General features: G+C 40.9%; 1 protein-coding gene across 1 annotated transcript; it reads left to right on the top strand.

The window, feature by feature from the left end:
• The first annotated feature begins 209 nt into the window (after positions 1 to 209).
• On the top strand, positions 210 to 35,008 carry LOC116442629 (tyrosine 3-monooxygenase-like). Its single transcript, XM_032105803.1, has 12 exons — positions 210 to 398; positions 1,285 to 1,459; positions 3,373 to 3,461; positions 5,584 to 5,651; positions 6,859 to 6,909; positions 10,488 to 10,633; positions 15,656 to 15,791; positions 16,424 to 16,493; positions 18,183 to 18,239; positions 21,234 to 21,329; positions 26,612 to 26,745; positions 28,336 to 35,008. Exons 1-12 carry the CDS (start codon positions 210 to 212, stop codon positions 28,493 to 28,495), a joined length of 1,371 nt encoding a protein of 456 aa, XP_031961694.1. The 3' UTR covers positions 28,496 to 35,008.
• The last annotated feature ends 25,940 nt before the right edge of the window (positions 35,009 to 60,948 follow it).

Here is a 60,948-nt window from a genome sequence, read left to right as displayed (position 1 = left end):
GCGTCTGGCACGACCAACATAAACATCCCTCCGCCTGACACACAGCAACAGACTTGTCTCCCTGCTTCTGGCAGCTCTGAGCTCACCGCCCACACAGACACCCTGCATCTCCAGTCCCACCAATTCCCTGGGCCATTTCTCCCTCACCCTCAGGCAGTTTCCACTCAACACCTGGCTATTGCAATCCCCTCCCCTATCTCCCAATGAAGATGGATTTGGTGGGGATCTCAGGCCCAAAAGAAGAGGCCAACAAGGAGAAGATGTGTGGCTTACAGTCATTGAACAGCCAAGGCAGCCTGGACTCCAACAGGGAAGATGACAGAGGTTCTCTCATTCTGACCCTCACCCTCTACAACGTGAGGAAGATTGAGCTCTCTAAGGCAGCTGAAGTCTTTGAGGTACAGACCTCAATATTCCCTTCCTTTGCTGAGCCCTCTCTTCTGCCCCTACTGCCTTCATGTCTCCCAGTCTACATCTCTCCCTCTCTCACCCTTCTCCTGCTCCCTGCCTGACTTGCACCTTGTGCTGCCTTCCCCCTTTCTCACTGTCCTGGTTTTGCTCCAGCTGCTCAGAGAGGCGGCCTGGTCTCAGGGCAAAGAGGGAGAGTGCTCTGGGGGAAGGGAGCATCTAGGCACAGTCTCTTAGAAGAATCAACATTTTATGCAAGGGTTGTTTAGAGCAGATACCAATCTGTTGTTTCTTTCTAGCAGTTGTGGTGGCCAGCATTTCAAGCACTCAGACTGTGGAGATGTTAGAAGCCAGTGAATTTTCTCTGCATATTTGGCAGGAGATACAAAGACTATAAGAGCTGTGAACCACACAGGCATTATGTAGTCTGGGCACTTGAAGTACCCCCACCAGGTGCTCACTCTCATCTGGGAAAATGAATAACTCTAAAGAAAAGCATTGTACTTGTTATTTATTTTCCCAATTTTTTAACGATTATGGTGCTATTAGACATCAATAGATCTGCTTTCATTCTGGCAGGGTTTTAAGTTACCCGGCCATTCGTTTACTATTTCTGCACAGATGAAATTCTACAGTCAACAGTATTCATCATTCATCTCATTCTCTCTCTACCCATTTCTACAGTGTTTAATCTTTAGCTCTCTCTGTATTTTAGCTCTTTCTAAACCAGACATTATTGGTCTTCATTGCTTAACATGCACTTCTAATTAATACTTCTTTTAGTCACCTTTTAAGACACTGTGGAAGTGTATCTAGACTTACCTGGATTTTCAGTCTTTGGAGAAGCTTCATCATATGAACACTTGGCTCTTGCAGATGTTTGAAACTCAAATCTATCACTTTGAAACCCGTCGAACCAAAAAGCCCAAGAACTCTGCTGATGATCTTGACATTTTTGTTGAATGTGAAGTTCACAGTGCTGATGTTGGTATCCTCATCACCACCTTAAAGAGAGTAGCAAAGGATGTGAAAGCCAGCAGAGAAGACAAAGGTAAGCAATGTATGCATCTATTAGTGCTGTTCTTTCGGAGTAACTTTTTTAGTTTTAGCTTCAGCTTCATGATAGTAATTTAATTTGTCTGGAAAGCCAGTGACTGTGCATTCATTATTTGTCTCTGCATGGCTGCTTTCCATTGCCATTAGTTCAGAAAGAGAAGCACTTCATCATAGCCAGCAGAACTGAGGTGAGAAAAGTGTTCCAGCAAAGAGGGAGATGAGAAAGAGCAGCAGAACAAAAAGCTGAGGAGAAACTAGAAACTCCTCAATGACAGGAAGATTGTGTGCTGAGAGCTGTGCAGAGAACTGGTTGCTTCAAGAAAAACACAGGGGCAGACAGGTATTTTTCCTGTTTGCAGGCAGGAATGGGTGAATACAGCCGTTAGAGACTAATACAATCCTGAGGATGACAGAAGAGAAGGCTGAGGGTCCAGCTCACAGGATGAGTTCTCTGAATACAGAATTGCCATGGGGTTTCCCTCCTTTGACAAGGCCAGACAGACATTCCCAGAGCACTTTTAACTAATACAGACCCATTTGGGCACCTTTGGGTATTGTTTGAAATTCACTGTCAGGCTAACTACGAGATGCAGTCCACGCCAAGCTGTTCTCAGGAACCGTGGGGATATCAAGAGGGCATCACTATTATCAGGGAAACTGGAGAGCCAAAGAGGGTTTAGGAGCTGGAGAAGCATTTCTTTAGGATTTCCTTGGGACTTGGGAGGTTTCAGATGTGCCAGGATGTGGAACTACAATAAAAACAAGGCACTGTCGAAAGAGGGTGTGTTTACATTCAATTCTGCAAGGAACAGGCAAGATGTGTGTGGGGACATACCCGGGGGCAGCTGTGATCAGGTACAGGTTTTGAGCGGATATGGTAATAGATGGCTGGAAAGGTACCTTGCATGCAGAACCACTGGTACAGCCAGAGACAAAGGCTCAGAAAAAAGTTCTGGGTGCACATAAGACATCTGTCAAACAGGTATTTCTTCTGTTGTATCACAGAATTGGTTGTAAGACATGAAAAAAATGGAGTTTCCCCAATATCTGAGTATTTTTAGGTTTGTACTTTTCTAAACTTGATGTGCCTGGATATAATATAATACAGCAAAAGTTATATTTAACATTCAGTACAGAGATGTCTGATGTCTTGTCCAGTATGAGATTAAGGGTGACCCCAAATGGACCTGAGTTGTACCACAGAAAGTTTGATTACAGCATCAGTCTGACCTCCGAAAGCAAAATCAACTTTGTGTTTTTCCAACACTTCTTTTTAAATTAATTTCTCATAAATACTGACATTTAAATTAAAATGTTCACACTTTATTTTAATTTTAGTCACTGGAAAAGCTTCCCACTTCATGAGAAGGAAGCTGTTTGGAAGTTTAGCTAAAGAATAATGTTGCTGGAAAAAAAAAATGAGCCAGAAGGAAAAAACTTGAAGATGCTTCTTCACCTGTTCAGTTTCTAGAAATTTTAGAAATTTCACGTTTTCCTTTTAAAATATTGTTTCACTTTTAAAGGTATGAAAATGTAAGACTGCTTTTTAGACAAGATCAAAATATACTCTTAAATCCAGAATGTTGAAATAAATTTGCTGTCCTGTGTCAAACAGAACAGCACATTTGATCTAAAAGATATTTTTGCCTTTAAAAATTGTTTCTACTAATTAAAACTGAGAGATTATCACAGCAAGTTAATTTCAGATAATTTTTCATCCAATCTGCCAGTTTGGCCAGGAAACAAGTCAACTTGGCATGTACGATGACAATTATGGTAACATGTAGATATGAATATTCTTAGATATTGATAAAAAGAAAGCTTTTAATCTTTATCACAGCTTTTATTTACTCTGTCTTCTAAAATTTATTTGATACTCTTTTGTTTAACTCTCTGCTTTCTCTCCAGTGCCCTGGTTCCCTAGAAAAATCCAAGATCTGGACAAGTGCCACCATCTGATCACGAAGTATGATCCCAGTTTGGACCATGGCCAGCCTGTAAGTTTAACATTACTGTTATTTCATCTCTAAAAGAGAAACTCTCTGTAGGGAGATTGTTGTAAGGGAAACTTCAAGAGTAAAGAAATACTCTAGAACGAAGAGCAAAAACAAAGGGGCAGATAAAAACTCATCTTCAGTGGAATTAAGGACTGCATGAGTCCCTGCAGGAGTGGACCACAAAAAGGGTTTTACTGTAAGAGCTTTATATGTGTATTCTTAGCCATGCCCTAAGCACAAACTCTAAGAGAGGGAAGGGGAAAATGCACTGTGGAGTCCTGCTCTAGTGATAATATTAAGGCAAAGTACTGGGAACAAACAAACAAACACTCATTTCTCATCAAAGTTTCCCAGCTTTAGTACAGATGAGGTGTGAGTTAGACACAGACACAAAAGGGACTCCAAAGGGCCGTTTGCCAATCGACAAGGCAGGTCACAGCAGCATTGTGTCCTGTCAAGCATCACACAGAAGGGATGCATGGAAAGGAAAGAAAAAGGACATACTTTGCACTGAGAAATGCAGTGCAGGTGTAGATATGTGTCAACAGAATCTACAAGAAAGTTTTTGTCATTCCCTTCTCTACATGTCTGAATTCTATTTAGTCCCTTTCATTAACCTTAAACCATATTTTGTTGTGAGCTATGTACAGTCCTGTGTAATATGAAATAGGCCTTTCCAAGTCTATAAGTCTGTCTTCTGTTTTGAGGATCACTTATTCAACTATAATGCTCTAGGAGAGTTTCATATCTTCAATAATCAGGGCATATTTAATTCTTCCTCATTTCTTTCTGATGCAAACAGTCCAAGTATTTGTAATTTTCCTGAGCTCTTAGGCTGTTTCTCATTAGACAAATTAACATGTATTGGGAATTCTTTGAACTGGACCAAGTTCCCCTCATCTTTGCCAAATAGAAGGTGTGAGCACTGAAGAAGTTGAGAGAAAGCAGCAGTGGTGCAGAGTAACCAAAGTATTGAGCGGGGATAAATTTAAATTGCAGAATGTAGTGCAATTTAGAAATCCCTAACAAGTTGAAAACAAGTTACCTCAGGCACTGAACATCGCTTGTCTGTGGCAGGAGAGAGCACAGCATGGGCTTATCATGCTTCTGAGCAGGGCTCAAAAAATGGAGAGGCTGGGGGAAGGCACAGAAGAAGCTGATGTACAGGTAGCTCAAGGTAGCTCAGGAAAGATTTTGCATAAACATTTCCTACCAAGTAGACAGTTTGGGTTGTTTATCTCCACACCTTCAGTTTGTTCTTTACTTTCTCTTTACCGGCTGAAACCAATCAAACTGATGTCATTGTGACACCAGTTTCTGGGCCACCCTGTCACTGGCTGCAGGTCCCCCAGGGAGGCTCCTGCTGCTCAGAGGGTGGGTGCAGAGCCCTCAGAACAGCAGGGGCAAAGCTGAGAGGTCACAGCATCTATGTAAACCTGGCCCAACAGTTCTTCGTGTTTTTTCACGTAAATGGACTTGTTACAGCCACTGACAAGCAAGGGTGGCGTCTGAATGAACATATTATCCACAGCACATGACAAAATAAACATGTTCCCAGGATCCAGCCCTTTCCTCAGATTCACGCACACAACACTCATTAACTGCAGGCTTACTGGTATTATTGCTACACTAAAAATTGTGCGAATAAACCTAAGGGACAAATTTGGCTTGTAGTATACCAAGTGGTTCCAGTAAGTTCTGAATATTTTAGAATAATAAATATTTGAACAGTGATGCTGATCAACTCTGTTTTATGAGTTATATTAGCACACAGTTTCAGATTTCAGTTTTAATTCCTATTATGAATGATGTAAAATTAAAAGGAATGTGATTCCATGTCAGTATGCATATTCAATAGCTGGCAAAGCCTGCTTGAAGTTTAAATTCTAGTAAACACAGAAGGAGCAGAAGGAAAATTCTGGTATTCAGTAGGTAAACTTCCCCTTTAAACAGATACCGCTGAGTCTGTTTTTCACAACATAGTAATAAATACACAGGGGAGGTTGGGTGGGGAGCCCGTACTTCCTACAGATCCGGTGCTGGTTCTGTTGATTTCTACTTATGCCCACAGATCTCTCATAATGTAAGGCTTTTTTTTCCCCCAAATTATTTTCTAACCCAGGGATACGCTGACCTGGAGTATAACAAACGGAGGGCGTTCTTTGCTGACCTGGCCTTTAATTACAGAGTGTAAGTACAAGGCTGCTGAAGGGAGAGTTCAGTGCTCCTCATGTACTTTCAGACTTCATGTGCAAGAAATGTCAGAGATGTAATATTTTGTTAATGTATTAGTGGGGCCACTTTTGAGAGAACAAAATTCAGGCACAAAAGCTTTCACTCCATACAAAATTGGCGTTTGTGACAACACAGCAAATACATTTTAAGGCAAAAATCTTAAGATTGCGTTCACATATCCCAGCTCAGTGCCAGATTTTGTTTTAGCAGAATTGATTTCAATATGCCTCTTTATTTCAATTTTCTAGTTCCTTTTAGGACTCGGTCCTGAGCTGAGGCTAATCTTTTTCAGGGAAATTTAAGGAACACTATTTACTAACATATATATATTTAACAGTGGAAAGCAATTTATTATTTTTGTTATTTCCTTTTTTAAATGTCTCCATCTACGCACATTAACTACCTAAAAATATACAAAGCTCTCAGTTCTTGTGTAAGAGAATAAAAATGTTTCCACCTTTATGTGCAAGCCTTCACCAGAATTACCCTGCTTTCTGATAAGGTAAATCAAAGGTATAGGTAAAACTGATCGTGGATTATCAGCCTCATGGCATCCAGGAACTGGTGGGGTCTCCAAAGTCTTGTGAGACTTCTGAATACAGTTTTCTCTCTGCCATCAAATACCAGAGTCAGACCAGCTCAGAACAGCCCAAGAGCAGAACTGAACTGACTCAGAGCTACAAAAGAAGCAACAGTGAGGAAGAGGAGAAAAAAACACCCATCAGAGAAGTCAGTGCTAACCATGCAGTGAATGCCTGGGCAGCTCTCTGCTCACGGCTTTATGAAAGTTCTCTGTGACAGTACTGTGCTGATCACATCCTCCGGGGGGGGACTCTCCAGGCACACACTGTGTTTTGCTTGCTAGATTGCCTTCAGCAGAGGTGATGGCAAGCCTGAAGGTCTCTTATTCCATCTGTAAACCTTCTGAACACAGATCTCTTTCTTACATATCCCTCTGTTTCCTCCTCACATTGTAACAGAGCAGAGAATGCCAACATCAGAGCTGACCAAGACAAAAAAATAGTTCCTTATTTACTATTTTACTGTTTCTATTTTCATTCCAGCAAATATTCATGGTGCAGGCAAAACAAAAATATAGTACTTGGAAACTGAACTTGAAACTTTCTTGAGACACATGTCATATTTTTTCTCTTCGTTACAGAGGAGACCCTTTACCTCACATCGAGTACACAGCACAGGAAACAGCAACTTGGTGAGTTTGGTACTTTTGCTCCAATTCCTGTGCCATTCCACAACGGTCCCAGGAAAGACTGGCAGTGTGAGACAGCTATAACCTTTTTAAAACTGTATTCATCCACCCCACATTTTACTCTTTGGTTAAATGTCATCTTCTGGACATTTGTTTTGCAGAATGCCATTCTCTGGGCTGGTCTTAACTATTCACATCCTAGAGCAAAAGGCATTTTCCTGACCATCTCCCTTCCTGCTGATCCCCAGAAAACACCTGGAGCCTATAGAATAACTTCTAACTGACCTCTAATTTACCATAGCCATGGTGCTGGCAAAAATACCACCTTTTCAAACCTGTTCCCAGGAGAAAAATGCTCACTCATGGGATGGAAATTCACTCAGAGGATATGGCTAACTCAATATTCACAGAATAGCTTGCTCTCCTACAAGTATTCATTGCTTTTAATGTGAATACATATCATTTTCTCAAACTGAAAGTAGAGGAAATTTTGAAATACCCTTCCAGGGTACATTATTTAAACTGTAAAAGGGCCTTAGATATCATATGAAATGATGGTAAGTTACTTTTACAAGGGTACAGCATTTCTTCACTGGGGCTTTGTTTTTCCTGAAGGTTTGCCACTCAAAAAAAACCAAACCAAACCAAAACAACAACAACAACAAAAAAAAACCAACACCAAAAAAACCCCAACACAACAAAAAAATCAACCAATGAATTAAACAAAATTAAAATTCAAAGTATATTTTTAAACATTATGTGAAGTATGTGGCAGATTTGAAATAGAGCAGATTTGAAATACCTCTGTTTCCACTTTCTCCCACTGACTTTAAAATATATCAGTAAGCAGCAGGAATTACACATTTGCATGTTACTACAAAGCATTAATATGTCCAAATGCCTCAAGTAAGAGCAGAGTCCTGGGATTGTGCAAGGTGCCACATGTGCACATAGGAGAGTCTTTGTTCTCAAAAGTTTACAATATAAATGGAAAGAAGGCCTTAGGTGGGAGAAAGGAAGAATGAAGACCACATTTTCTAACTGCGCAACTGAAAACTTGAGAACTTCAGTAATTTGCCCTAAATCACATGCAAAATTTATTCCAGTGCCAGAATTTAAATCCATAGACTAGCTGTGTCATGCCAGAACCTCAACCACACTGCCATCCCATCTCTTTCAATACTTTATTTAAAATAAAATCTACTGTGCCACAGAAAGCCATGACCACATAAAAACCTTGCATCTAACTCATCCAGGAGGACACATTTTTATTAAGCTCAAATAGGTTTTTATAGCATCTTTCAATAGTCAAAGATTGATGGTCAGTGTCATGCTCATGATTACTACCACCAGCCAACAATCTTGGCATGGGATGGCGTGTGGGAATGTCACATTTAAGAAAATTTAATTTTGTGTTCTTTCCTGTTTTTCTCTTTTGTTGCCAACCTTCGTCATTCCAGCTCTTCTCCACCTAGAATTAGACCCATTGTGGCAACAGAATAGACTTTTAAAGGAGTATCTGCCCATTTCCCTAAACAGCCAACCCCAGCAACCCAGGTTGCCTTGTTAAGTAAAGCTGTTTCCAAAATTAGCCTTCCCAATTGTTATCTCAGCCCCCTGAGGCCGTACCCTGAGGTCAGCTGCATTACAGCACAACTTAATTGAGCACTGTGCAATTGCAGGCAAAATTTGTAGCACAGACTAAATTCCCTTGGTGTCACTCTGAAGAGTTGCTGGATGCCATCAGTTTGAAGCAACATGGTTATAAAAATGAAAACCAAGCCAGTGAAGAAATATGACTTTCAGAAAACAGAGGGTACAGATGATCTGAGCTTTTGTTTTCAAAACAACTTCTTGGAAGGCCCTGAATCTAAGCAGTCAGAGATGCCATATGGGTAAAAGCTGTGTAAGAAAAACAGAGAATTCAGGACAAAATTATGGGGATGCACCTGTCACATCTTCATAATGAAGTTGAATAGTGCCACTTTTTTTTTTCCTGAACAGTAAGAAAATTATGTAAAATAAGGTTATTGCCTTCAAAGTCTTTCAAGCATCTGGCTCCATCTTTTGTTAGGAGTCTTCTTTCTAGAGTGTTCCATAGACTCTGCTTCTAGCAGTTCTTTCATACCTGCTATTCCCTTGACTTTGGAGAATACTCAGATGATTGTCTTAGAGGTACATTTAGCTTTGGATAGTTCATCACTGGTCTCTGGGACCGCCTGCATTTCTGTGGTAGCCAATGTTTGGACACACAGCAGAATGACACTTTGATAAAAGAGACCATATGTGCAGAAGTGTAAACAAGCCTGCTCTCTCTAGACTCCAGTCTGGGCATGAACCATGCGCTGGTTCAAATCCCATGCAACCCCACTGAAGTCAGTGGTATTCTATGAGGAAATAAGCCAGGGCAACACTTGAACTCTAGTCCTCCTCATTTTTTCCTAATTCTTCCATGGAAATGGCCCAGTCTCCTGTGGCTTTTGCAATAGTGACAGCAGCCACTGTTTCCCTCTGTTCTTTTAACTTTTTTTCCTCCTAAGGTTTTCCTCCCCGCTTCATTCTGGTTCATTACTCCCATGCTGCGCAAGACATTCGTAAAAATAAAGAGCCTTTACCAAGGACTGGCTATCACCTCCATAGCAACAATAGCATCACAAAAAAAGAGAGTAATAATAATAATAGTAAAAAAAAAAGAAAAATTACAAAACCAACCAAAGGTCATTTCCCGTACCCAGCATTTCCAAGAACGATCTCAATTTTCATAAAACAATGTTTATAAAGTTGTTAACACCCTAGGGCCACGTCTGAACAAAAATAACCATTTCTATAAGGTTCTTTGCCATCCTATTATTACTTGCTTATTTTGCAACAGCTAAATATATTCCAAACCACAACTCTAAATCCAAGCACCATCAAGTTTGTGAGAAGCTTAAAACCTGTGCCCAAATCAGGTTACATATATTATTTTCAGCTGGTCTCTTTCTGTTTAATGGGATAAATATTTCAAGAAGCTGGCATATCTTTCAAACACATAGCCCGTGCCAGGCATTTCGAACTGCAAAAATACAAACCTCTTCACCTGTCCAGATATTACTCTTCAGTATCAGAAAAGGTGCTTTTTCTGAGGTTTTTAAGAGGCAAATCTAGGCTAGGCTTCAGCATGGAAAAGGAAGGACCAGCATTCCAAGTTCTACCCCAGTATTGAAAGGGAAGAATACCCGATTCATTCCGTTCCTAAACTGAACAACAGAGTATCCCAGATTCAGCTCTCTCCCTGGGATTTCCCTGATGCCTCCAACACCGTAAGGAAGAAGGTGCCTAATCAAGAAACACTTCTGTATGGGTATTAGAGTCCTTAAAGGTGTCCTTAAAGGACATCTTCTGAAGGAAAAGTGAAGCAAAAAGCCCTTCTGGTTTGCTACACCCAACCAGCACCAGCTTTCAAGCACCAGGTGTCCTGAGCTCATATTTTCAGACCATGATGTCTGCTGGGGGTTTACATCTCTCTGTGGATCTGTAGATAGGACAGATAAGGACTCATTTATTAAGGGGTCTCATGCTGTACAGTTTTTGATTTTCAGGGGAGAAGTCTACAGGAAGCTGAGGAGCCTTTACCCTACTCACGCCTGTACACAGTACCTGGATGCTTTCCAGCAGCTTGAGAAACACTGTGGCTACCGAGAGGATAACATACCTCAACTTCAGGATGTCTCCAGATTTTTAAAAGGTCAGGTCACTAAAAACCGTGGCTTAGTCTAGGGTTTCCTGCACAAATTTGTGCACCACAAACCATTTCCTAGGAAACAGGCTGGTGAGCAGAGCTGATGAGCTGTAGCGTTCCCTCAGGTGCAGGGAGCTGTAGCACAGGACATTCACACCAGGCACACTGAGGGACCAGGCTGTAAGTTTGTGCCTGTTCTGTGAGTGGCAGCAGTTGTGTGGCACTAACCAGCTAATCCCAGGGCTAGCAGCACTACAGTCACAGCAGACACTGCTCAGCATGACTTCCTCACAGCCTTTTTGCTGTTTTATGCTTCTATAGCCATGCTGACAGTAAGACCCAAACACAAGTACAGGTACATACCTCTCAAGTACACTTTGTTCCTGGTGCATGAGGCAGGATGGGAATGTGTGCTGGAGAAAAATATTTCCAGGAGATTCTTCTAGTCAATCAGCAGCTGCTTTGAAACAACTCTGCTTCTCCGTAGCACCATTTGCCACACTAAACTTGTTGGTGCCTACCATGTGGCTGACAGGAGAGCACAAAGGCTGTGGTGCTAGTCCATAAAGGCATGAAGATGCGACCTTGGAAAAAGAACACACAAGTTTGCTAGGCTGACCTGTTAGCTGGGGGCTGACTAGCAAAGAGCAGGAGAGCAAGGGAGCCTGCATTATCTTTATGAGGCCACAGGCTGCACCCAAGGCCAGGTGCTTTTGTGTAAACCACCTGATTATCAAGAATTAGTAAAGAAAGGTGAACTTTAAAGCTGCCTTCTTCCTCCTCAGTGAAAAGATGTGCCAGAGAGAAGACAGCTTATCACTATGATGAAATAAACAATAAAAAATATGGCTTAACTTTAAATAAATTATATTTAAATACAATACTCAGAAAAGCAAGAGACCTGCTCTGTATAAGAGTAGGGGATACAAGTTAGGTTGAATAAGCTTTCTGTTGCTGAAGAGTTTTTAAGACATTAGCATTTCTAATGAAGACTAAGCTGTTTGATGACAAGGCTTTTATTGCATGTTTAGTGTAAGGGAAGGGAGGGTTGCTATGTGAAAAGCATCTTCCACGAACACCATTGCACCCAGCTGTGGGAATTTTTCTGTGTAGGCATTATGTACTTTCTCATGTATTCTCCCTTCTATTCAACTACCCACCTTACTTCCCTCTTACAATAATTGGGCTGATAAATATTTTTCTCTTGAAGTATTGATCTCATTTAATTTACACAGTAACTGACAGGAGGGAGCACCAGGAATTGTGATTCTGACTTGATTACCACAGATATTCATACCCTTGAAGTGTATCAGGTGATATCAAAGTGGGAGAATTTAGAATACTGTGACTGTCCTGTCATAAACCTATTTGTATTGTTCATGTTGGTTGACAGGATTTGATTGCATGGAGTCTGCTCACTTCTTGTACAGGCTCTGGTTCTAAATTTTCTCTGTGTCATAACCAAAAAAACCCAAAAAAACCAAACAGCAATGCTGAAAAATCTGCCAATAATATTTGGAAAGGTGTTCTCGGTGAGTTTCAACTCATTTACTATAAACACAAGGTGTCTACTGTAAGGTAATTGTGTGAACTAACTGGGAGTGAGAATCAAGCATTTCAGAGGCATTTTATTCCATTCTGGAATGGATGGCTAAGGATAATGGAAAGAATGGTTCTTGTAACCACTGGTCCTACCCTCATTAAACTGTAGATTAAAACTGGATTACTTTAGCCTACGGGTTATGCACGAATGAAACAAAATATTTTCAGAAGAGCTGTGTTAACAGCTGGACAATTAGGAGGCAAAAGAGAGGAAACTATTTTTGTCCCATTATAGGAGGCTTTGAATGGATGTCCTACCTTGCTTTCCTCTAACTATGTCATTTCACTAGGCAGAATACTTTCTAGAATAGCAGGAAGATTGACATCATTGGACAGCTAACACAGTGTTAGCGTGCTCGAGGCACAGACTCTGGCATGCCCCAGGTCAGAGACAGTCCAGCTGCGCTACTTCTGTGTGTCGCTGAAGCAACTTCGGCATCAGGAAAAGAGCTGCTGGCTGGGCTGGCGAGCTAGCTGGCTTCTGTGCAGAGGGAACACGGCAGGAGCCGATGGCATCGGCTCACGTTAGCTCAGAGACAAAGGAAGAGAGAGGCTGTTCGGGTCTGGCTTCCAACAGGTTTAATTCGATGGGATGGGATGGCTCCGCCCGAGCTCGTCCTCAGTTTTATAGGGAATTTGAAAACCCCGGTGAAAGGAGAAAACAACCAATGAGTTACAAGCCAGGGGGAGGATACAATTTAACAAGAACCACTGGGGGAAACTGAGAAGCGGGAGTGACAACAGAGAACCAGTGAACAACCGAGTAACCGAGAATTTTCCCGAACCGGGGGAGGTGGCTTGGACCCGGGCACGGCCCAGGGGATGCGGCTTAGGCTTCTGAGCTGCCCCTCGACCTCTGAGTCTGCCTCTTGGGGAACTCCATCCAGGGGATGGGCTGGGATTGATTGGCATCTCGCTGCCCCAGCCCCGCAGGGGGCTGGGTCACACCAACACACGGCCGAGACTTAGTCTGAGTCAGAAGCAACTGCAAGGTCTAAAATCTGACCAAAAGTTAAAGCATGTTGTTAAGGGCATTGTCCAAACTCCTCTTAAATGCTGTCAGGCTTGGGGCATTGACCAGTTCGCTAGGGAGCCTATTCCAGTGTTCGACCACCCTCTCAGTAAAGAAAAGCTTCTGAATGTCCATTCTGAACCTCCCCTTGGACAGCTTTGAAAACAATAAACTATAGGAGGCAGAGAGAGAGAGGGGGATAACCTGGAAAGAAAGTGATCGTGTTAAAACCAGCCCATACAGCCAGATAAACTTCCATCTTCTCTTTAACTTAGCAATATCTGTAACCTTAAGAAATCAATTCCTTTTGATTCAGCACGAGAGCTGTCTGTTATTACCTATTAGTGAGGCTGGTTTGAAGAGAAATGAACTGTACTTCACAAATATTTCATAATTACTTAAAGGGAATTAAGTGGTTAACAGTGTGATTATTTACACATGGCAAGTGTTTTTCCAAAGGGTTAACTAGATGAACCTAGGCACATCTTTCTTTCTAGGAAAGATGTTTGGATGTAGGCAGTCATTGTGCTCCACAGCTGGAAGAAATTACAGCCAGTGAACTCAAGCAAGCTCACACTACAATGCACAGGCCGCCTGTATACACCAGTTTTTAGGCCAAGAATTAAGCCTTGCAGATCACTTTAGGTCAACTGCTCCAGACCTTCTCTTCAATGCATTTTGATTTCCCAGATCTTCGGGCAGCAGGTCCAACCAGCCACACCCCCAATTCTCTACTGATTGCTGGTTTTATTGTGCAGTCATGAACTAGAAGTTCAGATTTTGCAGATATTACCTTCAGCAGATAACTTTTTCCTGGGGCTTTTCAAGGCAGCTGGCCAAGTCTCTTCCATCAGCAGACTGTCTGATTCACTGGCCTATATTTAAAAGGACATCTCAGGGAGCACAAGCCGTAATTTTCATTTTCTCTCCTTCTCCTCCAACATGGATGCTAAAGCTGTATAAATTTCCCTAGACTCTTTCATAGTCCTTCCAAAATTGAGTTACTAAGGTCTTGGTTTTCATACAATATATTTTTCAGCCAGTGCAATTTTCACTTCACTCAGAATTCAGCCCAAAGATTACCAGATTCTGAAATTTTCACATTCCTCTGGATTGGACTAGCATATAGACAAAGATAGATACATAATCTCCATAGGGTTTTCTTTATATTGCTCACTTCTGAGGTAGTTCTGTACTGATTACCTTTGAATTGAGTGGAGCAGTAGAAGATAACTTTGACAAATGCCCACCGCCTAGTCCATCTCAATGTCAGGTAGAAGCACTCCTTGCTGTCCTCTCATTCCTATATTTCTTCATATATTTTGTCACTTCTTTGGTTTTTTCCCTTTTTTTTTTCTCTGTGTGCTTTTTTTGCTTTGTTTTGTTGTTTCTTTTTTTTTAATGGGAAAAGTACTAATAGCCTGACAGAGTAAGACAAGAAATTCTGGAAGAAACATGAAAAAACAAACGAAAACAAATCTTGAAAATGGCTTGGTTTCTGGGTGGGATTTTTTTTCTTTGTTTACACACACACACACAAAAAAAAAAGGTTACAGGATTCCTGACACATTAGAATATGGATAAAGAATTGAGAATAAAGCCATTTCTAATTTTTTTAAAATGTAGTTTTATGCTTTAAAGAAGATGACATGTCATTTATGGGAGCTGAGAATGCAGCACAGATTTTGAATATAGGACTTCAGAAGGATTATTGTTGGCTCACTTTGAAAGCAGTGATTTTCAATTTTCTTAGCTTTGCAGACCACCAACATGTTTCCCATGGAGATGTAGATTGTGTGTTCTATTGACCACCAGACTGGTTATTTTTTCTAGTTGTCTCTCACAGTCCTTTCATGGTAATGCAGGGTGCTCTGGGGTAAAACTGGATGTACAAGCTGAAATCACAGTGCAGAAATGTTGCATTCCTCTGTCCTGTTCTGTAGACACGTGCAAAGCAAAACACCTATGATCACATCACTGGGAGGCTGTGTAGTGACTTCTAGACAAACATAATGGCAAAAAAAGAAAAAAAAAGAAAAAAAAAATCCAGATGCAGATTCTGTTCCCTGCTTGACTGTAGGGACCATGTGTGATCTCAGACACACCACTGTCATGTGGAACATAGGTAAATGTGTGTAAATGTGCAAAAAATGTGAACTGGGGTGGGCAGTACTGCCACACCTCGTCTCATTGCTGTGTGAATACACACAGGCTGGATGGGTAGGTGATTCCATGCTGCAGGAGCTGGCCCCATAACAGTACAAGGGCACATTAATGATAAGCCAGGGTGTGCCTGCTATGCTTGGTGGAGGGAACTATTGCAACAGAGCAGGAAGGATCCCTGAATCTATAGCTAAAGTAAATGTGCTGTGTAGTTAACCCTAGAAACAGCTAAATTTGGTGTCCCTTTGCAGAGAGAACAGGTTTCCAGCTGACACCAGCTGCAGGACTGCTGTCTGCTCGTGACTTCCTTGCCAGCCTGGCATTTCGTGTCTTCCAGTGCACACAGTATATTAGGCATTTCTCTTCTCCCATGTATTCCCCAGAACCGTAAGTTTGATGCCCTGGCATAATTCCATCCTTCTGAATGTGTTTGGGATCATTCTCTTGGGACTGGCTCTGGAGTTCTATCCAGTAGTCCACAGAATGAAACAATTTGAGAAACTGGTAGCCGGAGAGTTAGAAGGGGAAGTCATGCATGAGAGGGTGTGGTTCTCTGTCTCTCTTGCAAAGTTGTCTGGGGAAGGAAAAGACTGAAGAATATGTGGTTTAATCTTTTCATCCTGCCTTCAGTTACCATCTGTTGGGGTTTGATTTCCTGCTGTGAAACTCTCCCAGTAAGTGCTGGCCAGACAACAGGAATTACATTTCATGAAAAACTACAAGTTCACGCAGATGCTTTTGTTGTATGCTGGGACAAAACAGGGACCTTTCAAAGATGTTGTGACATAGAAGGTTAGTGCCCATGCCATCCCAAGCAGACAATAGACAAGGTGGCAGGGGGCAGCTGGCTGCCTGTGGCAGGAGGGAATGCTCTGATCCTTGAAGAATCAGGCCAGGTATGGAGGCAGCCACTAACATCAGCTCCCTTTGGGGTCTGTTGGCTAAAGTCCTTCACAGGGAATTCATGAAGGGCAGAAAAAGGAAGCCTTTAATAAACAAGAAGGTCACTTATTTTCCAGAGACTGCTGCCATGAGTTGTTGGGTCATGTTCCCATGCTGGCTGACAAGAAGTTTGCCCAGTTCTCACAGGTAAGAACATTTTCTGCTGGCTTTTTAACCAACTGCTCTGGATAGCAGGCCAGAGGTGCCTTAAATACATGCAGCTCACCACGAAATGCAATTTTAAGACTGGATTCTGCCTGAGTCATGGCCTCCAGGCGTGGTGGGCTAGCAGTGCCCTGGGAGACATTTACTCCAAGGGAGTGGTAGCACTGCTCCCTACAGACACGGTGTGGAAGGAAGGGCAGAGCAGGCAGAGCTTGTGGGATTTCTCTGTGGGAGGGCTGTGTCAGTCTGGAGAAGGCTGTCTCTGTAGGGCTGGAGTCTGAGCTCTACTGACTGAGCTGCTCCCCTGGCTTCCTGTCCTACACCACATGAACCTACACAGCACCAGCTGCCAAGCCTCCAAGCTGGTTCTGTCTCTGGATGTACATTCTTGTCTCACATGAGACTTTAATTGTGTCCATCACTATGTCATTCATCAGAATTGTTTTTCCCTTTACAGCTCACCAGATTCTCACAGCATTGCTCACACTGGTGAGGAGGCTCCAAAAAGCAAACAGAGCTTCTTTGTGCAATAAGGGGCTATTTAGTATGAGCAGTCAGTGTCAGACCCGAGTGAACTCAATAACTTCTCATAATTAAAGACTTCAGAACTATGAGTGTTCCTCAAAACCACGGCAGAGGGAAGAAGATATCTCATTGTCCAGGCTTATCAATCAGTGGCCAGTGTGGAAACTGGCAATAAGATCAGAGGGGTAACATGATGTAGGTCCCAACATGATCTCTGAAGATCTCTGAAGAAATATCTGTAAAAGAAAAGCAGTTCACCTCATATGATGTGATTTCCGGTCATATCAACTTGAATACATGCCAGTTGCCATTTTGATAATAAATATTGGTTATTATCAGAATCAGAAGAGTAGTACTTTAAGTATCCTAGTCGTCTTTAATTTCTTCTGGAAGAAACCTCTTCAGTTCAATACTGCAACTTAAGACACATTAGAAATAAGAGATTATAGCAATTTCAAAGCTTTCAGTTTTCTTCTTTTCCTATCAATAACTCAGACTATACAACATGGGATAACATTCATTGAATTTTCACATTTCACTTTTTTTTTTTCCCCTCAAAGTATTTTCATAGTTGAAATTCACCCCATGAAAGCTCTTTTTTGTTCCATTCAATATGAGACGATGAATGGTGAGAATGCCCTAATTTTGTTTGTTTGTTGCATGATATGGCTCCTGGGATAGCAAAAAAGAGACATCTACAGATTCTTATTGTGAAAATAACATTTAACAGGGAGCACAGATGAAAGTAAACAGAATCATCGCTCCACAGATCTGACCCACTCATAAGGGCTGTCAGAAAGAGTGAGGGATAGAAAGGTAATGGCAAAGATAAAACCCTTCTCATGCCTCCCTGTAAATTTTTGCCCGCGGTAGATAGTCCAGCATTAAGACAAGAGGTGGTTAATTTTACACAAAGAACACTGAGGATTAAACACTCATCTAATGCGACTCCCAGTGGTATGTAGCTGGGGGCCAGGGAGAGGTAGGCATCCTGGAAGCCATGGAAGGTCATTTTGGGTGACAAAAACAATGAATAGTTCATGCTATTCATGCTAGAAATTATGTGGCCCTCCCTTCCCCTCTTTCTCTCCCTTGGGCTGAATAATCACACTAGTGTAACACTGTCTGCTCGCTTACTTGCTTTAGGATATTGGACTGGCTTCTCTTGGATCATCTGAAGAGGAGATTGAGAAACTGGCCACAGTAAGTACAGATGGCAGTTTAATATTGGAGGCAAACCCCAAATGATTCACTGGATATCCCTTACTGTGCAGGGAAGGCTCTTTTTGTGTCTCAGATTAACTACAAAAATGGGAGCATCAGCAGGATTGTCTCTTCTCCTCCACAGGTTAGTAAAGTGCTGGAGTAGGGACTGGTGTCCCTCTGGGGGAGCCCAGAATCATGTGATTCCATCTGAGGAAATGCTTACTCTTCTTGATTTTATAAGAAATAAAATTTCTTCTTACAAGTTTTCACAATTTCAGCCATATGATGGTCCCAACTCACTTTCCAGATTCATCTAAAAGACTAAATACCCAGTGTGATACCTATATCTTCTCCTACACAAGGTGCAGAAAACCATCAGAATTTGGTTCACCCCCTATTCATTAACCTCACCAAACAGGTGAGCACTTAAAAACAATTTGAGAGCAGGTACTGCCATTCAGTTCTGAGTCACTAGGCTGTCTACAACTGTCAAAACGATTTGTACAGCCCCTTACTGCCATCTAAACTTATTATGAAAGTCATCTGGAGGCCAGGTGACTTTTTTTTTTTTCTGATAATTGAAGCCATTTACCAGTCCTGATGATTTTTTCAGGGGAGGAGAAGAGTCTTACCCTTACCCAGCTGTGTGAGACTCATTTAGTACAGGTAGTGAATGACAGGAGAATGTCACTCCTGAAATTCCTTACCCAGTCCACAGTCCCACTCAGGAAGGAGATTGTGGCTCACCTAAAATCCATCTGCAGATATCCATCCTTGGGTTAGGATTAAGTAACGCTACCATTATTTTTGAAGTTTGGAGGGCAAAAGGTGCGAGTGCTGAATTCTTTGTAACATCATCCAGATCCTGGGCTAGTGATGGGAGGAGACTATGACAGTGGCAGTCCACATTTCCTCTTCCACTGTCTGGGTCTAGAGAGGTTAGAGTGAGATTAAGATCCATGCCTTTGCTAGGGTGAAAAAATTCTAAGTCCTAGAGAGCCATTTTGCATCATTCCCCAGGTCTTGGTGAAATTGGGTTAAGGCCCATGGCTTATAAAGCATTCCTCTGCAAGCACCTCTTCCTGATTCTGAACTGAGTAGGACTAGAAAAGAGATAGGGTTAAGATTAGAAGAATAATGGGTCTCGTGTCTGAAACTTTCATAGTGTCATCCAGGGTTTGGCCATGTAGAATAAGGGCACCTTTTTGAAAGGGCTACCTGCGGTTCAGGGTCTGTGAGAATAAAATTTTATAAGTGCCATCAAGTATTCTGAACAGTAAACCTATTCTGGATTAACATCTCAGTATTAAAATGTTTAAAATTTATATACCTAATCAAGACTTACTGTTTGAGTTCCTTTTCTAGAAAGTGAAGATAGAGAGGAACTTGAAGTGTATATATTATCCTGACATGAAAGTCTAACATGAATTCCATCATTATCTCTGGAAGTTCCTGTCATTCCCTGTTCTTTATAAAGAGAATGTTAGCAATTAGTTTAGAAGTTTCTTTAAAGAATCTCAAAATTGTTTGTTGCTATGGTCTACAACATTTGTAAGACAAATTTTGAAATGCCATTATTTCATTCAGGCCCGTGACTTCTCTAAGCAGGTGGATCCATGCACCAGAGATGGGAAACTGCCAGTGTCCTTGTCATCCAGAGTGCCACTAATACATTTTTTGTACTCTGTTAAAACAGTGAGAGCTTGAAGGAACCTCACTAACCAAAAGCCAAATACAAGATATCTTAAGAAGCACTAAAAAAATTCCTCCTCCTCCCATGTCTCATTCTGCGGCCAAAAAAGTCTCCTGCACAATGAGGAGCTACTCAAAAGACTTTTCACTGTGAAATAATAAGAATCAAGATCATTAACAGAATATAAATGCTGAATTATTTGCTGAACTGTAGAGAAAGCAACTCAGGATCCTGCAAAAAGAAAGATCCTGGCCTGTTGTTTCTTCAGTGATAAATTTGAAGGCTAAAACCAAGTCATCAGAATGAAAAGGTGTATGAGAGAGGGTGGGAGAAAGAAAGAGAATGTATGAAAGAGGCAGAATAGACAGAATAATACAGAGCTTCACACTGTTTTACAAATTGTCTGCAGTTCTTTAAGCAGGGTCCTGAAACACCATACTTGTGAAGCCAAGCTCTCCTGCTGTGTCTGAGGCAGCAAAGTGCTCTCTGTCTCTAAAGGAACCTTGAAGAGTTGTGGCATGAAACCATATTCTGGAAATGCTTCATTTACCATGTTTTCCCTTTGCACAATGCCTATCCAGCTTCTCAGGGCATCAGGCTGCGTCCAGAACTGGTTCTCCAATGTCCATTTCCTTGGAGTTTTTGATAAGGGAAGGACTAAAAGTTTGGCAGAGCCAAGAGTTGCTTTCATCCCACTACTGTCCAGCAGGCAAAGGAATTATGGTGTTAAGTATGCTTTATCACAAGAAAAGCCCAGAGAAATGTATCATTATTTTCTTCTGGAGCATGACTAAGATATAATTGGCACAATACGGAAAAAGGCATTCTTCAATTCTTCTGAATGAGATCACATGGACAAAGAAGGAGGGAAACTCTCCTTTCAAGTACCTTTCCAAAGGTCTTAAACCCTCTGTCAGGATCTACCTGTCCTTCTGGGGACTGTGGGTGGAAATCTGTCAGCTTGCACTGGCTATGAAGAGGCTCAGGGCTAAGAGGTTGCAGGGTAATTTGTAACATCTTCCAAAGAAAGAAAAGGATATGACTTTATCTACCCATGTATTGTCATTCAAAATTTTTAACTTTCTTTTTTTGAGTGGGACAGCAAGTTTTTAAAAAATACATGTTATATTTAGTGTGTGTTATATGTTGAGGGGAAAAAAAAATTTTCTTAAAATATGCAACTATAAAATTTGAAGATACAAAGATATTAAGGAATGAAGATAAAAGAAAATTAAAGGAAAGATGAGAAGCTTAAAAGCCTTTTCAGACTGTTTTTCACAAGTTGTTCTTATTCCCAGCTTTATTGGTTCACTGTGGAGTTTGGCCTCTGCAAGCAAAATGGATTGATCAAAGCTTACGGGGCAGGACTGCTTTCATCCTATGGGGAGCTGATGGTATGTGTCAAATACATAGTATAGAAAGATTTCTATAATCCAGTTTCCTGAACTCTGGTAAAAGCAAACTATGTTTTTCTACAAAAAATCAATATGATTTGAAATTCAGGTTTTTCTTTCACAAAGAAATTAATTCTCCCTTCCCAGAAGTTACTGAGTAGGGAAAAATACTGTGGTATTCTACCTGTCTTCCATCTAAAGAGATGAAATGCAATGAAAGTAACCATCCTATAAAATATTAGATTTGTTTCTTCCTGCTCCTGCCAGTAGTAATGCAGCTGACTTTGACATAAAACTCACGTTCCCTTCTGAATTACTCACTAGAGGGCAATATTATGCCTATTATGAGCTTGGCTTTTTTGTCCATGCCATTGACATTCACACACATATGAACTGGAAATGCACTGACTGATTGGACCAAATGAAGTGCAAAGAAACTGGAGATAGCATGGACACTGACAAAAAGAAAATGCTTTAGTATTTTTCATTCCTAAACAAATTTCAAAATTAATTTCAGCTCTAGTTTTACATAGATCAAAGTCTGTGTGCACAGGTTTCATACTGCCTTGCTCAGTTAAATTAACTGTAGAAAGAGGACTTGTATACATTTTTTCAGAAAGCTTATGGGTTTCCCCTCCTTTGACCAAACAGCTGATAGGAGAGATATTAATTTCTCCTTAGTTTTGAAGAACACTGAAGCAGTTGATCACTTTTTAATTGCAAAAACCCTAAGCTGTTATCAGTAGGGCTCAAAGGCTTCAAGCTGTGCAGATACTGGATGATTTTTTTTAGTTGGTAAGAGCCAAAGGAAAATAAATACCACTCTTTTCAAGCATTTTTATGAACCAGAAACCTTTTTCTCTTTTTTCATGGGAGATATATTTTAAGCTTAATACATAAATTCAGCAGCCTAACAGCCAGATACATGATACATTCGCATGGAATTGTGGCTGAATTAGCATAGCTTGGACTCCCAGAACTGGAGATGGTTGGGTTGTTATGACAGTAAACATTTTACAAAACTCTCCCAATGGTGTACAGGTCAACCCACTTCCCAGTCAATTGACAGGAGGAAAAAACAACATTTTGATGTATCTCAAGACATTTCAAGTAGGAGTCCCCACAGAAGAGCAGCTGAAATTAACACAAAGAAAGGGAAACCGTCCCAGACATCAACCTTAATTTCTACCACTTGCTGAGTTCAGCACTGTTTTTCCTCATGACACTTGCAATTTGAAGATTTTTGTGAGGAAAATCTGTGGAGAGCTTTCTCTCTTGATAAGCTGAAAGATCTGCTTGTTCATTAGCCCTCTAGAGGAACAGACGTGACTTCCTTTCTACATAGAAGCCTGAGCTTGGCCTGACTGCTCATCAACTTCAGCAGAAGTGTGCTTACACTATGTACTGCTGAAGCTCCTGTTTATCTGGTAATCCTTCAGTACTTGCTATATTCACAGACAACAAACAGAAAATAGAAACTTGCTTTTATTTACCCAGTAAAATCAGAAATGTCCAATCAAAGCACAATTCAAGGCAATGTTTATTCTACTCTGCCTGGCTTAATACTTTATGGTTTTAAACCAAAGTCATGTACATGTTAAACAGGGTACTAAAGAGCAGAGGTAATGATATTGATGGCATTTATGTAGCTTTCATAGCAATATGCATGACAAAATCTATCTGCATGTGGTTACCTCCTTTTTCTGTTTAAGTTTGACTCAAAAGAAGGTAAAGATCTCATCAGAAATGCTCCGCTTTGGTGTCTGGAGTCAAATGCACCAGCCTTGTGCTCTCTCTCCTCTATTTCCACCCTTTTCTTCCCCAGACACCAATAAGCTCTTCTGCTTTTGCTTAAAACTGCAGGTGAGGACTGCTTGTGCACAAAACAGTGTGATATAGAACATGAAAGCACAACTGCATCTCAAACTCCCTACCGCTGAAGCTGACAATGGAAGTCCTAACTGTCCTTGAGCTGATAAATGGCAGTTTTTTGTTGCTTTTATCACTGGTAGTTGTTGGGTAAAGCTACTGGATAAACTTTTGATAGAGATGGGTCTACCTGTGTCTTCATCCATCATATTACTGAAAATGCATGCAGGGATGATAGCATTTGTATTTAACAGGTAATGAATAAGGATTATCCCCCTTGCAGCATGTCCCTCTCATAAATAACACCTAAATCTGAAGATGGGCAAGCAGTTAACCAGCAATGTCTCTAATGCACCCTGCACAATCCCTTTGTGAGCTCTGCAAGTTCCTCACTGTGCACCTTCCGGGACAATGGCTTAGTGGTTCTGTGCGTTCCACCTCGAGCTCCTGAAACTTGTTGTACACAAGATAATAATACACATGAACTTAAGTGCTGAAATTTCCTTCTTTAGCTGATTTCATCTCGTAGATTTTTATTATATAGAAATATTTCCATTTATTCATTCTAGTCTGCCTGAGCATCTGATTCTAAGTCCAGTACAGACACTGGCAGTGGGAGTAAAGCAGTGAGGTCCAATGCCTAAGCACCTGCTAGCAAATTGCAAACGTGTACCAACTGCTTCTTTTACAGCTGAAGAGAGAAGATATGTATAGTGCAGTACCTATTTCACAGGAGGGATTTTTTTAGAAGTAAAGCAGTGTCTAGACAGATCTGTTAGACAAGATGAAGATTGGAAGATAGTGAGGCTCGTGATAGACTTCATTTTATTGCTCTAGATAAGTTTAGTTGCTGCTTGTCAGAAAGCCATAATCCAACCTAATAATTATCTGCCAGTCTTCTCAGTGGGCCCAGACACAGACTTCTGCATGGAGGTCCCAGACTTGATTCCCTATCATTTAGCTGATCAACTTATTTGGCAGAGGCAATGAAGTTTTGGCACTTTGTTGGCAGTGAATATAGCAAGTACTGTAGGATTCGCACTGCAGTTCATGTGTTGAAGGAGACACACTGCAGCAGTCTGTGCAAGGGAGGGGTTTCCTTGTCCCTGAAGGCTTCTAGGCCAGGAATAGCAGAATGATTCAGTCACCAAGGAGGGAATAAGGGCATGAGTTACTACGGTTAGATGGTTGGCTACAAGAAGATAACAACTAACCAGCGGGAGAGGGCAAGCAGCAGTCATCCAGCTCATGTTATATGAGAGCTTAGCATCAGCAAGAAGCCTGGGAACATCCCTGAACTGCAGCCTGGACTGACTCTCTGTGGGTGTGTGACTGTAACCAAGGGAACCACATCCTGACTGTGAAGTCTTCAAAACATTTCCCTTTCCTCCACAGCACCCACTCTTACCAGTTCGAACTCAGCTTCAGGTAGATACTTTCTCTGGATGAGTTGATCCTGCCCAAACTCAGGGCCTAATCTGGGGGAAAGGCAGAAGATGAGAGGTAGAGCTAGACACTCTCTGCGTGAGTCTTGCACTTGAATCCCTGTTATCTAACAAAGCATTTAGTAACAGCAGCTAGGTATCAGAAGGATAACCATCCCTGAGTCTAAACGGAGCAGTTGTAATGGGTCTGACTGCTGGCCAAACTTGCCTCCTCTGAACTGTAAGAATTCCTCCCCAACAGCTCTCAGCATTGCACTATTTATTTCACTATATTCTGTCAGCTGTTCTACATTATCCAAAATGCTTCTTCTGTTAACACTCACATGGACTCTGTCCTACATACTGTAAAATCTTATGGCTCATACCACACTTCTGGCAACACTCAGTGCTACATATGCTTTTCTTGCAGCACAACCAGTACTTAACTTGTAGAGGCCTTTAAGGCCATCCGGTTTCGAGCTGAACTTCCACTGAAATCAATGGGATTTCAGTTCTGCTTCAACACTGACAGTACAGTGGGACCCCTGTCAGGTTTTGAGTTACTGAAATCTTTTCCCTTTAGTTCCCCAGAGCTTATAAGATTCTAAGAGCAGCCTCATGTTTGTGTATACCAACCATCTTAGATTGTATGAGTGCTATCCAAGGTTTATTCTTCAATTACACACTGCAAATTAAGAGCAAGAAAAACACCATCTTTTATTTATTCTTGGGGGTTTTTTGGCCTTTGTGTTTTTTTAGGGTTTTTTTTTTAAAGCCTGGTATTTATTTCTGCACCAGTTCAGTGAAATGTCTAAATATGTGCTTAGGAGTACTGTCTGAATTTTTCCAGCTAGCAGATTGAACTAAAAGTCTTGTGCAGCATCTTACCAGTTATTTACAAGTAGTACCCTGGGAGTTGACATTTGGATTATAAAATGGTGAAGGGAGCCTTCTGAAGACTGGGGAAGAAGAGAGAAAGGCAAAGAGGCAGATCTCAGAGAAGGGTGGGTACTAAAAGACTGTCCCCAGGTGGGTGGGAGCCACTGTCCAGTCTGAAGGTGGGAAAAAAGGTCTCAGCATTGATGGGATGAGTTGCCTTTTTCCTTTTGGTTTGTACCCAGGACACTTCACCAACCTGGCCAGCTGGAGGCCAATCAGCTTTTAGGCACATCTGTGGTGCAGCTCAAATGTCACTGGGGCTGAGCTAGGTTTAAAGTTCATCACTTGGGTTTCACGGGCAGACAAGGTGTTTGGGAACTCACTTTAAGCCTAAGCAGAGCTGCCTTCCCAGGACTCTGTGCAGGTGGCTGGTTTAAAAGGCATTTCCAGTAAATATAAACGAACGGTACAGAGATACCTATGGACTGCACTGTGGACAGAAGTGGCTTCCATAAGCCTCCTGTTGGCTTGGGGAGACAATGTACAAGAACTTGAGAAGAACATATAGAGGAACCTCTGTGGGTCCAAAAATATATCTTGGATTTCGGGGAAGATTTTAGGCTTCTATACTGGCCTGGAAGCTGTGCATTAAATACCAGACACATTCTGTCATCTGTTCTTCAGTGCACCAGGAACTGTGAAATTTGTGACACAGGCTAGGGGACTTTAAAGTAATGCTGGATAGGACTGCAAATATTCTACAATGCTATTCGAAAAGTAGCAGCATGATATTATTTTTTTCTTCTAGATATTTGTATTTTGGGGGGTGCCATAGACCTTCCCCTCCCTGTCTGAGAACATGGCTATGCTATCCAATTTTACATCATGCTAAACATATATTTCTTTTTTTTCTTTTTTTTTTCCCCTCTTAAAAAATATTTATTATTTGGTTTATTAACTGCTAATTATGAAAACCAGCTTTGACCTATGAAAGTACAGGACTTTATATTGCCCCTAACTATTCCCCAGAGAGAATTTCACAGACCAGCAGGGACTAATTCTTTCTCTATTCATTCACCTGCTCTAACCTGTGTTGCTGCTGCTACAAAGTATGCCTTGTCAAACGAGCCAGAGTACAAGCCTTTTGATCCAGAAGTGACTGCAGTTCACCCCTATCAGGATCAAGCCTTCCAGCCTGTCTATTTCATAGCAGAAAATTTGGAAGATGCCAGAGTCAAGCTTCAGTAAGTAAAGTGTTTGTGGGTGTTTTCATTGAGGGGGGCACACTGGGTTGATTCTTAATCTCAAATACATCTACTACTTTTGCAACAACCATGTCAGGCTATCTCATTGCATCTGCATAGTGGCTTTTGTACAACAAAGTTGAGCATGAACTTGTTTATCTCAGAAAAGGTTCATAGGAATTCAGAATTATATTCTGCTATGCTGTGCTCCATGCTTCATCTTAACAATGCTTCATTTTAGCAGCTTCTGAAGTAAATTCTGTAACTGAACTGTGAGAGTGCAATCCCACCCTATGTGCTAGTCCATATAAACAGGAGGTCGTGAAGAGCTGATTTACCCAGGGTCACATGGAAATTTTATAGCAGTCTCTGGAATTAACATGGATCAGCAGGGGGCTTAAAAACAAGATTGCCTTTCTCCTCTGATTATATCTGCACAAGAATGCAGAATCAGCATTCACAGGCAATCTAATTTCAACAAAGTAGCTGTCTGCAACCTAGATAACATTATTTCAAATTAGCTTCAGGTGTTTCTAAACACATTTCCTTAACTGTGATGTTGTGCAGTAAGGATGGATGTTTTTTTTCTTTTTCTTTGTGTTTTTAAGTAAGCAGGGTTTAAATTCTGGCCTTCATCTCCAACAGTTAGAACAACAGGACCAATTCTGGCTGGAGGCAGTATGTTGGTTGTGGAGCTACTGGGGAGCATGTAGGAGCTGAAATGAGGAATTTATTAGAGGAAGAGAACCTGAGCCAGACTTCTTCCCTACTCTCTCTCCCTCTTCCCCAGAAGCACTGTTTGCTGGGGCTATAGACACGGCTAATTAGGCTCCTCATCTTAAATCTGAATGTTCACATTAAATTTTAAGTATGTGTAAAAACGTGGGTGAGTACTCACTGGTAGAAGAGAGAGGACTTGCAGAGTATTTGACTCAGGCAAACCTGAAAAGAACGTATGAGGACAAGGAATACACCACTCTCAGACATGAAGCTTTTTCATACATTTTTTTCAAGGCAGTTGCACAGCCAAGGCTGCTCAAAATGACTGAAGGCACAAGAATCTGTCAGCACAGAAAACATAAGGCAACATCAGCACAGGGGGTTCCTACCAGCATGTACTTAATGGAAATATTGTCAAAAAATGGCAAGCAATCATGGTTTTTTCTTTTAATAGAGACAGAAAAATAGCCCAGGATGCCTAGTATCAACAGGTTTTTAGAAAATTACACAGAAAGAGCTGCTCCAGGTTATTTCTTGGAAGTGAAGGCGGCAGACATGCTGTGCTCCTGCATTCCTCAGCTTGTGGTTGTAATAACTCTGAATTGTGTGAACGTGGAGCTGTGAGAGCGCAGATGGGTTTAAGCCAGCCAGGCTGAGATGAGGCACTGCAGATCTTTGGGGCTGCATGTGGCTGAGCTGTGGGCAGGATGTACTGCACCAGGCAAAGCTCAGGAGATGCAGTGAGGAGGTGTCACAGCAGCCTCGGCTCCCCAGTAAGGCCATGACTACAAACTGAGAAATTAGGTCCTGCAGGTTTTGCACTTAAGGAAATGCCTCTTGCACTAGAAGCTCTGTCCTGTCTCCCCACAGGAACTACACGATGAAGATCAAGAAGCCTTTTGCTCTGCACTATGACCCCTTCACCAGCCGCATAGAGGTTCTGAACACACCACAGAAAGTCAAGAGGGCACTCCACCAGATAAAAGAGGAACTGAAAAACCTCTGCTTGTCCCTTGAAAACCTCTCTTAAAACCGCAGCAATACATCTCACCTGTCACTGAGATACTTGTAGGTGGTGCTAGCTCTTGAAGGCTTAGTGATGAAGAGGTACTCACAGGCAGAAATCTTAAATGCACAAACCAGCTCAGTTCAGATAATCTTTTCACTATATTTTAGGCTGCTGACTTAGACAAAATAATGGGCTCCTGCTTAGAATGTTTCAACAACAAACAAGATCAGCTTACTCCAATTTTTGGTAGGTGATATGAGCTACATCTGTTTGTAGTGTTACGGGACTCTTACAGGTTTTTTTCCTTCCCCTGCCACCTTTTCAAGTTATCTGTCACAAAATAGCAGGGTAACTTTCCATCCCCACAGTGTTTTACTTGCTGCCTTAATGACATGATCACAACCTCTTAGGCTGGCTAGCTGCCTACAGTCAGCAGTCCTTGCAGCTAACTCCTTTCTGCTAGCAATTAGCATCAGCTATTGCCCACACACTATGAATGGTCCCCTTAAAATATGCAAATAGAAGAGCTTGTAAGAGCAGCACTTCTGCTCACTATTTAAGTACTCATCTCATTCAGTAGCCTGCAAATATGACAAAATAATTTCTTGTCACACTTAAGATCACAGAATAGTTGTATCTTGATTAAAAAGAAGGCAGAAAATAAAAGGCTCAAGATGCTCTGGCTCTGTCACATACAAGGATGCTTACTTTGAATGGGAAATTTAAATTTTGGGAAGGAAATTCTTGTGTAAGGAAAGATTTGCAAAGAGGCCTTTAGCAAATAGGCTTGCATTGCTTTTTTCATGGCATTCAGATTCTCCTGGATACCTTTAGAAATCTTTGCTTCTTATTAGTATCATGATGACTGTAGTAATAATCAAAAGGCCAAATCTATGGAACACCTAGTGGAAAACCTAAGATCAGCCACTAGCAGCTGTATAGCGTTGCTATGGAAAAAATATCTGATATGTTCTCCAACCCATCTTGTCTCCCCCTCCAACCCCTCTCTGAGATGTGCCTGAAATTTGTTTATACTCCACAGGTCTTGTTTCCCAGGATCAGTCTCCTCTTCCAGACCATGCTGTTCATATCCCCTTCCTTCCTCTACTGTGCACAAATAGAGGGTAGTTCAGGAAAAGAAGATGATGCCCAAGACCAGAAGGGGTCCCTCTGCTCTTAGCAGCAGTGCGAGCCCATGGGGTCAATGCAGGTTACAGGCATGGCATAAGCAGGGAAAATGTGGATCTCATGGCCCAGGCTGGGTGATAGTTATCCACAAATGTAAGGTAGATTTATCCCGTGCCGCTTGGAAGCTCTATTTATTTATCAAAATTGTGTTTAGCATGTGGCTGCCTTGTCCACTGCTACCCACTAGCTGCCAGTGTACAGGGTCTGAGCTCTGAGGAAAGTGTGAGGTGGTTTGGCTCTTGATGGAAAAGGAGTTATGGGAAAAGGACTCACCAACTCTGCCTGAGCTGCTCACTGTGGGATAGTAAAATGTACACAGTCACCACAGAGAAAGCCACAGGCTGTTATTTCATACAGCCCTTATCTCACTGTAATTTTTCCACTTGTCAGGGTCTATAGAAACTGTCTTATTGAAAGTCAAAAGAATGCTGTCTCTTAAACCTTCATGTCTACAGCACTTCAGAAAATTTTCCCATGGGCAGTAATATTCAGGATCTGGGGACCTGCTGCAACTGCTCCATTTTATTAAAATGTGGTGATGCCTGAAAAATTTGGAAGTATCTTGGCAAAAGTGGCTGTGAGACCCCCTTCCTCTCAACAGCAGGAACATTCCAAGCTCCTTTTTTATTTTAATTTTTTAAAAAATTCTACTCCAGGAGAACACTTGCATATCATAAGCCCTGTTTTGCTAGAAATTCAGCCAGAGACAGAGCTGAAGTGAGTTCCTTTGCTTCCAGTATATTTCTGCTGTGATGGAAGATGATCTCTCAGCATGCTTTTATGGGTTTAATTCTACTTATCCTGCTCATAAACACACACACACAAATACCATTCCTCCTCAGAGCAATTTGTTTCCTTACATATTGTAATAATTTATCTGTCTGCTTCCTGCCAATTGGTGCATAGGCAAAAATATTTGATAGCTCACAACAGATTGTTTTCAGAAGTATTATTTTCATCAATCAGTTCTTTTACAGTGCAAATTGAATCATGTGCTCCAATTCTGTGTGTTTTCCTTTTCTTTCTTTTTAAGTGGAAGATAACACCAGAGCGGAAGAGCTATCAAAATATTTTCTATAGACGGACTCTCTGGGCCATAGGGTCTTTTTCAAGTATTCCCTCTGAAACGGTTGAATGTGGAATTTAGACTTGAGTTTGGCTATTACTCAGAACAGACCTATATTTGGAAGAAATCAGAGACCTGATGGATTTGTTTTGCCCAAGGCCTCACACTTTCTTTGGAGGGACTCCAGGCCCGCCCACACACCCTTGTCTTTTCCAGTTCCTGTAGCAAGGAGAGAAAAAGAAACCATTTTGGAGCCAGATTCTCCCACCCTTACACATGCTGAGTAGTACCCAGCCTCTCAAGCAATCTCAAGCAACAGCTCTGAGCCTGTTTAAGGTGCTGCACATAGGCAATAAGAGCAAGATTATCAAAACCACAGTGGGTGTACTTTCTTTTTCCTTGTCTTAGTGATAGTCAGCTGGCATACATGGCTAGGGTAGGCTGCAGTGAAACTTGGTGAAGCTACAAAAGTAATGGATTTGGCTACCTGAACTTTTAAGGTGTGTAGATATTTTTCCAAAGGAGGTAAATCTTCCCTCCTTACTCAGGCAGAACCTACCCCAGGCTAGCCATGTTTGACGCTCCCCTCTGAAAAGGTCCACATTCTTTTCTTTTGATTCAGTGTAGTGACAAAACAAAAGCCTTCAGGGTTACATCCTTATGAGTTACACTGGTCATTCTGCTCTTCCAATAGTCATTCTTTCATTTCCTCACAGAAGCCAACAAATACCTCATCCTCCTGTCAGTCTAAGGCAGCAGTGATGGGAAAGGCAGCAATGGGGCCTCCCAATTAAAATAATGGCACAGAGGAAAAAGCACCAACCAGTAAAAATATGCCTTTTTGTCAGTTTGCATTTCAGCAGTTTCATATTAATCTTGCACAAGAAGGTTCCAAAGCCAAGTAAAACACATCTTGTGACTTGAAACTGAACTGATGAACTCCCCATGGGCCCTTTGCTTATCCCGATAAACTTATTTTTCCTAGATGGAGTGCATTTAGAACAAAATAGTGTATGTTATTAAATCTGTATTGTGCTGTTCTGTTATAGATGGGAGAGTTAGCAAATTCAGTTTGTGGGTTTGGGTTTGTTTTGTTTTTTGGCTAACCAAGTCTGTCCTCTACCAATTTTGGTCCACCTTCAAGCCTCCAGCTGCTTCACTGCTTCCCTGCAGATTTGCTAGGGATGCCAAGGGTACCACTGTGTAAGGAGAATACACAGTTATGCAATTTGGGGAATTTGGCAGGACAGGAAGAGGAAATTTAGGCTGGCCTCCCACCCACTCCCATGAGAAATAGTATTGTATTACAAGGCAGAGCTGTCATCCTCAGAAAGACCTTCTCCATCACTTCCCTCTGGTTCCCTTAACATTTTGATCTTTGTACTACCTGGTGAATATAAACCTTTCTTAACCCCTTCAAGAAAGGCTGGGGTGGGGGTGAGGGGAAGGAGGGGTGAGCAGAGAAAGAAAAAAAAAAAAAAGAAAAAAGAAAATGACCTTCCAAGAAGGGAAACTTCATTACCCTCAGTCTTCTTTATCTCTGCTGATCCATGAAGAAAGAAGAAAGCATATCAAGCTTCCATGGAATAGATAGTGTATTCCCAAAGAAACCTGCATTGTATTCTTCCAATGTGTACAATCCACACATGAAGATCTCCTTATGCCCATGACTGAAATGCCATCATTCCCCAAGTAAATCACGACCACTAATTAACCGTGCACAGAAGTGTTACACGAATTCTTGAGTCAGGAAGTGAAGCTACCAGGAAAAACCCTGCAGCAGCTTTGCCTTCCGCACCTACTGCAAAAACAGAAGGTTCTCTGGAGTCTGCTTCCGTACATATCCTACAGTATGGAGAAATTCCAGTTGGCATAGAAGCAGAGGGGTATATACACACATCCCCAGTAATCTCACCCACCCCTAATCAGGAGTTTATACGTGGGCTTTGAGATTTAGTCAGAAGACATTACTTCGCAGCATTCTTCAGCTGGCACATGATCAGAAGCTGGCAGAAAGGGTTATTGGCTGTATCATATTAAATATACATTAGGTTTGGGTAAAGCTGGTGGCTGAGGCCCAAAGTGAAAGCAAATCTCTGGCACCCTCTGCCACCACACATATTCCCCAGGGGAAAGAAAGACAGACTGGAAAAGAAGCAGAAAGGCTGACAACTGGCGGAGCAAAGGGATGAGGAACAGAAAGGACCAGTAGATATGCCTGAAACATGCTTGCTTTGCATATGCTGCTTCATTATATTAGAGAAACATTTCTGTCTGAACGGGAGCTTTTTAGCATAAATGAGGAAATTTTGTACCTGTGAGAGTGTGGAGGAGTCAAGGTCACTTAAGACTTTTTAACCGTGCCTGAGGAGTGTTAGCTTTATCTAAGGCATTTTCTTTCGACATGGGATACAAAAGCTGGAGAGCAGAAAGAGGTCTTTAGAAAAGAGTTGTGGTGTGTAGAAACACACCAGAGAAGGGCAAAAAGTCTTGTGAAGGGTTTAGAAAATGTCTTATGAGTAACAGCTGAGGGAGATGGGTTTGTTTAGTCTCAAGAATAAGAGTTTTGGGGGACCTTGTCACTCTCTACAACTCCCTGGAAGGAGGGTGTAGGGAGGGAGGGTCAGTCTCTTCTGCTGTACCTGCAGTGAGAGGACAAGAGGAAGTGGCCTTCAGCTGAGACAGGGGAGATTCAGGTGAGATATCTGAAAAATTTGTTCCCTGCTAGGGTGGTCAGGCATTGGAATAGGTTGCCCAGGAAGGTGATGGAGTTACCATTCCTGGAGGTGGTCAAGAGGTATCTGGATCTGGCACTAGGGGACGTGGTTTAATCATTCAGGAGTTACAATGGTAGTTCTGGGTGGACAGTGGGACTGGATGATCCTGAAGGTCTCTTCCAACCTTGACAATTCTGTGATTCTACAATTCTGTGAAAGATGAAGGTGACAAGGCCTTACTGCCTTGCAAGACAGAGTAGTCCTAAATTTTAAGTGAAGGCTGCCTTAGGAAGGAAAAGTGAGCAGCTGGCCAAGCACTGCCCTCTCAGCAGAAGACTGTAAAATTATTGTTTCTATAACTATATGCTAGGTGCTGTCTTTTACCCTGTTTAACTATTTTGTCAAGAGCTTTCTTATTTCCATTAGTTTAAAATGTTATTTATCGATCCTTTTGATTTGTGCTTGCAAATGGGGAAAACCAGCTCTTTGAACACAAGAAAGTTCAAGATTATTTTCCCAGGGTTTTGGGTGGAACTTGACCAACACATGGACACTCTTAAACTTAAACCTGGCCCTTGATGAAGGCAATTAAGACCTGGCAAAATGGTTACACTTGGGTAAAGAAAGTGACAGCTACCCTCTGATGTATCCAAAACAAATCTCTGCTCCCATCCATAACCAGTGGTGCTAATCTTCAAGGTACGTCTTTCACAACATTAACCGTGATAGATTTAAACATAAACATCTAAATATAAACCATAGCAGCTAACACTTGTCAGGTACAGTACAGGTACAGTAACTAGAAGAATCCTGCTTAATAAAAATTTGGATACCATTTACTGTGATGTGGTCTATTTCAGCTGTTGCTGAAGTTGTAGAGTTCAGGCATGGTGTGCAATAAAACTGGTTTTAGTGAAGCCAGTTTGACTGATCTGACTTGCAGACTCAGAATCAACAGCTAAATTTCTGTTGAGTAGGCTAATGGCTACAATGTGGAAGTAAAAATAAAGGATCCATTTGCAGTCATACCACTGTGCATCATTTAGTACTTTCCTCTTATATTTACTGACAGAGAAAAAAAACCCCCACTGTTAGTATTATTCAATATTTCTTGAAGTGGTAGATTGGCACACTTTGGATACTCTGATATAAATAGACAATTAAAATGAATTAATAGAAGGAAAATATCTATTAATCTATTAATTAACAAATGCTGTCTTTCAATAACATCTCACAAGATGACAGAGATGATCAACATTGTGTTTTGTACAAGTCTGTTAGGAGCAGCCTCAATAGAACCTGTAAAATAAAAAAAATTTTTAAAAAATTATTAAAAAAAAAAAAAAAGGAAAGAAAAAGAAAAAAGGGAAAAAAGGCCTGTTTTTAAGTATTTCCTGAATGAATCCCAAAACTGATGGGTTAGAAATGGAATGTGTGCTGGATGATGATATGAATTTTGTTGTGTTTAATTCTTGTACTTCAGACATTTCAATTTGGTTCTGACTCTTGAATTAGTTCATATTTCTTGGTTTAAATCTGAGCAAATAAAATGATTTAACTTGATTGCTGTGTCTAGTGTCCTACAAAGGCAAACTTTGCAAGTGAATCTGAGGTTTAGCCCCTTCGTGAAATACTGTGTGAGCTGCAGGGAGGTTGAGGAGGATGGAGTGTTGTAAATGAAATGTGCTAGCCACTGTTGCTTAGTAACTTTCCTCCAATTATAATCTTTATCCTTGGTCAGGAAACAAATTAAAGGTTACCAGAGTGGGTTTTCTGTTACAAATGTATCATCCAATATTGCTATCATGTGCATACACACTTTGGGAATAATTCCACGCCATCACTAATGAGGTACTGGCTTTCTGATGATATTGCCTGTCTGTGGTATGGGCAAGCCATTCAAGAACAATTTCTCTGTACTTTGTGATACATGATTAGTTTCTGTATTGCTATATTACTCGGTTAAATGGAGCTAAAGATAGATTTAAAAAAAAAAATTGCATGGAGAAAATTGATTTTCGACTGCCTTGACGTCTCTATTTGTCCAAGAACCAGACTGAAAACGTGAAGCAAAGAAGCAATGATGTCATTATACAGAAAGCTAGAGAACACATCACTCTTTACTACTTAAATGGAAAAGATGGGCTGTATGAAGACTTTCCTCACCTTCTGAAAATTCTTCCTCACATTCAAGAAGTTTACCAAAGACTTTGAGTGTTGACTAACAGTTGAAGACACTAAAATTGTTACAGAGGACTGCAGGGCCCCATGTGATTCCCACAGATGGCTTAGTTCTATATCTAAGCTGATAAAAAGTGGTATTAGAACAGAATTTCAGAAGAGCTGTCTTAGGCTATGCTCTATGGTGTACTATGTTGCCTGAGAATTCAGGAAAGGAAGTTCAGGTTGCTTTCTAATGTAACAGCTTTGAGATTGTGAAATTCTGTTTATATTTGTGTACAACACAAAGCAAGATAAATTGTATCATTTAGGAAACATGGAGCAAGAAGAAGTTTTTTTTTACATATGGAGCCCCACTCATATGAGTGAGGAAGAATGTACTCCTGTGGCTGAGGGGACCAACAAAAAACAGCAAGAACTGTTTTACCCTGAATTCCTCCTACAACACCATCACAGTCTTCTGCTAGCAATTTTCTCTCCAGAGAAACAGGTTCAGCATTTGTCACATTAACAGACTTCCACCCTCAGCAAAGGAGTTATTTCAAGCATGACATGAAAATCTTTCACTAACAAGATCTTGGTAGATGAAATTAGCACATCTTCAAGATTAAGAGCTGTAGTACACAACCTGTTACTCCACAGCAGCTGTGCTATTTCACACTGTTGGACAGTGGAAGAGAGAAGCAAAAGGACAGCAGGTGTGAAAAAATGGGAGAGTCCTGGATACATGGTAGTTCTGAGCAGCAATTTTGCCATGCTTGAGGCAGAGTAAGGGGTGAGTGATCTACTCCTGAGTTAAAGGACCACTCTCACACAGAGCTGGAGTGGACGAGTGCCTGCAGAGCACATACTGTTCTACCTGCCTCAAGCATGTCCTGTGCTTACACCACATGAAAAGATAATATATACTTGGGTCTTTTCCATGTCCTTGTAAGACAGAAGCTGGGGCTAGAGGTGAGCTGTGATGCTTCAGTAAGTTTCCTTGGGCAACAGGAGAAGTAGGGCAGGGAAAACTGCTGAAGACAGCATATAGGGCTCATGTCCCACAATAACTGTGAGTTGAATGTTATCCTGAAAGCAGAAATCAAAAGATAGAAATGTTTTTCATCTCTCTGCCAAAAAGGGAAAAAGAAGTTTTACAAAGAGGCATCAGTCCTATCAGAACTGTGCCTGGAATAATAAATGTGTTACTGTACAGAATCACTGAGTTTCGAAGGGACCTCTGGAGATTGTCTTCTCCAGCACTCTACCCAGAGACATCAGCTAGACCATGTTGGTCAGTATCATGTCTAGTCAGGTTTTGAACATCTCCTAGGATAGAGACTACACAAACTCTCTGGGAAGCCTGTTTTAGCATTTGACCATTCACAATAATTTTAAAAAAAGCTTTTAAAATTTGAATTTCATATATTTGATTTTGTGCCCATTGTCTTGATTCTTTTCACAGGATATTGCTTCTTTACTGTCTCCATCAGGTATTTATACAGATTGTTCAGATCCCACTGAGCCTTCTTTCCCAGGCTGAAAACCATTCCAGCTTTCTCAGTGTCTTCCTGTATGTCACATGCTCCAATCCATGGATAATCTTCATGTTCCTTCATTAGACTTGCCCCTGTATATTTGTCCTTATCCTTGTGGCTGCAGCACTCCAGACGTTGTTTCAGCAGTGGTGAGCACAAAGGAAGGTTCACCCAACCCCATCTGCCTGCAATGGCCTTCTTAATGCCATCCAGGATGCTGCTGGCCATCTTTGTTTCAAGGGCAGATTCCTGGCTTATGGTCAATTGGTTGTCCACCAGCACTCTCAGGCCATCAGGCCCTTTCTGCCAAGCTGCTTTGCAGCTGGTGGATCTCCCTGGTCTGCACTGGTGCCTGGGGCTGATCATCATAAGGTGCAGTGTTTCACCAAGATTTTGGTTGTCCCATATCTCCAGCCAAGAATTCAGTGAGTTCATCAGGCTTTTCCATGGTCTCATTCAGCAGCAAGCCTACATTTCACAGTCCCCCCCCTTTTTTTTTTTTCTTTTCCTGTAAATACACTCGTAGAAGCCCTTCCTGTTTTCCTTTATATCCCTCGCCAGATTCAACTCCAGCTGGGCTTTCGTTTTCCCAACCTCATCCTTGCGTGATATAATGTGTCTATATTCCTTATGGGAGATCTGAAACTAATTCCACCTCTTGCATGTTTCTTTTTTTGTGTTTGAGCTTTTTCTGGAGCTTCTGTTTCATCCATGCAGGCCTCCTGCCATCTTTCCTTGGCTTCCTGTCTGTCAGGATGGATCATTCTTGAGCTTGGAAGAGGCAATCCTGGACAAAATGCTCAAACTGTCTTATGAAAATGTAGAGATGGGGAAGGTGAGACAGAAGGAAAGCAGAAAGAATTCTACTGCTTTCTACTAAGACAACCTGTAGTCATGTTAGAGACCCAAGTTTATGTGCTTACTCCAGCAGACACCTCATTTACGATGTGGACTGCTCTAAACGAAGAGCAACTGAGAAAGGTTTGTTCTGTAATATCAAATTAACTGGACTCGTTGGACAGGTTCTCTGGATGTGGAAATCCTCAGTAAGATTTTGCATAACATCCCATCCCAGAATTGGGCATTGGTGTAAATCTGGAACTCTGACCTGTTGGCAAACAGGAGTCGCAGTTCCTCAAATGCTTTCACCTTCAGCCAATCTCAGAGCCATGGAATCTTTAGGTCGGTAAAAACCTCCAAGATCTAACCTTTGACCAGCTGTCACCGTATCAATTAAATCACAGCACTAAGTGCCAGGCCAAGTCATTCCTTGAACAATTCCAGGGAAGTCTTTGGCATGTAACAGATGTCAGAGAAACACTTGTATTTTAAATCCCTCTGTAGTTATGTGTGAGGAGGCACATCAGACACTACATCTGATTGTGCAGAGTCTCAGATGTGCAGGGGGATTTAAGGGAAAAGAAGATGATGTTTTGAACACATCTTCTCTTGGAATCTGTTAAGTGCCATGGGGTACTAAATCCTGATGGGATGAAGAGGCTACCAGTAATACTCTTATTACTAACATATTCAATAACTTGACTTTTAGGTGGCTTTCTTATTTCTATTCTTCCCTGAAGCATGGCACTGAAATTCAAGAGAGCTGTAGTAATCCTGGAATGTGGAGAGAACACCATGGAGGTGTTGGTACTCCAAGGCAACACATTGCCAAGAGACTTGTCGCTGGAGTTAGCAGGTGGAAGCCAGTCAAGGAACTTGTAAGTAGCTCTGAGGATTGTGGTTAAGAGCAAGCAGATCAGAAGTGTTACTTATATAAAGGCACTGGTACTCTAGCATAATAGGAACATGATTTCATCCTACTTGCTTCTCTTTATATCCTACAGGAATACCAGGCTGTCACAACCCTTTGAAGGGTACCCTTCACCTGCTATCACACTTCAGAGCTCCAGCAGATTTTCACAATCTGCTCGGCTTCTCTTGGCTGCCCAGATCCCAAACTGCCTCAGCCTGGAGGAGTCAGACTGTGCTGTCCTTATCAAGCAGACCACCCACCGTCACCTGCCCATACACTGCCGTGTTTGTTCCCAGGACCCTGTCCCTGCGCGTCGAGCAGCTCAGCGCTATTTACCTTTTGCCCACAAGGTGGTAGCGCAGCATCAGATTAATGTAAACACGGGGCTTGGCTGAGCTCCTGCCCTGTTACTTGACGCACTCCTACTACTGAAAAAATGTGGGCAATATTCTTCCTTTTCACTGACTTTCTAAAGAACAGCATGATGTATTACGCCAAAGGCCTAATATATCTGTGAGAATAAATATTTGAGAATAAAGAAGAGATATCTATTCCATGCCCCAAAGGGCCGTGTGGAAAGAATGAGTGATAGGGATAAAATCATGTAATCCAGCTTTGGGATTTTGACTTGTTTCCAGAACTGGGGAGGCCAGATATTATCAAATGCTGCTCCAGGGGGATGAAGCAGTCTGGGCTGCAGCGGTCCCTATCATCACACTCAAGTGGCTGCAGAGTGTGACAGATTGTCCTTTCAAGGCCCACCAGAATCCATGTCTAGCAGCTTGTAGGACAACACACTGGGCATCTCTCTAGTGAAATATTTGAGCTCTTTTCTAAAACTAGTTTAAGTTTTGTCCTTGGCACTGCTACTACTACTGGTTTCAGACAGTCCCATCTAAAACCTTCTCTGCCTTTCTACACTCATTGCTACACACCACACCTGGCAGCACAACTATGACAGATCAGGAAACTCTTTTGCCATTATTATTCCCTCCATTATACAAACTGTTTTTCCTTAACCAAATTCCAGCAGTCCAACGCAGGTTCATGAACTGCTGTGCCATCACAAACAAGCAGACATTCTACTTACAGCAGAGGGTTGGGAGGGGGGAGAAACACATTAAACCAGAGCTAACCCCATGAACCCTTTTTAGCATGGATATATGCTTAGTTTCTGCTGTTGAACAAGCTCTCCTGCCAGGATTTGTGTCTTATTTTTCAGTCTATTGTACTAAATGAGGTAAAATTTCCTTTAAACCATGTAATTCACCTTAATGTTACAGAGATAACTACTTAAAAAGTTACTTAATAACAAAATATCTATTCATTTTTGTACCATTATTAAAATACAGCCAAGCTAATGAACACCTCATGAGGATTCATACATGCTCAAATCATCTTCAAAGAATTAGGTCACAAAATAAAAGTAAATTTTAAGAGTGATTTTTAGTAGTCAGTCTTCTGTTCAATAGAAAATCAGAGCAAAACCCTTTGAGGTGGCATCCTACCCTCAGTGAATTGTGCTCAATTCTGGGATATGTAACTTAATCAAATAGTGATTTTTGCTGGAGAGGAAAAGGTAAAAAGAGAGCTTTCTCTCCTAATTAGTGTGGTCTCTACCATCATATCATGTAATACTTAGGGCTGATTACTCTCTAGACTGCCTAAATTGCTCTCTCTTTCAACAGGTCACTAAGCAAAGTGTCTCTAGCCTCAAAGCCAGGCTGCTGGGCTTCCTACACAGGGTTGAGAGGACGTGGTGTGTTAGTGCCAAAGAGATCAAAAAGAAGGTTTTCAACCTGGCTGGTACCGGAACCTAGTACTGGAACAAAATTCCCTTGTTTGGGTTTATTTACCAGTGATTCTAGGTGGTCTCCCACCAAAGTGCTGGAAAGCCCTCCTCAGTGTCATAGTGACTGCCCACAATCCTTACAACCAAGACAAAGTGTTGCACAAACTACGCAGGCTCTTTGTTCCCCAGGGCATCACTACATACCATGGGGCTGACTGCAATCCTTCATCTCTTACTGTAACTGTAGTAGGAGGCCTTTATTTATGTCAGAGTACCCTTATAGTGTGCTGATAAAGTATTGCAAAGTATTCCAAGGAATGGACATAGCTGTCTCCAAGAAATGGAACTGCTGTTCCAGTCTAGTGAAACTATCCAGTTGAGTGAAAATACTTGTACTGATAAAAACAGTTTTGCCAGTATGCTCATGCCACTGTTGGGGATCTCACACTCCTGACAGACAGAGCCTGGCAGGAATTTGGAGCATAGATGGGGCCTAGATCAAATGAACAATTTGGAGTTAGAATCATATAGCAATGATCCTTTCAAAATGCTTTTATTTACAGAAACCCTCAACTGAAATAAAGTCTCTTAACAGGAGGTCTTGATTACTTTTCCATTTCCAAACCACATATCATAATGGGGATGGAATGTGGTTACCATAAATTGTTGGTTTACAAATCATCACTGACTTGTTAGCAACAGCTAGGATGTTAGAGTTAGAGCAACAGTTTGGATGTGATAAAATAGCAAGAGCCCATTTTTCATGGCATTGTTGGAATGAATATAAATGAATTCTTCCCAGAGATTCATTGTGGTGGTTGTGGTAAATAACAAACTGCATATTTCCTGGTGATGTTGAAATCAATGGGAGTTTTATTATTGGCATCAGGAGAAGCAGGATTTGACCTTAATAGAAAAGAGGAAAAGAGAAAAAGATGAGGAAAAGAGAAGAATGAGATTGAGAGTTCTAAAATGACTAGTGCTTCAGTTGTCTGGGTGGAGGCACTTCAAAAGAAGAGTCTGAGAAGCAGAAAACTGGGGCCCCTTTTCATTTGGATTTTCTTCCAAATTTTCCTTTGAATTCTCTGTTTGTGAACTTTGAGACTGAGGAATAACTGGTAATAGTCACTGCTGAAAATGCAGATTTTCAAATTTTCCTTTTTCTTGGAAATGTTTCTGCCTCTCTAACAGCACTGAAGAGTTCTCTTATTGAGTTTTGGATGAATCCTATAAAAATCAGCAAAGGCATTCTTTCAGGGAAGGCAGCACAAACTTCCTTCCATACCTGTATTTGTGTCATGACACAGATCACTATCAGTCATGTAACCTTGCTCAAGTAAAATCCATATTTGTTAATAGGCAGAATTAGCAACCTTGCCTCTGTCATAAAGGAAAACCTTTATGAGAGAAATTCTGCATTAGAAATAGAGAAACTAAGAACTAGCCAAAAAGAGGTCACTACACTCACTTGACTTAAAGACTAAACTATACAAATTTATGCATTTCTCCCCAAGTACTCTATAAAAATAGATTAAACCAAACAAAATATCAATGTATGCATTCTCACCACATGGAGCAACAAATTACAAACTTTCTTTATCAAATGAATTCAAAGCACTCACCAGCATAACAATTCCTAAATATAGTTGTTTGAACATTTGAAAGAGCAAAAACTGGTCCTCTAAAGTTGACAGGAGAATTTCCAATTACTTCACAGACAACAGAAGAGATAATTAGCTGAGTAAATTTAATATTAGTGGTGTTATGTTAATCTCTATTAGCTGAACATTTAGTACTTGCCCACTTAGATTTTAACACAACAAACATATAAGCATCCCTTGCAAAGTGTAAGTGTCCTCAAAATAGCTAATGAGGGTTGCCAGTAAATATACAAAGAGCAAATTCAAAGAATAATTCTTCTGCTCAAAAGAAATCCGTTTGATTGATGTTTTATCCTTCAAACCCCACAAACCACATCTCCTGAAATACAAGTCTATATCCAAGGACTCTGATCCTTAAAGTTCACCAAACTACTTGTCATATAGTAATGCAAGGCCAGATGAATTTAACCTTTGCTAAAACCCCCCTGAAGTTGCAGTATAAAATAAATGGATTCTAACACATGTAGAGAGAGAAACCAAGTCCAAAATCACTTTTTTTTTTTTTAATGGTAAAGGGCTAATGGAGTTCATTATTTCCCATCTGACATCATTTTTTGGTTATCTATGCAAAATTCTCATTAGTTGCAGGACAGACCTTTAAATAGCATATGTTGTCCCAGTCAGATGAGGAAGGTTTGTAAAAGAAAGTTGTGTCTAATAAATGTCATATTTCCTTAACAGATTCAGACATTGTGAACTCTAGCATGTAGGAGCAGATGATCCAACTGAGATTATCACAGGAAATCCAAGAGGAATTTAATCCAATCCTTTGAACTTTCAGTAACATTACTTAACTGTGAAGTACAAAAGGAACTATGTTGACTATTGTCGTATTTGGCTAGAGACCCTTTGTTTTACCAAAGCATTCTCTAGAAAATTATCCTTTATCCCCAAAGTGTTTCTGTTGTTGTTTAAAACACACAGCAAACACAGTGGAGACTGATTTTGAAGGAGGTGTTCTTCATGAAGGAAATATTGTGTTCTAGAAAATCCTAACCAGTCAAAATTTCCCCCTCCCAGGGCAAAAGGTAGTTCGTGCTTCTCAGAAGATGCACTTAAATTTATTAGCTCCATTTTTCTTTTGCCTGGACAACTTATCCCAAATCTAATCACTGGAGTACACAAGGTCTCTACTGAAGAGGCAGCCATTGCCCCTTTCACTAATGTAATAAATTTGTTTCTCATTCCTCCAGAGTGGAACAGAGGTCTTGGGTCCAAAATAGCAAAATGCATGCATTTCACAACAGGACGACTTTTCCTTGTTGGTGCACTGCTCTATGGAAGATTTTAGAATGGAGCATTTCAGCTTCACTACTTTCCCCTGACCCCTGGGATGTTCGAAAGAGAAGCATTCAAACCGCTATCTTGGAGGTGTGTGGTCTCCTTTTTTTGGAAATGGATTTGATCGCACTAGTTTGAATTAATTACTGGGACTATTTGCACACTGAATAAGTCTGGACTATGGTTTTACTAGGTGGTACAATTTCCCAGACTCATAATGAATAAAGGTACTGCTATTAGAGGAATTTCAAAATGTTTCAACATTTCTCTACGTGGCAGATGGAATGGTTTTGCAATGTAAACTTATCTAACCTAAGCTGCCTTGCTTGCACACCGGTAGCTGACTCACTGTGCCAGCAAGGAGCTTAGTAAGGGCTAATTTGCCCATCTTGGGAGAGTTTTGCAGCCTCTGCTGAATTTCCTGCTCCCATGACCAGAATTGTCCTGCTGGCACTCATCCGCAGCTGGAGGCCAAGTCTGCCACCTCCACGTTTCAGTGGAATCACAGCTCACTCAAAACTCACTCCTAAGATGTCCTAGTATGTGCCATAGTAAGACCAGTTAATAAAGTACTTGCCTGACCTACATCAGTTTTATTGAGAGCAGAAGAACACAAAAAGCAGGCTTGGGACTCCAGGAAATATGGACCAGAATATTTAGAGGCTGTGCAGTCCTTCCATGGCAGAACAAGTTGTCTTTGAATGTACTAAAATTCAGGCATAACAAAATCATTTTCTCTATCAGGATGTCTAGGTCCAGTTTGCCCTAATTTTGTGCTTTTCATATGTTTATTTGCCAGTACCTGAGCAGTTTGAGTAATGACATAATTTCAGGATTATCCTTTTATCCACAAGTACTTCCACATCCCCTTTCAACTACTCTTTTTTTCCTTGGACTCAATTCTAGGTTAGAGAATGTCCTTATTTCAGCATTCTGGGGCTTAAGAGAAATGTTTAAGTGCTTCCTAAAAGCCACAGTTAATGCAGAGAACTACTCCCAGTCAAGCAGTGGGCTAGGAGGAGGGTTCATTGAGACCTCACGTTTGGGAGGCACTGAGAGGTCTTCTCAGCCAGCACAATCCTAAGGATGCCCAAGAAGTTGACAGACTCTGTAGAAACTCCTGTGGAGATCAGAAGATGCTTCAAACTGAGTGCTTCTTACATCCTGCTCAATGGATATAATAGCAACTGTTCAGGCATCTGGTAGCCTTTGGCTATGTGCTTCCAAAGGAGTGTGTAGTGCTGCACGCTGGTCAAACAGCACAAAGGCTCCTGGGTCGGTGGTTTATAAACAATGCACAAGCCAGAATGTGGTATTTGGAGAGCTGATGTGTTTCTAATGTATGTGGATGTTGTTGCAAGCAATATCTAAATTATAAACACTCCCCCCCCCACACCTTCCAAACCAAGTCCAAAGTACCAATCCTTGCCAGGGACAATAAAGTAACCTAAATTTGGAGTTTCTCGGTCAAGATAGCTTTGAGTCATGACATTTCTTTAAAATAAACATCAGGAAATCATCCAAAAAGTGAGATCACCCCACTTTGTAAAATATCTTTGTATCTCCCAAATATTTTGCCTAGTATCAGTCACGTTTTCCTGGAAAATTGTAGTCTGACATAGAAGTTTCCCTGTGCAATTTCAGGTGGATTAATTTCAGCTTGACAAAGTCAGGGTGGGGTTCAAAATCAACCTTAAAATGGAAGATCTCACATCAAACTGAATTATGGAAGAGCTTCTCCACCTTGTATTTTCTCTCGGCCAGCTCACAGTAACTGTGCCTCTACTACCATACATCCGAGCCAAAAAACCAGAAAGACAAAAGCCAAACCAAAAGACAAGAAGCAGAGACAGCAAAGAAGGCAGAGAAAGAAAAAAACCAAAACTACCTCTCATACAGACCTTACTCTGAAAGCTCAAAGATAAAAAAAAACAGCCTCTGTAGAAGTCAGTTTCAACATTAGGAGATGACAGAAGCAGCAGAGGTGGCAAAGCACCTAACCTGACCTACTGTCAAGAAAAGCTAATAAAAAAAAGATGGGAAAAATATGGGAAGCTTCTCACTTTAAAAGGAAAAAGTAATTTTTAACACTGAGTGTATGCAAACCAACAAAATACTCAGAAGCTGGATCAGATCCATATCAAAGTAACTCAGCCTATAATTACGTGAGAATCAAAAAATGCCAAAACGCATAATAAAGATACTGTGGAGTACTTTGTCTTTTGTGGAGGAAGCTCATTCATACCACCAAATAAGGAAAAAAAATTAAGAGGAGTTCAGCATAAAGATTGCCAAAAGGGAAGCCTAATGGATGGGAATGGGCAGAACTGGGAAGGAGAGAAGAAAATGGGCTGAAATTAAGAGCAGCAGAAATTAGTGAAAAAAATGAGGCAGCTGTGTATGACACTGACACCTGAGAAAAAGCTGTAACAATCACATCTTGAAGAAATCCCCGTATCTAAGTTTGCAGAGAAAGATAGTATCTCACATCAGTACAACTAATACCATTAGGAAAAAAATAAACATGCCTTCAGAAAAATAGATCAACCTTCAGGTATAAAATGGGAAAAGGATTTGAAATGCCCTGACGGTTGTTGGAACTTCCAACAATATAAGTGGGAGTAACAACCATACCACCGCTTCCCACAAAATTAATTTCTCCTGTTTACTTAACCTGTCATAGTTATATCAATAAGTCACTAGGAATTCCCAGAACAAACGGTCAGATATAAATTAACTCAGCTACACTGAGTAAAGTGTACACACATCTAATTTCATCAGCTGATAAGTCACTTCAGGATCTGCCCAGCAGCGATGCTTAGTCCTAATTTCTTGACAGGGAATGCTCCCAAATATGCTCATAATGCATATTTGCTCCTATTGAAGAGAAAGGAAACCTTAACCTGTCATTTTGGTGGGAGCAGGATGAGGCCAGCTTTGAAAAATCTTACCTATTTCAAAGAAAAAATTCTGTGCCTTATAGATATATATACCATCTTTTAAAAATCAAACACCAGAGTGCATGAATTAACTCCTGTTTTGTGTATACGGCATCAAATATTTTTCACATTTCTTCATCAGACTTTGAACTGTATATCAAAAGAAAAGAAATGGAGAACAGGAAAGCAAAGTTATCACTAGCTATTCTACCCAATGGCAAATGGAAGGATCAAACCCTTGACCAGGTAAAACCTACTATTGCACTCCAGATTGCACATTTATACTAAAGGGACAGCAACCTTCTGTCCCCAGAGGCTGGTTCTTTTTCTTCTTGTAGACACCTCATTTAATCTTGGAACATAAATAATAATCCTGAGCTAGATCTACTACTCCCATCAACGGGAGTATTGAAAGTGCAAGGAATAGGCAGTGGGCTAAAGCTTTAGGCTAAAAGATCTAAGTCCAAGTCTATGCTACTTTCTATGTCTGAAAAGTGCCCACAATTTTATGGGCAACCTATAAAAAAAATTGAAGTGATTGTGGTGGTCTTACATTGTTTAGGTTGTTTTCTTTCCACTCCCCAGCCTCGTCATGTGAACAGAGCCATTACAATGATCTATTAGAGCTGGGGTCGGACTTGCTACAGAAAACTTAATACAAGCTGAGAACCAAAATGCAGTCACAGCCCCAAAGAGCTCAGGGATGAGATGAATTCTTTGTCTATCCTGTATCCTAAATGCATCCAAATTATTCCAGTATCCGTATATCTACGTGGACCACTTAACTCCCTCTTGAACTCTCCTTAGTGCTTTAAATTGCTTGTCAGCCACATGTGAAAATGTCTAGCTCATCTAAAATTTACATCCCAGAGTTTTCTATCACTGATTTCTCTCAGCAGTAAGGTTTCTTCTGATCTCGGTGCCACTGAAATTCTGGGACTAAATTTAGCACAGAGACTCAAAATTGTGTGTGGACCAGAAATGTAATGAGCCCTGGGTCAGAATTTCAGCAGTCCCTTATTTAGGGCATCAGCATGGGGGAGGACTAGCTGAGATAACAAGGTAATATGATTGCTGCTGCTGGCAAAAGGACAGATGTCAACATTGCCTCTCCTTTTCACGGAAACATACCTGGCTTTATGAAGAATAGGTTAGCAAATATTTTAATACAAATAGCAACCTCAGCAGAGCTGCCAAAGCAGGCTCCAAAGAGACTGACTTGTTTACAGTCTGGACCTGTGCCTTAAAACCTGACGTGCTTATTCAACAGAAAATTAACCCCAAAACGGGTATCATCATTACTGTAGGGACAAGCTCCAGAAAGATAATATCCTAACTCACTCCAGCTGAACTCAGGACATTGTCCACTTTTTATCACATCCAGTGCCCTTGTAGTCATTCAGAATAAACAAGCAAATAAAGAAGTGAGGTATATCACATGTGATAGTTTGGGTCACTGGGACTGCATAGATGTTTGGATCTGGCCCAACCTCCTGCCTTCACTTGAATTACTACTGGAATCTAACTTCTTGCATTGTTTTAAGAGACTAAATTGTTCTCTCCATGTACTTTGGTCATCCCAACTCAGATGTTATCTTTTTCTTTCCCACTCTAGTTTTTGGCTACAAAAAATATACATGAAGAAGAGTGCTGAGAAGAGCTTTTTTCCCAGCTGCAGAGTGTGTGCGTATGTGTCTATGGCACTGCTCTCCCTGAAAAGCCTTTGACAAAAAGTGTCATTTATGAGGTCATTTGTTTAAGAGGTTACTAGTGATCCTCATGAAAATGAATACTGCTATAGATTTGACCTTGGAAACAACATTACTAATACCAAACTGGTGTAGGTAAAAAAGGAGAGAAGAAATTGTTTCCAAAGTTACTGTAAACGCAGTGACAGAAGAAACTTTCATAGGGAATGGTCAGTGCTCTGGAAAAGTCACTCTGCAGAGGTGTCATAATCTTTAACTATCAAATTTCTGGGAAGATGGAGAGAAAGACCGATCCTGGAACTATTATGCAAAGGCCTGTAATACTGGATTTACCAACAGAGACCTCGGTCAGCTTTCATTGCATAAGTCAGTCCATTTTGAGCAACCCCATGGGGGAAAAAGAGAGACAGCTGAAGAGGGACAGCTATGAGCCAGGGCTTTCCTATATGACCCAGTGCCAGAGCTCTGTGTGAGACCACACATTGCCCTGCATCCCAGTTCTTTGTGAGAAGCTGACCTCAGACCTCCATATAACCTGGAAACTAAAGTAACTGGATTTGGATTCCATGCAAGTTTTCATGGGTCACAAAACTTTTCCTGAAACTAGAAAAAAAGAGGGTTTTTTCTATCCCAGACTACTGCTATCCCAGACTACTGGGATACTACCACTAATATTAAGAGACAGCAGTTGTGATCTAGAAGGAAGGGTGAACATAGGGAGTTATTGCTTGGGGTGGCCAAAGGTGATAATAATTTGTGATGGCCACCCTTGATCACCAGCATGGAGGGACATGACTTACTTCCTTATTCAACTACTCTTTCAGTGAATATGTAGCTGGACACTCAGGCTTTCTGGGGCTGCAGCAGCATGCCATTTCTTGTAGGGATGGAATAACAATCCCTGTCAAAGTGGTGAACTCTTTAAGAATGCAAAACTGAAGCAACCTGCAGTTATCAGGTCACATGAAGTTTTGTGGATTAAACACATGATCCAGCTGGGATTTGGTGAGAACTGAATGCACATACTCACTTCCACTGAAAATACCTGCCAGCGCCTCCTTGTACTGAAAGCAGAACAGAATGCAATGAAAACTGAAAGGTTTCTCACAGTAACCTATAAAGCTTTTTAAAAGAATTGTATCCCTTTTGTAGAATTCTGTAACTGTTTAAAAACAAAACCAGAAAAACCCAACACTGCTTCCTCTTGTGTCTGTATTTTTAGAGTACTATCCACAGAAACTTATTAGAGCCAACCCCACTAAATTCCTTACAATTGTCCCACAAGGGTGGTTCTCAAAGTGAAAAAGGAGAAAAATGCTGGCAGTTTATGTAATGTCTTTTTCACTTATACAATCTGAGAAGATGTCGAAGAATTTTAATGGTGTACAAGTCTCTGGTGACAAGAATCAGTCTGGAGAGCCTTCTCTACAAACTCAGCCTTGTTTATCTGCCTGTCCTCTTGTACACCATTGCCCCATCTCTCTCTTTGCTCCTGAGAAGACAAAGAAAAAAAAACATTCTCTTGAAAATCAACAGACTGAACTAGAATGCAGTATTTGGACAAGGAAAAAAAACCTTATACATTTTATAAGAGCTGCTTCAGAGTCTGTTTTGCTTGAAACAAATATTTGCCTACCAAAAAGTTCGGTTGGGTTCAAGTGGTATAGTAAACTGTTCCCTAAATAATCCTTACTCAATTCCCTGCCTTTCCTATAAGAGGCCCAGTTTCGTTAACCTTTTCTATCAAAACTCAGAAAGGAGCATAGTCCCCTCCTCTCTCCCATGCACCATACATAATCTGGAATTCTGGACCTCGAAATGCTCAACTTGTACCCTTCTTGCCATTCAGCACATTAATGACTCTACCCCGTGCTATTTTTCTTCCTCACATGTCTGATACAAAATGCTAAGCATCCTTGTGACCTTTAAACATCCTGCACAGTTCTCCAGCTCCTCTTTACATGATCCAGACTCATCTCCACCTCCTGTTAGAAAATCCTGTGCATGCACCTGGCTTGATTACATCAGCATATATGCACACAGCTGAGCTAACACATTTCAGTGAATCTACTGCAGAAGCAAAAGGAAATGAATACCTCTCTTTCTGTCTGCAATCCAACAGTTGCTCCACCATGGCATCAATTTGGCATTAAATGAGAGTTATCTGTAAATCCATTTCACTGCTACCTGAATGCCGTGATGTGGAGCTGGAAAAGAACCAGACTGACAAGATTTTGATGGTGGCCACTGAAAACTAAAGCTATTTCATTTCCCTGTGCTTGAAACATCACCTCCTATTGGTGTTATTTATTTTCTTTCTTTTCTACTAGATGAAGTAGCCACATATTCCAGGAGTAATATGTGAGTAAAGCAAAAATTGTACGAGAGACACATACCACACACTGAAAGATGCTACACAATTCACCTTACATGCAGGCAACCCAGCAGCTGTATTTCTCAACATCACTGCTACACAGATGGCATTTTTCAATGTTATTTTACTGTGCATGAATAAGTGATGCCTCTTTCTTTAACCTGGACAACGAGCATGCAGGAAACACCAGAAAGAGCCACAAGGGTCATAAAAATGTACATGCACAGCAACACATTTGATCTGTAATCCTGAGTTTCGCTGTGCATACACAGACCTTTTTTCTTCAAGGGTAGAGGGCTAATGGATTGCAGGGTTCTGTAAATAACTTCTGACTTCTGCTGAGCAGGACGAACCAGTGAACAGAAACACGTGTTCATCACAGGCACCGGTTAGCTGAAGGAGAGCAACACTGTAGGAAAACAAGTGTTACTAGGAATAAAAAGTCTGCTCCAGATTCTTGTTCTGAACTTGACACCAGAGTACCAGGAAAGTCTCTGTGGGAGAGTTTGGAAGACTTCAATTCATGTCTGGTGGAGCAAACAGCAGTTGTAAAATCTCAAGAGATGAGGGCCACCCAGAGTGTGTCAGTTTATCAACTGGACAGCTGCGGTGTGTCTACAAATGCCAAACCATAAGCACATTGGCAGGGGAAGCAGGAATTGTGGCCAGCACGCAGAGAAGTGGCTCCTGAGTTTCTGAATTGCCTGCCTCTCAGAACACCCTTATGGTCCAGGCCAGCCTGCCAGCTCCGGCAAGACTACTGTGCAGCAACCCAGGGACATAAACACGCCTCACACCTGGCTCCACAGGCTTTGAAAAGGGCTCTGGGTTATGGAGGATGGCAGTTTGGGAATACTGCAGCACTCAGCTCAAGTCCCAGCGTTGGGTAGGGCAGCAAGATAACAGTGTAAGTGGAAAGACCTTATAACCTTATTACTCTCTAGCTCAAAAAACAGCCCTTTGGGAGCTAAGAGCAGCATAAGGAAGGGACCTTCTGGTGGCAGAGAAACCACTGAGAGCCTTGATCAAATGCTTTGGGATCACAGGATTTGGAACAGAGCAGTAAAGCTGCTTTTATGCACCAAAGTAGCCTTACCAAAAAAAAAAAAGAGAGCCCTGTGTCTTCAATGCAAAAGAATCCCTTGTTGCTGATGGCCATATTTTCCACCCACTGGAAAAGAAACTGGAAATCAAAACAAATTGCTCAAGAGAAGAAGGCAGAGAATTATGCCTTGAAAAGCAATTTGGGCTACAGTGACAAGGTAACCAGTGTCAACAGCAAATGCCCAAGGAAAGTAAACATAAAGTAGATTAAAAATTGAATTGTTATCCAAAATATACATGGTATTTTATATCAGTTTTAGGTGTCCTTCAGATACCTGTATATCTGGTACAAGATAAGCTGTAATATTTATGATTATTGGTGTTTATAGTAGTAGCAGTAGCAGTATTAATGTATCAATAGGCTGTGAAGAGATAAACTCTATTCCTAGTGTATTCCCAATGGAGTTCTAGTAAATCCTAGAGCATTCAACCTAATCCATTCGGAAGACATTGACTAGGGCTTAGTTTGTCAGGATTTTAAGCTCCTAACACTGGAAGCAGGGGCAGAGGATTATCCAGGCTTCTTAAAATCCTCTAACAAGTTAAGAGTTAGGCAAAGGCAAGGAAAAAGAGATGCTGTTGTTGCTGATCCTCTGCTATCTACAGGCCTGGCTTCGTGGGCTGTTAGCTGCTCTGGCCAGAAGCTTCCTCTTGCTTTTCTATACTTTCTTTGGAGAAGAATACAAACCAGTAGAGATTTGGGATGCGCCCTGGAAATGCCTGCAGCTATTCTGAGGTTAAGGGAGAGAGAAGGGGGTCTTTAGAGACTAACAAAAGATCCAGTTAACAAAAGATCTGCCTCTCCACTGACTTTTCTTTCCTTGTGAAGAACCAATGTCCCAAGAATCCTTGAAATAACATGGAGGCTTCTTCCCTAAAAATTTGGGGAAACAGCCTTGGGGCATTATATCAACCAGGAATCAAGGACTGGTGGTGCTGGATCCTATTGATAAGAGTTTGCAGCAACTACTCAAATGTCCCAGACTCCACCTTATGGTGACTGTCATGACCACTACACAGAGAACAACAGAGACTGATTTAAATTTGTTTCCTAGAGAGAAGATTAATCAACATGTGGTCCACATCAGGTGGCTTGAATGAAATGACCATTAAAGGTCCCTTCCAATCCAAACCATTATATGATTCTATGATCTCTGCAGTTGCATAGGCATTATGAAACTAAGAATTTGAGAGGTGGGCATTGGGGCCCATTAGGAAGCAGATGGTGATTTGGGATATAAGGGAACACCAAGGTGTGTTCTACTGAGAGAATGAGGGGACCCCTGACTGTTGTTCTGCTCTTCTGTTCCCCCACGCCTGTGAGAGTTTGTGTGTATTTCTCAATAACTGACCTCTGGTCCAGGCAGCTCCTTCAGGCTGGTATGAGGGAAGGCAGGCAGGGCTAAGCAGCCTCCAACTCTGGCCATGAGCACAGCTGCCAAATGGCACTGTCTAGGAAAATGTCAGTCACCTAAATAATGTGGTCCTGCTACTCAGCCGGTGAATCCTTTCCCTCTGTGAATCACGAAGATGTGGGACCATCTGACACAGGCTGACTCTGCTCATCTGAACCTCTGGATCTTTCATCATAATCACACCGAAGCATGAAAAAGGGGAAAAAACAGCCACAAACCAACCTCACTTGTTAAATTTTACCTGCAAATGCCACACCTATTAAAATAATCTTTTGGCTACTGAGATCAGAATGAGCAGTGAATTTTTCCTAAAAAGTGTGAACAGAATGAACTTCTCTTTTGAAAGTTTTATGGCAATGTCCAAGCACTGCCTTGCAAAAAAACCCAAACCTATCTTACTAGTTACAGTGCGCAGCTACAGATCTTAGGACAGCACAAACAGGACAGAAGGGGGGAAAGGGCTGATGATTAGTCATTAATGAAATGCAGCCACAAAGAAGATGACAGCTATGACTCTAGCATGTCTTGCTAAAGAAAGGGAAGCGTTATTGTCATCCCAGAAAGCTTTGGCAAGCCTCCACTCTGAATACAATACAATTCTGACCACCCACGTGTGGCAAAGATGTAGAAAATGAAGCAGGTACAGAGAATGGCCACACAGCTGATCAGAACCTGCCTTATAGAAGGAGACCGAAACCAACTGGTTGTTCAGCCCAGCAAGTCAAAGGCTGCTGGATGTCCCAATGATTGTAAGCTCAGCAGACATAAGGAAAAGTATAAACTAGATAGAGAGAAGAAATTTGAAAATCTAGACAATAACAGTGTCAGTGGTTGCACATTGTCTAGGACTAAAGTTGGGCTGGAAACTAAAAGGTTTCAAATTTCTGGAAGAATAAGTGGAGCTTTGATGCTCCTCTCCCTGCATTCCCCACTCTGTTGTTCATGGTCTCGTTGAGTGGCTATTGGTATTTCTCCTATGTAAGTATGAGCCAAGAGCACAAACTGGCTATCAGACTGAATGGGGCCTCCAGCTTCCATGGTTCCCGGGAGATTACAGTCAGTGAGTAGCAGCTGTCCTTCTGTGCACTAGGAGTGAGCAGGTTTTTCCCTATCTGTTAATCCATGGTAAAGTCACATTCCATCCCATTCTTTAGCATGGCATTCAGATTTAGAGAGCAGAACAGCACCTTTTTTTTCCTGAAAAAGAAACACCACAACTCTTAATGGAAAAAACACAACGTTTTTCTCTATAACAATGAAAGAGACATAAGGAAAATGAGATTTTTAATAAGGATATATAATTCAACAGAAGCACTAAAGATAAGGCTGGGTGTTTCAAGATTATCCGCCATCCAGTACAAAATGTGTTTCTTACTAACTGCTCCATACAAACTACTAAAATATCATTCATCCATTCCATGCACTGCTTTCATCTCTGCCACACATTACAAAATGTAATACCAAAGATAAGAAACCATCAACAGCAGGTCCGCTGCTTTCAATAAATCTCCTTTCTACTCCTCTAAGAAACAACACCAACATCTGGGTTAATCTTTAGTTATTTGCAGTAGCAAACCCTTATCTTTAGTCTGAATTCTGGAATAAACTCATATAAACAAAGACTAGTTTAATAATATTGAAATGCATTTTATTTATCTGCATGGGAACATGCTATTTTGCCCATAAACAAGGGAACTGTCATATTTAAATATTTCTCCAGTACAGTTGTAAATCTCTCATAAATGAATGTCTGAGCTCTCTCTTTGAACTTCATCTTGCCCTTATAGAAATGTATTGTCTATGGTTTGGTCTTTTGGTTTCTGATTTTTTTTAGTTGTTTGCTTGCAGTTTCGTCTCCTGTCTCTCTTACAGTTATCTGTGACTTTTGAGTAATCTTATGTTACAAATAAAGACACTGTGGCTACAAACATAGGTATATAGGAGGATTTACACTGGAAATACTGTATACTCATCATCTTTATCCCAGGTCCAGTGAAATAAGAAGCAGTTTTTACCCACTCTGTTTATTATTAGTTAAGCCTTCTAAAAGAGACTGGCTTTTTTTTCCCCCCCTCACATCTATAGAGCTGATGTGTAATGTAAGACTCAGGAAAGTTGTTAGAATGTGTTCCATAGGTCTGGTGAAATGCTTGTCTCCATAGTTTAATACTATAGAAAAGAAAAATATAGAAAAAGGAATTTCACTAGAATCTACTGGGTCTTGAAAAAGCTAGTACTGGAATCCAAGATTTTCACTCATTAGGCTGTGGTACTATTCAAAATACAGCAGCAAAAAGTTAAATGGTGATATAGTACCATTTATTATATACTGCATCAATAAGAAGAGCCTGGAAAGCCAGCCATTTCTGCAGGAAGGTTCTCCTCTAATCTGTATTTTCCATATATCCCCCCTGAAATCTCTAAAATTTCTATAGGGAGGTTACATTTTCACTTTCTGTTCTGCTGTCCATGATCAAATGTTCTAGTGCCAGACGTCATTGTTGGCCATGAAGGATCATAAAAGCATTCATATGTTCATAAAATGAATGGATAGTATTGCTATGAGACAAAAAGCTGAAGGAGGAAAAAAACAACTCTATTAACAGCACCAGAGAAATCGAATTCTCAATAGCCAGTATCACTGTAAACCCTATTTCACCACAGCTTTTAAAAGGACTCTATCACAAGACACTGAGACAATCCCCTTCGTTATCCAAGGCAAAGCCTGCAGGGAAAGGTTGGATAGACTCTGCTGGCTTACTGAGGTAAGTGCCTTGTTATCCATTCTGACATAAAGGAAGTGGGAGTGATCCCCCAGAGAAGGGCTCCAGAAGACAGGCAGAAAAATCTGGCAGAAGGAACCCTACAACCAGACAAGCCTGGGGAATTGGCAGAATATATGTGAAATTATTGCTAATGCATGGATAAACAATAAAAGCCCAGAACAGATGGACTCTTGGGATCCAGCTTCTGATCCAATAGGAGTACCATTCTCCATCCTCTAATCCCATGCCACCCATCCCAGGCACTTTGAGGGCCAATAGGGTTCTCTTCCGATGTACTTGAAGCACATCCAGCCATTGTGGCTTTCAATACCTCTTTGTAATGTCTGCAGCCTTAAAGTCGCCCTGTAGGAAGCAGCTGCTGTATGAAAAGGGAATGAGCTTCCACTGGAAAAAAAAAAAATCAGTTATTGAAAATAGTCATTACTTCACCACTCAGCATGCTAAAACATTAAATACAGGAAATTGCCTCTCTCAAATCTAGTATTGCTAGACATATCAAAAAATACACAGTATTTGCAGAACTCCATCTTTGCTACTCTCAGTTTAAAAATCAACTTGGGCTCCCTGTGGAGGAAACAAGCAGCTCTGAGCACACCTAATGACATGGACACTAGCAGCAAGGCCAGTAGTCTGCTATGAAGAAAATTATGAAGGCCAGAAAAGCTTCATTAAGGAGCAGGTCATTTCAATGGTGACAATCATGCCTTCTATGGAAGACCAGAGCCCAAGACAACTTTCATGCACCCATCTGAGTGGGTCATCAGAAAAAAATGGAATGATGCAACAGAAAAACTAGCAGATCTCATAGATCATCTCAAATGAACATTGTTTCTACAGTAAGTATTACCAGCACCTTATCACGACATGGAGATCTTTCCAGTCATGCTCTCTAAGGAGTATTTACCTCAAAATGGTTATTGCAAACTACCACAAAGCCCAAGCCAAAAACTGTGAAAAAATGTCAAAAAGAATTTTCTTCAAAAGGCACTAAAGCCTGAGTAAGAAATCCTTGCAGTTTTCTTTTCATCCTTTTCTTTTGGCCATGTTTTTATGTCTTTTCCCTGGACATGTACTATCCTTACTCAAGGCCAAAGAATAAATAAACGTATGCACACATATGTAGTAGGGTTCCTGAACGTTGAGGAGACGAAGGAAAACTTATCAAGTCAAGTTTTCAAATCAGAACAAGATCTCCTTCTAAAAGATACCATAGCAATCAAAATGAAGAAATATGCTAAATAAAGCAATTTCTAGGGAATAACTTGTGGCTGGGATTATACAGGAGGGCTTGAAATGAAAGAGAAAGGTTCAATATAGGTCAGTAAAGGGGGATACAAAATAATTTTTCTCTCAAGCAGAGAAGAATCCATCCCCATAGGAGTTGGGGCATATGGTAAACTTTGAATTCAGCTGGATCCAAGAGCCAATACCACTAAGTCACGATATGGCCTCTGTCCTGAGGCAGCTGCTCCAGACCCCCAGATTCCTCTGAGGCCTCTGTCCCAGGAGAGAGGCAGCCAAGCTGCTCCATGCCATACATGCAGCAGCTCTACTTTTGGCCTCATGGGGTTTGAGGTGATTTTGCCATAAAGGAAAGCAGTAACTGGGCCTCACCTGAGTGTGCTAATAAACACAAGCACAGGGTCAGAGAAGCTCTGCCAAACCCAGTAGTCTGTCTCTGACAATAAATGCCTAGTTAACTCTTTAACCTGAAGGGAAAGTACATTCTATCAAACTCCCAGAGCGCCTTTCAAGCTCAGCATTTGGCAAAAGATATTCTGATCAGTGTTGCTCCACCAAAAATACAGAACAGCATGCATGAGAGAAGTAGCATCTCTGAGCCAGCATGTGTCATTTCCTCTGTATGGGTCTTATTGTGAGTAATCATTGAATCATTGACTTTCTGGGGTACTGCAAAAAAGAGATATCTCAAAAGATAATACACTTGCATTTAAAAATAAAAGGAAACCAAAACACACCACAAACTCCACAAACTTCCATATTCCCTTGAAATACTTGCTGTGGGAAATCTGATTAAATGAACAGCAGTTGTTCTTTCTGCTCTTCTGGCATTAAAATCTGTGAATTTCTATTATTTATTCACCTTTTCATCATAAAATGTGTAGAGGGGCTTAAACCTCAGAAACCTCAGGAACATTTTTTATCAAGAGACAAAGAATGGTTTCCATTTCTTTACATATAACACAGTAACTCATCTCAGTCTTTCTTGCATCTGATCTCTATCACTTCTAAGTCAAGAGCCAAGTCTGTAGTAGGAAAAATAGAAATCACTTTAATGTATACTGGAAGAAATGAATATTTGTTCTAGTTGACAGGCTGGCAGGAACTCAGTAGAACAATATAAGAGACAAATCTCAGAGAAGGTTATTTATTCTCATTCAACCACAGTACAAATTTCCTGATGAAGCTGGAGTTCTGGAATGCTTGACCAGATCTCTGTGAACCTGATTACCAAGGTTGAAATTATCATGAATTACTGTTGTACTCATTAGTGGAAGTTCTTAGAGACACTAAGTCACCTACTAGCTGATCTTTTGAAGTAGTAGATTTACATTACCCAAGACTCAAAAAATACCAATATCAGCATTTAATCACTGAAGATTTTTATTCTAAAGCTTGCCAAGTTAAATCACAGGATTGAATATATCAATCTAAGAGACCACTATTCACACCTGCCCAAAGACCTCATTATTGATTAAATTTTTGTAGCTGGGCTTCCTTTTAATATATTTATGCCAGGTTAAAGGTGACAGAAATCCCTGATGGTATAATACAACTTCAATCACTTTTTAAAATACAGTTCATTTTTGCATGCAGGCAGACGGCCAAAAAGAGCATTCGAGTAGGGACTGGAAGCATTTGAAATATGAGTGGCTAATTCTTGTTTACATCTAAGAAAATGACAGTATAGGAAAGTTGAAGAATGCCAAGGGTAAAATCTCAGCCATACTAAGGTTAAATGACACCAGAACTTCTACCCTGAAGAAGTATTTTCAGCAAAAACGCTCCCAAAGTTTTGTAAAAATTTAAGTTGTGTGGTTATGACAGTTACGTACATCTTAACAGGCAAGGAGTTTGCATAAATGTTTGAGGTTTTGGGTTAGATTCATTTGAAAGTAAGTAACAAAATTGGAACTATTAGTCCCTTTTCTTCCAGATCTCAAAAGCTCAGGCAGTAGTTGCAGAAGATTGGATCTTACCCTTATTTCCACCTTCACAGCATAAGTTCTAAGTGTACCAAAGAAAACAGCACCGCTCTTCATTATGGTGTCTCAACAGATTCTTTCAATAACTAATTACATAGATTTCCTAGTGATTTTCCTTTCTTTTCCTCAAAATGCCTGATGTAACTTTGTCTTTAACTTACCCATAATAAACATGACTCCTTTTCCCTGCTGTTCGTTTTTTAAATTCTGCAGCTTCAATCTCATACAATTCTCTGGCTTTCAAGCTATCAGCTGAATTTCCCTAGATGTGTACAGCTCCAGCTCCAGTATATTTTGTTCTTCATTTGTGTTGGACATGAAATTTTAGTTTGGTGTTATGCATTATGGAGAGTCTGGAAGGGAAGGTTGTTCTCTTTGCACTTGGCCCTGAGGGTTGGCAGCAACACTGCAAAATGACTTTATCCCCAAACCAGATGTTCAAGTTGTTTTAATAATATCTTATGTTTCCTTCACAAAATAAAACAAAAACTCACTGTATCAGAATGTTCCAGTGTTACAGCAATGGGATATTTGTTGTCTGCATTTTGCCCACCAGATGGTAGCACTGAAATGAAATCAGAAGTTTTCTTATCTAAGCACTTATCTCTCTCTCATAAGTTGGACAAAATTCTTCCTTTGTAGCAGTGGTAGGATTTAATTGCAGGTAATTCCCTGGGACATCTGCATCCTACAAGCTTCTGTAATATCTGACAGCACAATACAAACAGAAGTACAATGGTGAAAGATGGGCCCTCTTCTTTCATAGATTAGGTGTTATCTAATTCACTTGCAGTTTATATCTTCCTTATTTTTTTCTCCTCCATTTCAATTTTGTTTCTCATCATTATAAAATAGACTAGCAGAAGGAATGTTATTCACATAACGTGACTGCTAACATTAGCAAACTTTAAATTTAGTAAAGGTGAAAAGAGCATTTATTTTCTATGGAAATCTTGTTCTTGGTTCAGAGAAGGCTAAAGGCAGCCTAGGGGCTGCTAAAAACACACAGAGTGTAAGGTGTTGTCTTACAGAGAAGTTACTTTTTATCTCTGTGTTATCTGCTTTTGTGTCTTATTCATGGACTAAATATGCTATCCTGATTCACATTTGTGATAAGAACATTGCTCAAATGCTATGAAGAGTAGTTTTTCTCAGCTCATAATGGATAACAGGCAGCATCAGAACCAGAGGTAACAAAACTTCTACCTGAGATCCTTCAATAATGTCTGTGCATACAACCTTTCAGTTAGAAAAGATTTAATGAATTCAAATTCTTTTTTTTAATGCTTCATTCAAGTGTCATCATTAGTAGATTTTCCCAAGAAGAAAGGCTTTATTGAAATCACAGTGATTTTTTTTTCACCTGACTTAATTCCAAGCTAGTGACTATCTAGTTCAGCGTTAAGCACAGTACTCAGATTCTATGAGGAAAGCAATGCAAATATTTGCAGTGAGATTTGAATCAGGACCGTTTCCTCTTAAGAGGTTTTTTCTTTTCCAGGCTTTTGCTCTATGTAAGTGGCCAATATACCATTGTTTGCAGACCCTTATCTAACGCCGTGAAGTTTTAGCAAACACATTTTTGGTCCACAGGAAGGATTATTGTCTCACATTTCACCATGACAAAAAGGCTCTCACATACTTCTGAAGATGAAGCTGACAACTGTCAACTGCTGGAAGAACAAGCATTCCTGAGCTCTAGCTCTACCAAAACTACTGATTTACTGCATTCCTGTAGTCTTGTCTTTTTACAGGCACTGT

The sequence above is a fragment of the Corvus moneduloides genome, chromosome 4, assembly GCF_009650955.1.
Source record: "Corvus moneduloides isolate bCorMon1 chromosome 4, bCorMon1.pri, whole genome shotgun sequence".
Classification (NCBI taxonomy): domain Eukaryota; kingdom Metazoa; phylum Chordata; class Aves; order Passeriformes; family Corvidae; genus Corvus; species Corvus moneduloides.
Note: the sequence above shows the minus strand (reverse complement) of the source record. Positions and strands in the feature narration are given on the sequence as shown.

Excerpts from the sequence above, each read along its gene's own strand:
- LOC116442629 (XM_032105803.1), top strand. The coding sequence starts at position 210 with ATGGATTTGGTGGGGATCTCAGGCCCAAAAGAAGAGGCCAACAAGGAG. Across the intron at positions 10,634-15,655 it reads TGTCTCCAGATTTTTAAAAG|AGAGAACAGGTTTCCAGCTG; the intron begins GTCAGGTCACTA and ends GTCCCTTTGCAG. Across the intron at positions 15,792-16,423 it reads CCCATGTATTCCCCAGAACC|AGACTGCTGCCATGAGTTGT; the intron begins GTAAGTTTGATG and ends CTTATTTTCCAG.